Source organism: Eulemur rufifrons, chromosome 28 (assembly GCF_041146395.1).
Source record: "Eulemur rufifrons isolate Redbay chromosome 28, OSU_ERuf_1, whole genome shotgun sequence".
NCBI lineage: Eukaryota > Metazoa > Chordata > Mammalia > Primates > Lemuridae > Eulemur > Eulemur rufifrons.
Genome location: NC_091010.1, coordinates 44,993,240 through 45,062,729, shown reverse-complemented (window position 1 = coordinate 45,062,729; position 69,490 = coordinate 44,993,240). Strand labels below are relative to the sequence as shown.

Genomic DNA, 69,490 nt, shown 5'->3' with positions numbered 1-69,490 from the left:
CAAAGCGAGACTCTGTCTCCAAAAAAAAAAAAAACAAAAAAACAAAAACCTGGACCATAGAGCCACAGTCTGGGCCAGACAGGTATTCTCACCCCAGCCCACCTGTAAACCTCCCTGAAGAGTCTCTTTGTTAAAGTAAAAGGACCCCTGGGAATGTAACCAGCTCCGTAAGCAAGAAAACATTTTTTATAGTTTTTTTTCTTTTTGTAGGTCTCTTATGTTTCAAGTTCCCAGGCTGGTAAGATGTGCTGAGCAGAGCTCTGTAACTTTCTGCTGCACTGATGACTTCCCTTTTGAGTTTCTTTCCCAGGAAGAGTGGAGCCTTCTTGCAGCCATGAGATAACTACAAAGCCTCACACCACCTGTTTGTCTGGAGAACACAAGATAAGTGACACCCCACCACAGATTGTGCCCGAGGACCCACTGAGCCTGAGCACAAGGCTGAAAGAGGGACCAATGTTAATCCCTAGCTCATTATAATACTAGAATCCCCGCCCTGGGAGGGACTTATCTGCTATTTTTTGATCATGGGATATACGTAGTAACATGATTTCTCACTGCGCCTGCGTGCCCTGCACTGCACCCCAAACACGGAGTGATGCTCACTCCCCTCATGCATTATTCATTGCACCGCCAGAAAACCCCTGACCCTGTTGATTGGAGAGGCGGATTTGAGGCAGTCCATACCTCCCCCTTCCAGTAGACATGTCCACTGAAACAAATCCTTTCCTCCTTGACAATCCTCGATGTCTCAGTAATTGGCTTTCTGTGTGGGGAGCAACAGTGAACCCCCCCTTGTGGGTTCATTAACAGGAGGGTGAATGTTTTAAGCTACCAGTCACTTGAGGAAAAAACAAAAGCTCATATCCCTAGGACAGACTGTTCTGTTGCCATGGCAACAAGTCATCACCACCGCTGGCTTTAAACCATTTAATCAAGGACAACTCATCTCTGTTCATCTTAACAATGACAATTTGCCTCAGTGACCAGGCTTCGGAAAGCCAGCCAATCGGCACAGCCACACTCTGCTTGACCCACGTCCCTGAACACTCCGTCCCCTGACGTGGACTCACCACTGTCTGCCCACTTCCCAGCACCGCACACAGGAACTGTTCCCTGCCCCTGAGAGACGGCACCCGACAGGCATGGCTCCGCCCTCCTTAAGTATTAATAAGTACTGTGATAAGTTCAGCTTTTTGTTTCAGATATTGAGAGGTGGTCTCTTCCGTAGACACCTAAGGAAGAATCTTGCCTTCCTGGGAGTAATTTATTCTCACTTCTTGGGCTCTGTGGTGTCATTGGTGAACTAGAAAAAGGCTGACCCTTCTTCTAGACAAGATTCCAATGAGGACTGGATTTTATATCCCTCGGCTGTGAAACTGAGCAGTCCACAGACTGCACAACTGTACCCAGCAAGCCTGCTCACCCCTCACCCCTATAACTGGCTAGCTTGTGAGTGCCATTCTACCCTCCAAATACATTCTCCCAACTGTCTCCCCATCTTTGCCTCCACTGCCACAGCCTCAGTCTCAGTCCGTATTGTTTCTTACCTGTACTGGTGCAACAGTCTCTAACTGGCGTTGGTGACTCTAGTCTTGCCTGCATCTAAAACAAACACATCATGTCCTGTTCTCTTTGGCCCCTGTGCCTTTGCAGCTGCTGTGCCCTTGGCTGGCCTGAACATCCACCCTCATCTTCCTGGTGAACTCTAGCCGTGCTGCAGGATTCAGCTCCAACGTCACCGTATCTGAAAGTGGGCCCTGACTAGCCTCTTAGGCCTGACCACGCCCAGCCAGCTCTGGGCTCCCCTCCCTCCTGGGCAAACCTGGATGATGGCACTGACCATCTGGGGCATCTTTACTGCCACTCCACCTGCCTCTGAGTTCTAGATGTGAGAACGAGGCTGCTTTCCTCTCTCAGTAACCACGTGGGTATGAAGGACAGGACTTGGGAGAAATGTAAGTTACAATTCCAACTCCATCACTTAATGTTGTTGGGAACTTAAGTTACTTGACTTTTCCCAGCTTTGGTCTCCGCATCTTTAAAATGTGGATAACAGTGGCACCCGCCCACAGGATGGCTGTGAGCACTCAGCAGGGTTGTGTATGGAAGGTGCTTGGCGTGGTTCAGCTCTGTAAAGGCTAATAAATGGTAATTATCCTTATTATTACCACAAAGAGCCCCTGACTGGCCGGGCGCGGTGGCTCACGCCTGTAATCCTAGCTCTCTGGGAGGCCGAGGTGGGCGGATCGTTTGAGCTCAGGAGTTCGAGACCAGCCTGAGCAAGAGCGAGACCCCATCTCTACTAAAAATAGAAAGAAATTATATGGACAGCTAAAAATATATATATAGAAAAAATTAGCCGGGCATGGTGGTGCATGCCTGTAGTCCCAGCTACTCGGGAGGCTGAGGCAGGAGGATCGCTTGAGCCCAGGAGTTTGAGGTTGCTGTGAGCTAGGCTGACGCCACGGCACTCACTCTAGCCTGGGCAACAGAGTGAGACTCTGTCTCAAAAAAAAAAAAAAAAAAAAAAAGAGCCCCTGACAGAAAGAAGACAGTCATTGTATGTTACTTTCCTCTCCTCCTCTCTGCCACAGTGCTTGATACACAATCTATGGTGGTTGAATGAATGATGGACCAATATTCCTGAAGTACAAGCCTGTTAAGTTATTTTCCCTGATTGCAACCTTGAAAAACTTTCGATTAAAATCCAGACACCGGCCGGGTGCAGTGGCTCACGCCTGTAATCCTAGCACTCTGGGAGGCCGAGGCGGGAGGATTGCTCGAGGTCAGGAGTTCGAGACCAGCCTGAGCAAGAGCCAGACCCTGTCTCTACTAAAAATAGAAAGAAATTATCTGGACAACTAAAAATATGTAGAAAAAATTAGCCGGGCATGGCGGCGCATGCCTGTAGTCCCAGCTACTTGGGAGGCTGAGGCAGAAGAATTGCTTGAGCCCAGGAGTTTGAGGTTGCTGTGAGCTAGGCTGATGCCACGGCACTTTAGCCCAGGCAACAGAGTGAGACTCTGTCTCAAAAAAATAAAAAATAAAATAAAATCCAGACACCTTAGTCTGACCCTCAAGGGGCTTCAGGGTCTGTCCCCAATCTACTTTGCCAGTTTCACCTTCAAAAAGTCACCTTTTCATCAAAGATATACCCCAGACAGCACCTCTATGTGGGGCATCTTCTTGGACACCCTGACAGCTGCAACTGACCCTCTCTCTCTCGCCCCTTGCTGAACTCTGCTTGTCACATGTTCATTTGGCAAGCAGATGGCTTGCACAGCCACTATGTGCCAGACACTGTGGCAGGCTCTGATGGCGCCAGTGTGGACCAGTCCTGGTTCCTGTACTCAGCGGGCTCACGGTCAGGTGGGGGAGTTAGAAAAGCAAAATGCAATTCTATTAATTGTGCATCAGCAAACATGAAAGTTACGGGGGGCCTTGGAGATTTGCAAGTGAGAAAGCTGAAGGGCTTGGGGGCTTGTCTTTTCACCATGCACCTGAAGGTTTCTTAAGGCAGAGCAAGAGTCTTTAGGCATCTTTAGGCACACAATAGGTCCTCAAGAAAGAACTTTTGGGTATGTAACCGAGTTAAATTGACCTCCTAACAGCTAGCTGAGATCCAGAGGCTGCTGGTTGTCTAGCCAATATCAATTCTTTCTTTCTGTCAGTAGGGGAGAGGGAGTGAGCTGCAATGTACCCAACTAAAAGACTACATTTCCCAACTCCCTCTGCAGCTACAATTGGCCACATTACTAAGTTCTGGCCAATCAGGTGTAAGTGGAGCTGACTTACAGGGCACTGACTCCCTGGGAGGTGCAACCTTTTGGCTCTTCCACCCTTCCTTCCTACTTAGACTGGGTTTTAGCCTGGATTGTGAATGTAATAGTTGGAGCTCCTGCAGCCCATCTTTGGAGCATGAGGTGACACTGAAGATGGAAGCCATACACTAAGGAGGTTGAAGCAGAAAAGGAGAGGGATTCCAGGACCCTGAAGATTCTGTGGAGCTGCTATACCAGCCTGGACTGCACATTACCTCCTGATTTCTTGAATGGAGAGAATTAGTCCTTGCCTTTTTAAGCCACTCTAGTGAGGGCTCTGTTATAGCAGCTGAATGCAATTCCTTATTGACACACAGAGGCCTTGACAAGGATGGGGGATTTGAAGTGGTGAGTGGGGAAAGGTTTAATTTTGGAGTAAGTGGAGAGAGAACAGACCCTCCCCCCTTTGAGCAGGAGCCCACCTGCCATGCCCAGAGTCCAGCCTGGGCGGGGACACACTTCCTCTCCAGCATACCAGGCTCTTTCCCCTAGACTTACTCCAGGAAGTAAGCTCTTTCTGAAAGCTCTTCTTTGGCCAAATGGAATGTTAATGCCCTGGAAGTGGAGGGACGCTGGCCTTCTGCAGCAGCAGTGTGCCAGACACTGTGCTAAGCATTTCCTGGGCATTATCTCATTTAGCCTCATAACAGCAACCCCATTTTCAGATGAGGAAACTGTGGCTCCCAAAGCTCAGTCCCCACCCCAGGTCACACAACTGAATGTGGCTCCAAAGGCAGGCTTCCTAAGTCCAAAGCGTGGGCTTTAACACGGCTCCAGCTGTTAAAACCCTCCAGAGCAGCTGCAACTGCACCATGTTGGTCATAATGCCCAGAGCTTGAGCCCTAAGTTAAACAGACCATCTGCTTCCTCTTTGTTTGGGGCAAGAGGCTAAGCCTCAATTTCCCTTTCCTCCTGCCCAGTGTCATAACAGATTACAAACCCACTGACCTAAAAATGGCCTTCCTGCTCCACCATGGCCTCAGCGCTTTGGGTGTGGTAGCTCTGTTCCTTCCACACGGGCCTCGTAGATGGTTTTAAGAGCAGAGGAAGCTGGGCGCAGTGGCTCACACCTGTAATCCCAACACTTTGGGAGGCTGAAGCCGGAGGATTTCTTGAGGCCAGGACTTCAAGACCAGCCTGGGACTGTAGCAAGACCCCATCTCTACCAAAAAAAAAAAAAAAAGAAAAATTAGCCAGGCTTGGTGGTGCGCACCTGCAGTCCCAGCTACTTAGGAGGCTGAGGCAGGATCATTGCTTGAGCCCAGGAGCTTGAGATTGCTGTGGGCTCTAAGTGATCCTTCTCTCTCAGCCTCCCGGGTAACTGTGACTACAGGCACGAGTCACAATGCCTGGCTGATATTTTTTTCACTTTTTTTTTTCTTTTTCTTTTTGGAGAAAAGAGAGAGAATGGGTCTTGCTCTTGCTCAGGTTGGTCTCAAACTCCTAAGCTCAAGCAATCTTCCCACCTCGGCCTCCGAGAGTGCTAGGATTACAGCCATGAGCCACCACGCCCAGCCTGCATTAGGCCACTTGGATGCTGCTCCTCCCCTTTCCTGGCACCACAGGCCTCCTGGAGGAGGCTCTGAGCCGATGTGCAGGGATGGAGGCAGATCCTCCTTCCCTCTCCCTCTCTCCTTCCCTCCAGCGCCCATTCCAGACAGGTGGTTCATCCAGGGGCCGTATCCAATTATGATGCAGACTCAGCTTGCAGGCCAGCAGGCTTCTGTCGGCCAGGAAAAGGAAGGCTGCCACTACCTTGGGCCTCTGCATCTCCCCAGCTGATTTGCGAAATCCGGGCCTACCAGTGGATGTTGCAGCCTCTGAGGTTTTAGCCCCAACGGGTTGTTTGTAGAGCTCCCTCTGGTGGCAAAGATGCGCCACTGACCCCTTTGCAAGGTCCAGTACCACTAACTATTCTTAAGTCGTCCATATTTTGACATTGACACACGCTTTCCTGTTGAATCCTCGGGGAAGCCCAGTGGGTTCAGTATTATTATCACAACTTTAAAGAATATGAAACGGACACTTAGAGAAGTTAAATCGCTTGCTCAATATTACAGATAAAGTGCGTTTAGTCTTGAACTGAACACTTTGCCTTCTCTCAGCAATTGTCCCCAAGCCTAGACCTCTGGTGGTGAACACCGGGCTGCTTACCATAGTTTCCACACTCTGCTTCCTCTTCTTCCCTCGGTCACCAGTTCCCTTTTCTCAGCCTTCCCGCGCAGCTCTTAGCCTGTGTCCCAGGAGCGGGGCCTACGGGGAGATGGTGATGCCATTTCCGGAGGGCTGGAGGGCTGGGGCCCAGAGTCTGTGCTGACTTCTGTCTTCTCTGCAGTGACACTTTCTCGAATTAACAGTCTTTATGCTCTCTCTGTTCTGTGTGTGAGGACCACTTTTTATTTTTAGTAAACCCATGAAGTATAATATATAGAGATAATATATAGAGATAGAAGCACACAAATTGTAAGCACAGAGCTCAGTGAATTATTACACAGTGAATACATCCATGTAAAATCCCCTCTGATAAAAAAATTAGAATATAACCACACCTCTTGTGCTTACTCTCAGTTATTACTACCTCTCAATGGAAATTGTGATCCTGACTTCTAATGTTATAGATTAGTTATGCCTGTTTTTGAACTTCATCTAAATGGCATCATGCAAGATGAATTCTTTTGTGTCTGGAGTCTTTTGTTCAACTTAGATCATGCATGTTGTTGCACGTAGCAGTAGTTTGTTCTTTCTTATTGCTGTATATTACATAGAAGTTGCCGTATACAGTCAATACTATAGTATTCCATCATATATCAATATACTCCTACTTATCCATTCTACTGTCGATGGACATTTGTTCATCTCCAGTATTTGGCTATTAAGAACATTCTCATATATCTCTTTTTTGCGTGTAAGTAAACATCTCTGTTGAGTATATACATAACCAGGAATGAATTGCTGGGTTACGGAGCAGCCATATATTCAGTTTTTGTAGCTACTACCACATAGTTTTCCAAAGTGGTTGAGTCAATGTGTGCTCCCACCAGCAGCATGTGTAGCCAGTTTCTCCACATCTGTACCAACATTAGCATTTTTAATTTTAGCCATTCTGGTGGGTGTGTAGTGGCATTTCAGTGCAGTTTAATTTGCATTTCAGTGTTGAATAATGAAATTGAGCATCTTTTCTTTTTTTTTTTTTTTTTTGAGACAGAGTCTCACTCTGTTGCCCAGGCTAGAGTGAGTGCCGTGGCGTCAGCCTAGCTCACAGCAACCTCAAACTCCTGGGCTTAAGCGATCCTACTGCCTCAGACTCCCAAGTAGCTGGGACTATAGGCATGCACCACGATGCCCGGCTAATTTTTTCTATATATATTTTTAGTTGGCCAGACAATTTCTTTCTATTTTTAGTAGAGACGGGGTCTTGCTCTTGCTCAGGCTGGTCTCGAACTCCTGAGCTCCAGCAATCCGCCCGCCTGTGCCTCCCAGAGTGCTAGGATTACAGGTGTGAGCCACCACGCCCAGCCTGAGCATCTTTTCATATGTTTATTGGCCACGTGGATATCCACTTTTGTGAAGTGCTTGTTCATGTCTTTTGTCCATTCTTTTTATTAGATTGCCTGTCTTGTTCTTATTGATTGATAGAATTCTTTTTTTTTTTTTTTTGCCTCATAAACAACAGAAATTTATTTTTCATAGTTCTGGAGGCTAGAAGTCTGAGATTAGGGTGCCAGAAGGGTCAGGTTCTGGTGAGGGACCTCTTCTGGATTGCAGATTGCTGTCCTCTCTCTGTGTCCTCACATGGATGGAGGAAAGAGAGATAGCTAGCTCTCTGGCCTCATTTTTTTTCTTTTGTTTTTATTTTCATATATTTAGGAGGTACAAGTTGAACCCCATTACATGTATATATTGTACAGTGGTGAAGTCTGGGCTTTTAGTGTACCCATCACCCAAATAGTGTAAATTGTATCCATAATTTTTCATCCCTCACTCCCTCTCACCTACCCTCTGGTGGGAATTCTTTATATATTCTAGATGTACAGAATAAACCTTAGTCTGACAAAACCAGATTTATTGATTCTCAGTGAGGATGGGAGTTCCAAAGGAATCTTAGAATGCTGCTAGACAAGAACGGGGAGAAAAGCCACTTTTGTAAGGTTTGGGTTCTGGATGAAGGATTTTTTTTTTTTTTTTTTTTTGAGACATAGTCTCACTCTGTTGCCCGGGCTAGAGTGCCATGGTGTCAGCCTAGCTCACAGCAACCTCAAACTCAGCTCAAGCAATCCTTCTGCCTCAGCCTCCCAAGTAGATGGGACTACAGGCATGCACCACCGTGCCTGGCTAATTTTTTCAATATATATTTTTAGTTGTCCAGCTAATTTCTATTTTTAGGAGAGACGGGGTCTCGCTCTTGCTCAGGCTGGTCTCAAACTCCTGACCTCTAGTAATCCTCCCCCCCGGGCCTCCCAGAGGGTTAGGATTACAGACGTGAGCCACCGTGCCTGGCCTGGCTAAAGGATTTTGAGGAGGGTCTCAGGGAAGTGTTGATCAGTTCTGGGCTAGTTGCTGGTTCTGAGGCAGAATTAGGAAAACAGAGGATTAACTGGGGATTGAGTACTGTCATGAGGCAAGGGTGGCTTAGCAATTGAGTATCCTCAGTAATACACGAAAATCGCAAAGCCAGTCTAGAACACCACTGGCTGCTTTTTTCTCTTTTCAGGCCAAACTGATTTTCACTATTTCAAGTCTTGACAGTTTTTTTTTCTTTTCCTTTTTCTTTCTTTCTTTCTTTCTTTTTTTTGGAGACAGAGTCTCATTCTGTTGCCCTGGATAGAGTGCAGTGGTGTCATCAGCTCACTGCAACCTTGAACTCCTAGGCTCAAGCGATCCTCCTGCCTCAGCCTCCCTAGTAACTCGGACTACAGGCGTGCACTACCACGCCCAGCTGATTTTTTTCTATTTTTAATAGAGACGGAGTCTCACTTTTGCTTAGGCTGGTCTCAAAATCCTGACCTCAAGCGATCCTCCCGCCTTGGCCTTCCAGAGCACTAGGATTACAGGCGTGAGCCACCGCACTCAGCCAAGGTTTTGGCTCTCAAATAAATTTGTTTCTATGTTTAACTTTTGAAATTAGACTTTCAAAAGTAATAGACATGTACTTTTTATTTAATTTGCAAAAGAACTTCAGTTTTTTATAAACTAAATTCCTTTTATTGCACAGTTGATTAGATGTACTTACTCTTTTTTCGAATTTCAGAATATTACCGGAGTACAAACGCTTTGGTTATATGAATTGCTTTTGCACCGCCTGAGTCAAAGCTACAAGCGTGCAAGAACTTCAGTTTTATAAGGCTCACTCCTGTGGCCAAGAATCGTGGCGCTGGAGTAGGAGCCCCAGAGAATCCCTAGCACCCTAACTTCCCCCCTAGCAACGGACCCCCTGCAAGACTTCCTCCCTAGCAACGGATCCACTCCGAGCTCCGCCTCTTTTGAAGCCGGCGTGGGGAGGGGGTCGTAAAGCCGGATGTTGACTCTTTTGCCATAGTAACGGACGCGAATCCGGAAGTGTCGTAAGAGGAAGTGGAAGTGAAGTGGCCTGAGTACACACGTGGGTTCTGAGCATGTTTCTGCGTCTCTGGAAGCCGGTCCTGTAAGCTCGCTTGAGGCCACTGCTTAGTCAACATGGGTCGCTCAGGGAAGTTGCCCTCTGGTGTCTCGGCTAAATTGAAGCGCTGGAAGAAAGGCCACAGCAGCGACAGCAACCCTGCCATCTGCCGCCACCGCCAGGCCGCACGCAGCCGCTTCTTCAGCCGGCCCTCAGGTAGCAAGATCGAGACCCGAGCGCACCGGCGGCGGGGTCTGGGCAGGGCTGGGTCCGGATAGGTCTGGGGCCTCTGGAGGGTCCAGGACCCTTGGCCCTTTCATCCTTTAGAATGTCAGATTTGGAACCCACTGTTAAGGCCCACCCTTCCCATTTGACAGATGCAGAGACTGAGGTTCACAGTAGGGAAATGACTTGTCTATAGAATACCACGTGAGTCAGAGTTGTTGGGACTAATAGCTATAATTAACCTTGGGTAGCTCTTTACAGACCGCTTTCGCCTTCATTTATTTCCTTGGGCCCCTTAGTGTAGCTGCCAGCCCACTCCCACCAGCGCTGACGCCGTTGGTACAGGGAAGCAGAAACTTTTACATGGAGCATTCCCTTTCTCCTTGGTTTTCTAAGTTAAAGGCGGCATACGGTGGGCGTATGAGGCAGCTCATGTTCAGAATCTAGTCTCTTGTGTTGGGGATCTGGACTGGGCTGGTTTGTTTCCCAGGGGTGTTCTGTTCTCTTGGCCAAAAGGAGGCTTGGGTAGAAGTGGGGGCCTAACCTTGTGCCTCTGGTTCTCAGGAAAGAGCGACCTGACAGTTGATGCTGTGAAGTTACATAATGAGCTGCAGTCAGGGTCCCTGCACCTGGGCAAAAGCGAAGCCCCTGAGATGGCCGTGGAAGAAGAAGAGGTGGATCTGGCCCTCACTGCAAGGTCTTCGGGCACCTTCCTGAGCGGCCTTTCTGACTGCACAAACGTCACCTTCAGCAAAGTGCAGCGCTTCTGGGAGTCTAACTCAGCTGCCCACAAGGAGGTAGGCGGGAGGGTCAGGAGGAGGGAGGCTAGTGAGGAGGAGCCAGAGTCATGCCTTTTATTTTCTTCCAGCTCTGGCTGACTGCTCTCGGGTGACAGCAGTGGTATTTCTGGATGATGTGTCATCTCTCCTACCCTTGTGTCCCCTTTTAGGGCAGGTTCTAATTTCTGCTTTTTATAAGAACATCTCCCTGATGAAATGTTAAGTCCTTGAGGGCAGAAATATCTTCCAAATGTTTATTGCCTCAACTATACCTAACACAGTACTTTTTCACAGAATATTTTTAAGAAACATTTGTTGAGTAAATTACTGCTGAATAACAGTTTTTTGGTTTTTTTTAATTTTTTTTTTTTTTTTTTGAGGCAGTCTCACTTTGTTGTCCGGGCTAGAGTGCCATGGTGTCAGCCTAGCTCACAGCAACCTCAAACTCCTGGGCTCAAGCGATCCTACTGCCTCAGCCTCCCAAGTAGCTGGGACTACAGGCATGTGCCACCATGCCTGGCTAATTTTTTTCTATATATATTTTTAGTTGGCCAAATAATTTCTTTCTATTTTTAGTAGAGATGGAGTCTCGCTCTTGCTCAGGCTAGTCTCGAACTCCTGACCTCAAGCGATCCTCCCACCTCAGCCTCCCAGAGTGCTAGGATTATAGGCGTGAGCCACCGCACCCGGCCTGTATTAATTTTTTAAATCACCCTCTGAAGAAGCAACAAAGAAAAAGAATGGGGAAAGGACTCTGAGGACTGAAAGCAGAGGCTACTTGAACGTCATAAGCAATTTTTTTTTTTTTTTTTGAGACAGAGTCTCACTCTGTTCCCTGGGCTAGAGTGCCATGGCGTCAGCCTCGCTCCCAGCAACCTCAAACTCCTGGGCTCAAGTTATCCTCCTGCCCCAGTCTCCCGAGTAGCTGGGACTACAGACATGCACCACCATGCCCGGCTACTTTTTTCTACTTTTAGTAGAGATGGGGTCTCGCTATTGCTCAGACTGGTCTTGAACTCCTGAGCTCAAGCTGTCCTCCTGCCTTGGCCTCCGAGAGTGCTACGATTGCTGGCATGCCACTATGCCTGGCCGAGAGTTCATAACATTTACAGTTATATAAGTAGATTCACATACCCAAGTTATTCCAAATACATGTTTTCCAATAACTAGATCAAGTATTAGTTTTTTAAATGTAATTAATTAAAATTGAAAAATGAAAGATTGAGTTCTTTAGTCACACTGGCCACATTTCAAGTGCTCATTAGCCTCTTGTCAACATTACTATTCCATCCTTTTAAAATATTTTTTTACCCACATTTTGGTATTTAGGTTTACTGAAATGTGATTATTTTATATCCATTGTTCTGCAACTTTTTCCCACACTGAACAATATTTGTAAATTAATATATGTAGCTATTCCTCATTCTTTTCAATGATTATGCAGTATTTAAATCTATTATTTATTATGTAATAATACAGTCAGCCCTCTTTATCCACATGTTCTGCATCCATAGATTCAACCAACCACAGGTTGAGAATATTTGGGGGAATAAAACAATTTAAAAAACACAATAATAAAAAATAATACAAATAAAGCAATACGGTATAGCAACTATTTACATACCATTTACATGTATCAGGTATTATAAGTAATCTAGAGATGATTTGAAGTATACAGAAGGATTGCAAAGGTAATATACAGATACTACGAGGTTTTATATAAGAGACTTGAACATCCTTGGATTTTGGTATCTGTGGGGATCCTGGAACCAATCCCCCACGATACCAACGGACAGCTGTAGTACATTAGTCATCCCCTGTTGATGGCTGCTCAGTTGTTCCAATTTGTTGCTTCAGTGAACATACTTGTACATAAATGTTTGCACACCCATTCAGTTTTTATATAAGAGACAGAGTCCTCAAAGATGGAATTTTAGAAAACATGTTCCAAGTCTTCCTATTTACTAGGCCTTGTGCTGTATGCCCCAGCTCTGAATGCTGCATATGTTGTCTGTCTCTGGGCTTTATCAGGAGTTTAATTGGTGAAGGAGCAAGAAAAAAAAGGCTACTGTGCAGCGGGGTTAGGTCTAAGTTATGTCATAGGTGCTTTCTCCCTCATGTGCAGATCTGTGCTGTTCTTGCTGCTGTCACTGAGGTGATTCGCTCCCAGGGAGGGAAGGAGACGGAGACTGAGTACTTTGCTGCTCTGGTGAGTGGGTGCCACTTGCGGGTGGGTGTTCAGAGCACTGGGTTTTGCAGGCTCCAGAGAGGAGACAAGAGCCCCTAGCATGTAGGACCAGAGAAGGACAACCTTGACTGGATGAAAGTGCTTTAGTCATTTTTAAGTGGGTTGGTAAGGCCAGTGGTATTTGCTGCATTATTCTGTTTAGAGTGCAGTGGTGCCATCAGCTCACTGCAACCTTGAACTCCTAGGCTCAAGCGATCCTCCTGCCTCAGCTCCCTAGTGGCTTGGACTACAGGCATGTACTACCATGCCCAGCTGATTTTTTCTATTTTTAATAGAGATGGAGTCTCGCTCTTGCTTAGGCTGCTCTCAAACTCCTGACCTCAAGCGATCCTCCCGCCTCAGCCTCCCAGAGTGCTAGGATTACAGGCATGAGCCACCGTGCCTGGCCAAAAAATGATTTTTTAAAGTGTGGTCTGGGGGTCTCCAAGACCCTTTTGTGGGGCTGGCTAGGTCAAAGTTATTTCCATAATTATGCCTGAACATCATTTACCTTTTTCACTCTCATAAGTATACCATAGAGTTTTCCAGAAATTACATGATAATGTGATGACATTATTTTGACAGCTGATAATAGAATTGTTTGTGTATTCTTGTGTTTTAATAATTGATCAGTTTTAATTTTTAATATGGTAAACATTGATATAACCTACATAAACCTATTTGGGGGGCGGTTCTCAATAATTGTTAAGGGCATAGAAGTTTAGAACCACTGCTGTAGAACAGAGGTTGGCAAACGTTGGCCCAGGGGGCAAATCTGACCTATGGCCTGTTTTTATACAGCCTCAGAGCTAAGAATAGTTATTACATTTTTAAAGGATTGTTAAAACACACACAAAAAGACGAATGTACAATAGAGATTGTATGTGGCCTATAAAGCTGAAAATATTTACTTTCTGGCCCTTTACCAAAAAGCTTGCCAACGTCTGCTCTAGAATACTGAAATAATTAGGTGGCAATATATGGCACGATACATGTGCCAGGCAGTATTTTACATATATTAATTAAACCTCACAACAACTTACAAGGTATATAGTATTATCTCTATTTTACAAACGAAGAAACTGAGTCCCGGGTTTATTTACCAGCCCACAGTCACATAGTGGTTGAGCCTGGATTTGAACTTATACCATGGCTCCTGGTCATAACTGCTCTGCGGGACACATGGTTCCCCAGCCCCCTTCTCTTTCCTGTTTGCCCAGTGTGATGTTTTGTCTGTTTCATCCATTCACACTCCCTGGATCTGGCCCTCAGATGACCACAATGGAAGCGGTGGAGTCCCCGGAGTCTCTGGCTGCCGTAGCTTACCTGCTGAACCTTGTCCTGAAGCGGTGAGTCCTGGCCCCTGTTTGAACCCTGAGTCTCTTTGTAGAGGGGAGAAGGGAATGTGGACAGGAGAAATAGGATCAGGGAATTGTTTTTTAAAAAAGGTACTTGATTTTGTAAGATGAAAAAGTTCTTGAGATTGGTTGCACAACAGTGTGAATATACTTAACAGTACTAAATTGTATACTTAAAAAATGGTGATTAACATGGTAAATTTTATCTTATGTGTATTTTGCCACAATTAGAAATTTAAAAATGAAGTAAAATTTTAAAAAGTACTTGTGTGTCAGGTGGCATTCTACAGCAGTGGCATGGCTTGGGCCCCATTATACCAGGGACTGTGAGTGTTGGCGCCTGGGGAGGGGCCAGCGCTGGGGAATGAGTGGGACAGGAGGAACGGGGTGGAACGTTGGCCCCAGGCTGTCTGGAGGCCTGCAGCCGGGGGAGGTGGAGAGGAGATGGGTGTGAATTTGTGAGGGCCTGTCTTGTGGGTGGAACAGAGCATGGGCAGCGGAGAAGGTGAGGGAGGCAGCACTGGGGCGGAAAGCGCCCTGAGCTGGCGTCAGGAAGGTGGGCTCCCGTCCTGCCTTTGTTGCTCAGTGGATGCGTGACTGGGCCACAGTGCCCCTGCCTCTGTCCAGCTTCCTCCTTTGTACCACAAGGGGCTGCTCTCAGAGGCCCCTCTGGGGTGACCATCGCTGTTCTCTCCCCGCAGTGTTCCCAGCCCTGTGCTCATTAAGAAGTTCTCTGATACCTCCAAAGCCTTCATGGATATCATGTCAGCCCAGGCCAGCAGCGGCTCCACCTCTGTCCTCCGATGGGTTAGTGCGTGGGGCTTAGTTTCCCTTCTGGAGTCTTCCAGAGCCCATGTGATTTGGTTAAAGCTTGGATGCTCCCTAGGAGGGGTTTAGCACTCAGGATCCTTGGATAGATCCCTTTGGGATTTTCTGGAGAACCTGAGCTCGTTTTCCTTCTGAATGAGGGTGGTGGAGCTGAGGGACTCTGACTTTCTTCTTCAAGGTCCTCTCCTGCCTGGCCACCCTTCTGCGGAAGCAAGACCTGGACGCCTGGGGCTACCCTGTGACCCTCCAGGTGTACCACGGGCTGCTGAGCTTCACCGTGCACACCAAGCCCAAGGTGAGATGGCCAGGTCCCCAGACAGTGGTGTGGGGGAGTGGCAAAGCCACCCCTCGTGCCCAGCCCAGACAGGGCTAGCCTGTTTGAGTGGCCCTGGGGAGGTGGTCCTGAGTGCTGGGCTCTTGCCTGAGGTTCTGCATTCTACCTCAGGCCTCATCTGCTTAGATCTAGAAGGTGAAGGGCAGCTCTTCTCCGGGATGGTGTTCACTGTCAGGCCCTTCTGAATCTCTGGCCCTCTGGCGCCGCATAAGTCAGTGACGTGTTTGCACACGAGTCTCCCGACATGGCTGTTTACCTTGTCAGGGAGGGTTGCACGGTTGGGGGAGGAGGGCTTTGGAGTCGCACAGACCTGAGTTGGGTCTTGGACTCACTGCTTGTGGTGTGACCTTGGGCGAGTTACTTAATCTGTTGAGCTTCAGCTTCTTAACTGTAAATGGGGGTAATATTAATAGCAACCTTGCTATAGGCTTGTGGGGAGACCCTAGTGTTCCTCACAGGCCTGGTGCTCAGTAAGTGGGGGTTCCTGTCTCTGTTTCCTCCAGAAATGTAGGGCAGCAAACGTGCGATGACAGTAACGGTCATAGAACCACAGCGTTAGCACTGCCATCCCGGATAGTCTCATGCCTCCTTCCCTGTGTGTCCACGTGATCTTTTCTCTCCTTCTTCAAGTGTCTGCTGAAATGTCACTTCACTGGAGTGACGCTTTCGTGACTGCCCTGTGAAAAGTAGCAGCCCCTGCTTGCTTGTCTGCACAGTTCTTTTTACCTGCTGGTGTATATTGTTTGTTTTCTGCCTCCCAAGTAGAATGTGAGCTGTCTGCTCTGTTCACTGCCGATTTGCCAGCACCTCGAGCAGTGCCTGGCTTGGTGGACACTCAGTATTTGCCAGATGATGGATGAATAATAAATCCCTATTTTAAAGATGAGGACACTGAAACTCAGAGTTTAAGCAGTTGGGCTGGCTCAAGGCAGTTCGGTGAGTTGGTAGTACAGCAGGAGTTTGAACAGAAGCTTGTCTTGCCTCACAGCTCAGGATTCTATACACGTGAAAGCCAAGGCATCACGTTGAGTATATCTGTTCAGTCAAAGCTTGTTGGCAGCTGATTGTGCGAAACACCCAAGGTGCTGGTTGAATGCTGACCTGGCCTTGTTCCCCTCTCCTTACCCCTCAGATCCGGAAGGCTGCCCAGCACGGAGTGTGCTCAGTCCTCAAGGGCAGTGAATTCATGTTTGGTGAAAAGGCCCCTGCCCATCATCCTGCCGCTATGTCTACCGCCAAGTTCTGCATCCAGGAGATTGAGAAATCCGGAGGTGGGGAAGCCAGGTTGAGGGCGGGTAGATGGGAGGTGGTGGCCAGCAGAGAAGGACAGGGTCTGCTGCAGAGAGTGGGCTGGTGTCTCAACTCCCCTTCTGTCTGCCAGGCTCCAAGGAGGCCACCACCACACTGCACATGCTGACGCTGCTGAAGGACCTGCTGCCCTGCTTCCCAGAAGGCCTGGTGAAGAGCTGCAGTGAGACCCTCCTCAGGGTCATGACCTTGAGCCATGTGGTGAGCTCAGGCCCAAGAGCTGGAGGAAGGGGGCCCCACAGTGGTGGCATTTAGGGAACTCACTGGTTAGGCAAAAAGTAGGGGCTGGGGTCTCCCTGCCTCAACCTTGCTGTGAGGCTAAAACAGAGGACACCAGGTCATCCATGGTGTTGGGATAGGCTGGTCCATTTCAGAGTCCTGTCCAATTGGAAGCTGACCTCAGACATTAGGACAGACCGAGGATGGTTCTGTAATGGACTGGTAAATCCCCTCCCCTCGAGCTCTGTCTACTCTATACCATATTTTTTTACTTGCTCACTAACAAATCAGTATAGCAGCTTTAAAGATACATTAAAAATGATCCCGTGTATTTCTGCCATCCTAGCACAATTCTGTAAATCTTTATACAGCTGGCTCTCCATATCCATGGGTTCTGCATCCATGGATTCAACCAAGCTTGGATTGAAAATATTTGAGGAAAAAATAGTTGGTCACATCTGTACTGAATATGTACAGACTTTTTTGTGTGTCATTATTCCCTAAACAATATAGTATAATAACTATTTACATTGTAATGGGCATTAGAAGTAGTCTATACATGATTTAAAGTATACAGGAGGATGTGCACAGGTTATATGCAAATATTCTGCCATTTTATATAGCGGACTTGTACCTGGGCATGGTGGCCTGAGCCTGTAGTCCCATTTACTCAAGAGTGAGGCAGGAGGATCACCTGAGCCCAGGGGTTAGGGTTAGGGTTAGGGTTGTCCAGCCTGGCAACATAGTGAGATCTCATCTCTAAAAAATAAGTAAATACAAATTTTAAAAAATATATAAGGGATTTGAGTACCAGTGAATTTTGCTGTCCACAGGAGGGTCTCAGAACCAAACCCCCACCAGTGTCAAAGGCCCACTGTGTGTTCTCTTGTAGTGTTTACTCTTGTACATATTTTTAAATTGTGTTATATAAATAATGTGATTATTATTTAAAAGGAAAAAAAATTTAGAAGTATATAAAGTAAAAATCTCATTTCCTAAGATAAACAGTGCAAACGACTTACTGTGTGTCCTTTTGAACGTTTTCTCTTTGGATAGACAAACATTAAGAAATATATAGAAATGCAGCTGTAGTTACAGTATGCAGACCGTTTGTAGCCTGCTTTCTTGTCCATTATGTTAAATACATTTTGTTAATGTTTGTCTTTTAGTCATTTAAAGTTTTCTCAGTGACTGCTGAGTCTTACTGAAGTGATAGTCACCAGAGTGTCTGGGTGTTGGGGACATGTTTTCAGATTCAGGGGTCCTTAGCTCCCTTCAAGCCCACTGAGTAGAGTGGGACGTCAGGGGTCCAGAGCAGCCGTGGGCTGTGCAAGTCCCCTCTAAGCCTGTTTGTTCCCTGCAGCTGGTGACAGCCTGTGCCATGCAGGCCTTTCACAGCCTCTTCCACGCCAAGCCCAGCCTGAGCACCCTGTCGGCAGAGCTCAACGCCCAGATCATCACGGTGAGGCCTGACTGTCGGGGGAGGGGCATTACCGGGGAAGAGGCTCAGGTGGCTGTGCTGGGGGTGCTGGCCCTGCTGCCTGCCTGCAGAGTGCAGTTGAATGGGCTCCGCTGCCTCAGTGGAGGAGGCCAGTGGACGGGCAGGCAGACAGGACACCAGCCACCAAAGTGACATCAGTGTTCCCGGAAGATGGGCCCTGACTCTTTTTTTCCTTTAGCAGACTGGAAGGAGAAGGGCCCTGACTCTTGACCTAGTTAGCTTTAATAAACTGTTTCAGCATGGCCTTGTGGTGTTCACAGACACCTTGAGCAGGGTGCTCAGCCTTAGAGATCTGTGGCTGGATTTTGGGAGGGGGAGCATAAACCCCCCAAAATTGCTTGCAAAATGTATGTGTGCACTCATGCATTTTTTCAGAGAAAGGCTCTGGCTTTTGTCAGATTCACAAAGGGGTGTGTGGCCCGTTGTGCTCCACTGCTCCTAGGGGCTGTGCTCCTAAAGAATCAGAACTGGGGGAGCTTCCCGGAGCAGGGGAAGGCGGGAGCTGGGAAAGCCAGGGAAGCTGTGAGCTCCAGGGTCTCCCGCATGGGCCTGTCACTGGGACCTTGCCGATGTCCTGGGGGTGGGAAGGGGTCATGGTTGTTGGGGCTTCTGACCACACTTGCTCAGTCACCTGTTTACTCCCTGTCCCCCATCTAGGCTTTGTACGACTATGTTCCCAGTGAGAATGATTTACAACCCTTGCTGGCCTGGCTTAAGGTCATGGAAAAAGCCCATGTCAACCTGGTCAGGTAGGGACGAGGTGGAGGGGTGTCTCAAGGCCTCAGGCCAGGCTGCCTGCCCTGCGATGCGGAAGGGAGGGACTGAGCTGGAAGCTGGAGGGGCTGATCAGCTTCCTGCGGACGGGGACTGGTGGCATCCCCATGGCGAGTGTGCTGCAGGGCAGCTCTTATTTCCCTGAGGCCCAGGGTGGGATAGCATAGCCCGTTTTAGCCAGTTTGATTCTGATTCCTTTCCTGCCAGAGTGTTTACCAGCTAGCTGTGAGGTGGGCTGTGAGCACCGCGCTCCAGGTTGAGGCCTGAGTTTGACTCTGATTCTTGTCTCTCCCTGGCTTCGTTATCCTGTGCACTTGGCTGGGTTATCCTGTGCATTTGGCTTCCTTGCCAGAGGACATCCGCTCTCTGGGGCTCCACTCTGCCCCCACCTGGCTAATGGGTCTCTGCTCTGGGTTTCATAGTCTCCGTGAATCACGTTAATGCTTCGTGTGTCTGTGTATATTTAGGATTGGGGCCCGGCCACTTAATAGTAATTCCACATTTCCAGAAAAAGAAAGAGAAGAAAATGAGTATACAGTGGTCAGTTGGTCACTCGCATGCGGGCAGGGCCCTGTGGCTCCGCCATGCTGGGTCTGTCTTCCCACAGCTGCGGGGCTCCCACGTTCTGCTCTGACCCAGGCACATGCTGAGTCAACCTAAGTGTCCCACAGGGGAGTAGTTAAGTATAAACAGCTAAATACTATGCCACCGCTAGGAGTAATTGAAGTAGATGTGCACATGCTAATATGGAAAGAACTCCAAGATATTTTGAGAAAAAGCAAGGTACAGACAGCAGGTGTAGTGTGATTAGTTGTATTTGTATACTCTGGAACCAGATTGCCAGGGTGTGAAGCCTGAGCCCACTACACCGAGCTGTGTGGTCTCAGGCAAGTTACTTGACTTCTCTGTGTCTCAGTTGCCTCATCTATAAAATGGGAGTTGTAATAGGACTTATCTCATTAGTTTCAAGGTTTAAATGAATTAATGTATGTTGTTCTAACAGTGGTTGGTGTATGATGTGTTATTTAGCAATTGTTATTGCGTATGTTTGTATTAATATATATATGCATAAAAACTTCTGAGAAGTTCATCCAAGAGTTTGGCTAGAGGAGGGGTGTGTTAAGGAAGGCATGCCCTTCATATTACACCCTGAAGACATGTTTGAATTTTTTGCTACATGTAGTTATTACTTGAATGACAGTAGCTTTTTTAAATCACCCACCAGAAGGGCCCTATAGAGCCGTGCAGATCAGTGATTGCTTTTGGATCTGGGCCATCTGAGGGCTGAGTCCCCAAGGCTCAGGGACAGGTCTCACAGAAACAAATTGTCTTCACAGGTTGCAGCGGGACCTGGGGCTGGGCCACCTCCCTCGCTTCTTTGGAACTGCGATGACCTGCCTCCTCTCCCCACACTTGCAGGTGGTGACAGCTGCCACCCAGAGCCTCAAGGTACTGCAGCCTCGGCTGAGGAGTGGAGAACACAGGAGGTTCCGTGGGCCGCCCTGCCTCTCCCAGCACTCAGTCCCGGGGAGGACGTTCTCACAGTGGGAGACAGGCCTCTTAGAAGCTTTAGGAAGCATTCACCTGGAAGGGATGAGTGGTCTTGGGGGTCTGCCTTGTGCCCAGACAGCCTGTGGCCTCTTTCTGCAGGAGATCCTGAAGGAATGTGTGGCGCCCCACGTGGCCGACATTGGCTCCGTCACCTCCTCGGCCTCGGGCCCTGCCCAGTCCATCGCCAAGATGTTCAGGTGAGAATATGGTGTCCGCGTTAGGAGGCGATGAGGGGCACCTTGTATAAAGTTCTGGGTAATGGCTGGGTATGGTGGCTCACACCTATAGTCCCAGCACTTTGGGAGGCTAAAGTGGGAGGATCGCTTGAGGCCAGGAGTTTGAGACAAGCCGGGGCAACAAAGTGAGACCCTGTCTCAACAAAAAAAAAAAAAAAAGAAAGAAAATTAGACAGGCATGGTGGTACGCATCTGTAGTCCCAGCTACTCGGGAGGCTGAGGCAGGAGGCTCGCTTGAGCCCAGGAATTTACGGTTACAATGAGCTATGAGTGCTCCACTGCACTCTAGCCTGAGTGACAGAGAGACCCTGTCTCAAAAAAGATATTTCTGTGTAATGACAAGCACTTCACTTTTCACTTACTGTGGGCCATGCCTCCAGCGCCAGGCGCTTTGTGGGATTTCAGGTGCCTACTGGACATTTCCAGAGCAGCTACTGCCGATTCGAGCACCTACCACATTTCAGGAGCACATACGGCAAGAGAGGTGCCATGGTGTGGTGCTTAAGAGTGTGGACTCTGGACCCCACTGGGTTTGAATCCAGCTCTATGGATTATAAGTTCCAGTCATCTGGAGCAAGTTCTACCCCTGTACCTCAGCGGTACCATTAGTCAAAGTTGAACAACAGAGAGGTGAGGATTAAATGAAGTAATACATGTGAAGTTCTCAGAAAAATAGTTAAGCATTCAATAACTATAAACTACTGGTAATCCTTGTGGTGCCAGGAGACGGGCTAATCGTTACACTTTGCAGATGGGAAAGCTGAGGTTACCCAACTAGTGGCAGCCTGACCACAGTCTGCTCTCCCATTCATGTGCTGTGCTGCCCTCCACAACTGCAAGAGGGGCCAGTCACAGACACGGCCACTGTCCATCTTTGCCCTCTCAGCAGGGCAGTGAGGAACCTCAGAGCAGCAGGCACCCCTGAGTTATCCTGGGAAAGGGGCTGGGATCCTTGGTGTCACCTCTGGGTGTGTCTGCACAGCTTCATGGTGTGGTGCTTTGGTTACTGTCCCTCATGGGGAAATAGGCCTGTTTCCTGTGGCTACATCTCGGATGAAGTTTCAGGAAGACTCAAGAAGTAGAACTACCTACCCCCCCATTCCACCTCACCCTTTCCCCACTTTGCCTCCTGTTGGCCGTTCTTGCCTAGAACCTCCAGGGGGCTCTGCTTCTTTGGGAGATGGAGTGGAGCAAGGTGTGCCTAGTCTGGAAGGTGCCAGAGCTCTTCTTCTGCCCAGGCCACGTGTTCCTACCTTTTCTTCCAACCTGCAGTCAGATGGAGAAGACATGGGGCAGTGATAGCACATGGGCTCTGGAGACCCAGCGTGGTTACTAGTGGAGTGACCCTGGCAGGTTATTTAATCTCTCTTAGCCTCAGTTTCCCTATCTGAAGATGGGACAGATAATGACTTCACAGGTTTCTTTAAGCATTAGATTATATAAATTAAACTGTTAGCCTGAGAAGCAGTATGGATACTCATAAATGGTAGTTCTCTTCCTTTGCCTTTCCTGGGGCCCCACACCTGCTGGCCAGCAGGGGGTCTGCAGCTCGTGGTGCTGGCCGCTGGCTTTTTCTTGTGGGGCACAGGGTGGTATGGCCCTGACTGTGCCTGCTCACTTGGCAGGGCAGCGGAGGAGGGCCTGATGTACAAATTCCACGCGGCGTGGAGCTCAGTGTTGCAGCTGTTGCGTGTCTTCTTTGAGGTGTGTGGGAGGCAGGCCCATCCTGTGATGAAGAAGGTGAGTCGGCCGTGGTGGTTGGCCCCTGGACTGGGGGCTCCTGCAGTGGGCATGTGTCTCTGTTACCTCTGTACTCCTCACCCCTGCCCTGACGGTGCTGTAGCAGGTGCCAGGTACAGGGTCTCCTGGAAGGTGACCAGGCCAATGTGGGAGGGCCAGGGAGGTCCCCGCTGCGACCTCTGCTCACTAGTCTTTGCTGGAATTGATGGTTTTGAAACTTAGGGAACCTGGTGAGTCTCCCTTATCCCTGCCCCTTTTAATTTTTAATTCTCTAAATTTCCTATAACGAGTATAGTGTTGATGTTTCATTTCTTTTTTTTATTTTGTTTTTTTTTTTTAAGACAGAATCTCGCTCTGTTGCCCGGGCTAGAGTGCCGTGGTGTCAGCCTAGCTCACAGCAACCTCAAACTCCTGGGCTCAAGTGATCATCCTGCCTCAGCCTCCCGAGTAGCTGGGACTACAGGCATGCGCCACCATGCCTGGCTAATTTTTTCTATATATATTTCCATATAATTTCTTTCTATTTTTAGTAGACACGGGGTCTTGCTCTTGCTCAGGCTGGTCTCGAACTCCTGACCTTGAGCGATCCTCCTGCCTTGGCCTCCCAGAGTGCTAGGATTACAGGCGTGAGCCACCACACCAGCCTTTTTTTTTTTTTTTTAATTTTTTATATTATTTTCTTTTTCCTTTTTTTTCCGTCCCCATTTCCAAATGTAATAGTGTTATGTTTTAAACAGCCCGAGGCCGGGGGGGTTACTCCAGTGCAGAGTAAACCATTCAAGGATCGGGGATCACCCAGGGATCCTGAGCAGACCCCAGCTCTGGGAGAGGGTGGGCACCTGAGGACAGGCCCCTCATCAGCAGGTGGAGTAGCTCCTGGCCTTTGGGGCCTTCCTCACTGACTCCACCCTGTTGTGTGTTGGAAAAAAGGCCACAATGAGAGGGCAGGGTGTCCCTTGAAAGGCCTGGCCTTGGCCCTAATAGATGAGGTCGGCCCACTCAGCTTCCTACAAGAGGCCAGGCAGGTCCATGAGAAGGGAGGCTGGGGGGCCGTGGGGAACTGGAGTGTGCAGCTCTGTCTGCTCAGTGCCTGCTAATTTGCTAATTGTCACATGTGGGTCTGCCTTGGCCAGACCATCCCATTCAAGATAAATTGGAAATCTACATTTATATGAAATTTACCATTTTTCACATGTTGTTAAATGAAAAAATTTTGTGAAATCCTGGGCCTTAGGGAGGGAGTACACATGGTAAGGTAGCTGGGTTGTTAGTTTGTGCCCTCTGGTGTAGCACTTGACCTGGGCCCAGAATCCTGACCTCATCCTTTTGGAGACTGGCCTGGTCTCAGGCATGGGTCTCTCCTCTTGAGCTTATCTTGATGTGTGACCTCTCACTTCTTTGCTCCAGTGCCTCCAGTCCCTGTGTGACCTGCGCCTCTCCCCTCATTTCCCCCACACGGCAGCTCTGGACCAGGCAGTGGGGGCTGCGGTGACCAGCATGGGACCCGAGGTGGTATTACAAGCGGTACCTTTGGAAATCGATGGCTCTGAGTAAGTGTGACCCTGCCTGGTTGGCTTCCCTGCGAACTCCAGGGAGCCTGATGGCTTGTTCTCCTGGGAGAGCAAGGAGGAGAAGACTGAAGTCTCTGTGGGCTGTGCAGGTGTCGGGGAGGGGTCGGGGGAGGGCTCTGCTGCTCCTCAGCTCAGCAGGGGCTGTGCTGCTGGGTACACTGCCCTCCAGCTGTCACTTCTTCCTCACTGGGCTTTTCCCTGCCTCCTCCCAGAGAGACTCTGGATTTCCCGAGGAGCTGGCTGCTGCCTGTCATCCGGGACCACGTCCAGGAGACTCGACTTGGCTTCTTCACCACCTACTTCTTGCCCCTGGCCAACACCTTGAAGAGCAAAGGTATGGGACCCTTGCCTGTGTGCAACTCTGGGCCCCCCCAGTCCCGGAGCTGACGGGGTCTGGAAAGGCTCTGCGTCAAACACACCTAGCCTTCAGGACATGCAGCAGCCTCCCTCCACCAAGCAGGTGCGGTGGCCAGCCAGTGCTCGAGTACCCTCCTCGGGGGGCTCTCCCCTCTGCTCCAAGGCATGGCCAGGTGTCACTTCCCTGTGACAGAGCTCAGCCCTGTGGGGCAGACCTGGCCCTCCTGTGTGGAGCCTCCACCCCTGGGGTCTTGTTCTTCCCCTTTGGAGCATAAGGAACAGCTGTGCCCCTTCCTCCCTGGGAGAGTTCTTGAGATAGACTTTTATACACCTATAGGTGTATTGTGTGTATACACACGTGTGCATGTGCACACACCTGCACACGGTCATGCACCACATGGTGTTTCGGTCAGTGATGGTGGTCCTGTGAGATTATAATACCATATTTTTACTGCCCTTTGTCTTTGTTTAGACAGGCAAATACTTACCATTGTGTTAAACGACTGCCTGCAGTGTTCAGTATAGTGATGTGCTGTACGGGTTTGTGGCCTGGGAGCAGTAGGCTTCGCCACACGGCCTAGGCGTGTAGGGGCTGTGCCGTGTAGGTGTGTTCGGGTGCACGCTGACGGTCACACATGACAAAATCGCCTAATGACACATTTCTCAGAACACATCGCTGTCATTAAAGCGACACATGACCCTATAATTTATATTTTTATATATCTATTACATTTTAAAAATAACGGGCATTCTTAGGTATTTGCAGGTGATATTACCCACTGAGATGCTCTTTGCTCAGGCTGTGTCCTCAGGCCCTCCCCTCTTCCCTGAGGCATGGGTTTTATCCCTTCAGGAGCTCAGTCTTCCCTCTCTGTTTACCCTCTGGTCACACACGTCCTGTGTTAAGCAGACTCAGGCCTGCATGAGGGACAGGCAGACCCCTGGCTCACATTTCGTGGCCTGGTGATGATTCCAGGAACTTGTGTTTTCATTGGATGTTGAGGGTCTAGGGCGGGGTTGGTAAACTATCTCACCCACTGCCTGTTTTTGTAAGTAAAGTTTTATTGGCATACAGCCACATTCATTCTTTCACGTATTATCTGTCACACTACTTTTTAATGACAGAGTTAAGTAGTTATGACAGAAATCATATGTCTGCAAAGCTTAAAATACTGGCCCTTTATAGAAAAGGTTTGCTGTCCCCAGTCTAGGGCAGTAGTTCTCAATAGGGGGCGATATTGCTGCCCTGGGGACATTTGGCAATGCCCGGACACATGTCTGGTTGTGATGTTTGGGGGAAGGGTGCTCTGGTATCTAGTGGGTAGAGGCCCAGGGACGCTGTTAAACATGCTACAGTGCACAGAACAGACCCACACCACAAAGAATTATCTAGCCAAAAATGTCTATAGTGTCAAAATTGAGAAACCCTGCTCTAGGGTAGGGTTTCCTGATTTCAAACATTATCTGGTAGAACATACAGGAAGTGTTTAATGAAGAAAGTAAAAACCATTCAATCCTTCCACCAAGAAATAATTACTACAATTTTAGTGTATTTTCCTTTCCATTTTTTTCTATGTGTAAAAAGAATATTATATTTTTACTCAATTGGAATTACGGTTCGTGTGTTACTAACTTGACTTAAAGTTTTTTCCCTGATATTTTAAAAAAACAGTTTCTTCTATATACAATAGAAACATAGGCCCATCAGAGAAAATACAGATGAACCCCTAAAACAGGGATCGTTAACATTACCTGTAAGCCTGGCATGGTCCTCAAGGTTCCATTGTGCACTCTCATTGTCCTGCCAGTACTTCACGCAGGTGTCTGTCCTGAGGAAGTAATTAGATAAGTACACACCAATTTATGTTCCCAACTGTGATTTATACTAGCAAAGTATCAGACATAACCCAAATGTCCCTCGGTAGGATTCTGGTTAAATCAGTTAGGGTAAAGCCCCAGTCCGAATACAGCATAGTTGTTACAAAGAAAGGGGCCGTGAGGTAGGGATGGGCGGGTTGAGTAGATGGTGACTTTTGAATCCCAGCTCAACCTCTCCAGGGTCTGGGGCAAGTTCGCTTAGTTTCCCAGGGTCTTCCTCTTGTCTGCAGAAGGGACGGGATGATTGTGCTCTGGGGAGCAAATGAAATAATCACATAAAGTCCACTTCACATGGACTGCCACACAGTGCTTCAGTAAATGTTACCACCTTTATTCATTAAGTACACAAGGGTACAGAACAATATGTGTATAGTACAGTCCTGTTTATGTTTTAAAAAGTGTGCATTGTTTAAAGAGGTATAAGAAACTGGGTGTGGTGGTGCACACCTGTAGTCCCAGCTACTCAGGAGGCTGAGGCAAGAGGATCACTTGAGCCCAGGAGTTTGAGGCTTCAGTGAGCTATGATGATGCCACTGCACTCCAACCTGGGTGACAGAGTGAGATCCCATTTCTTAAAACAAACAAAAAAAAATTATAATAAAAAGATAAAGAAGCATAAGAATAAAGTCACAAGAAACAGGCCATCCTGTGGGAGTGAGATCATGGAGAGACATCTACTTTCTGTTTTCTATAGGTCTATTTCAGCTTTTTAGAATCAACAGTTATTATTATTACTGAATTTGTGGGGAGGGGAAATCACCCATATTCCCGTCCTCATCACTCTTGGGCTCTTGGTTTGACTTTGGTGAAGTGAGGCCAGTTGGCCAGGAGGATGCCAGGGTCACACTGTGTCCTTGTCTCATGCTCCAGCAATGGACCTGGCCCAGGCAGGCAGGACAGTGGAGTCCAAGATCTATGACACACTCCAGTGGCAGGTAAGGCTCAGGTGTGGGGTGTGGGTGGGAGAGTGCAGTGGCACTGGTTGTGGGTGTCACTCTCCTGTATCTTCCCCTCCCTCCCCAGATCTGGACCCTCCTGCCTGGGTTCTGCACGAGGCCCACAGACGTGGCCACTTCCTTCAAAGGGCTGGCACGGACGCTGGGCATGGCCATCAGTGAGCGCCCAGACCTGAGGGTCACCGTGTGCCAGGCCCTGCGTACCCTCATCACCAAGGGCTGCGAGGCAGGTGCGTGTGTGCTCTGGGCCCTGGAGGGGGAGAGGATGACCCAAGTCCCCAGGCCCCACCCCATGTCTACTATGCTCCCTGCCAGGCAGAGCCACAGAAACTAGCCTGTGTGGCGCATCCTTTGCTGCCTCAGCTGGGGACCCGAGGAGTTAGTAGAGACCGAAGACCGCCCCTTCCCTCTCCCCTTACCCCCACTGTGCTGACAGCCCTGCAGATGGGCTCAGTCAGCGTCGGAGGCTTCATTGTGTGGCTGGGACTTTGCTGGCCCCCAGGATAGGAGCCACAGAGGAGCACAGACCACTGTGGCACTTTTCCTCCCTGCCCTGGCCCCAGCCCCTCCTGTCACAGATATGCCCCAAATTCATGGTTCCACGTCCTGCCACAGTGTCCCCTAAGAGAAGGCCTCCAGGCTGCAGTGCTCCAGCAGCCATTGAGGCAGGGTCACCTCCTGTCTTTTTGTTTGTTTGTTTGTTTGTTTTACTCACCACTACACTAATGAGGATCCTGTCCCTTTAATACAAACTTTGGTCCTCCTGCCAGAGGCTGACCGTGCTGAAGTGAGCCGCTTTGCCAAGAACTTTCTGCCCATCCTCTTCAACCTGTACGGGCAACCCGTTGCAGCCGGGGACACTCCAACCCCTCGCCGGGCTGTGCTGGAAACCATCAAAACGTACCTCACTATAACCGAGTGTCAGGTAGCTGCTGGAGGGAGGGAGGAGAGGACTGCTCTCAGGTGGGCAGAGTGTCAGCGGAGGCCCTACCTTCCAGGGCTCACTTGGGTCTCTGCCACCTGTAGAGCAGGACCACATACCAGCGGTTGTGGCTAAGGTTGGGCTGGAGGCTTCTGAATGGTGGGGAGGCTGTTCTGGGAGCTGCTGCTGTTGCTGCTCTGTATTTCTCTCCTCAACAACGCCCTCCCGCCCTCCTTCTCATCCCCTTGGTGTGACCAGCTGGTGAATGGTTTCCTGGAGAAAGCTAGTGAGAAGGTGCTCGACCCTGCCAGCTCCGACTTCACTAGGTAACGTGCTCACAGCTTGCTCACGGGGGCTGGCGGGGGCCTCACCAGAAGCCCTGTGGATTCACTCTGGAGTTATTGGAGGAAGTCTTGAGATAGTGAACGTCTCAGCTCTCCTGGAGAGGCCTAACTAGTTCCTCCTTCCTGGAGAGGCCTTTTAGCCTGCTAGGGAGGAATGAGGACCCAGGAGACCCACTGCCCCGTTTCAAGTCCCAGATCCATCACTTACAGGCTGTGTGGCCTTGTACAGGTTACTTACCCACTCTGCCTCTGAGTCCTCATCTGCAAAACGGGAATGGTAGTAGTACCTGCACCAGGGTGCTGTGAGGGCTGAAGGAGTTGGGACAGGTGAAACACCTGAAACAGTGCGTGGTACACCATGGCTGCTTGCTGAGGTGCTCACTATGTAACTGTCACATGCTCCTTCGAGGCCCCTTGTCCTCACCTTGTCTCCCACTTCCCTGTACCCAGTAGACATAAGAACACGAATAGTCCGGGCCCTTCTCCTGGGTTCTGGGTTTCTCTCAAGCCCCTGTTTGGTCTCCTGCCCCTGAGCAGATTGTCTGTCCTGGACCTGGTCGTGGCCTTGGCTCCTCATGCTGACGAAGCCGCCATCAGCAAGCTCTACTCCACCATGCGGCCCTACCTAGAGGTGAGCCTCCGAGGCCGGAGCCCCACCCAGCCATGCTTGGGGGAGATGGATGGGGGAGACTGGGCTCCTGGGAAGGTGGGGCCTGTCTCTCCTTCATTCCTTGCCACTGCCCACGATGAGGTCCCTGTCTGCTTTCTCCTGCAGTGGCTTCCCCTTATACCCTGTCCAGCCCATCTGTCACATGGGTGCCACAGTGACTAAAACACACAGCTGTGCTGAGGCCTGAGCTGCCGAGGTGTCTGTTGTAGGACCAAGGCCATGCTGCCGCTCCCGGTTCCCTCACTAGGCCCTCCCTGCGCTAAGGGTCCCAGATATTACAGGCTTGGTCTGTGCCTTTGCACGTGTTAGGTTCTCCACTTGGAATGCTCGCCACTGTGGCTAGCAACTGTGCAGAGCACAGCTCAGCAGGGGCCCCTGACAGCTGGCACAGTTTCACAGCAATTTCTACCAGTGCGAGAAGTGCTCTGGGTGGGACGTGCAGGTGCACACCGTAGTCCAGGGCAGGGCCACCTCACCTCAGGAAAGGTGCCTTGGCTGTAGCAATTAAGAGCTACTTTGGAATAGCAAGGAATCAGGTGCAGAAGGAGAGAGATCTCCGCTAGGCAGATCAGTAGGTGCTCAGGCTGTGGTGTGCGCCAGGCGCTGTGAGCTCAGGCCGCTGGAGTGTGTGGCGCTTGATGGGTTGGAGGGCTGGGCTGGCTTCACGCCCTGCAGCACTCCCCGCCCCTGTTCCTGGCCAGGAGCTAGCCGCTCGCTGTCCAGATTCCTGAGCCCCAGGTGGGGAGGCCAGCTTCTGCTCTGAAGGCCTCCAGTGCTGGCCACAGTTCACAGTGGGTGGATGCTCTGAATGGCACTGGATGGGAGTGAAGCCCCAGCCGCTTCCTCACCTGTCCCTGTCCGCCATGCACCCTCCCAGAGCAAGGCCCACGGGGTACAGAAGAAGGCCTACCGAGTGCTGGAGGAGGTGTGTGCCAGTCCCCAGGGCCCTGGGGCCCGCTTCGTGCAGAGTCACCTGGAAGACCTGAAGAAGACCCTGCTGGACTCGCTGCGGAGCACGTCCTCGCCCGCCAAGAGGGTGAGAGTCCTGGGGCCACCTACTCTGCCAGGGGAGGCCAGGCAACTCCAGGAGAGGAGCCACTGTAGAGGATTAGGGGCATGGGGGTAACACTGAGGGGTCCTGACTGTTAGCCCCCTGCCCGCAGCCCCGCCTGAAGTGCCTCATACACATTGTGAAGAAGCTCTCAGCTGAGCACGAGGAGTTCATTGCTGCCCTCGTCCCGGAGGTGAGGGGGTATGTGTGTTTTGGGGGGTCCGTGGAGTGTGACTCCCAAGCGCATGTCAGGATCCAGGGAGGACATTCATGGGGCTGGGGGTGGGCATGATTCACTGCCTGGGCATGTGGGTGCCCTTCCCTGCCCCTTCTGCCTCAGGTCCCAACCCCAGGCAGGCCAGCTCCGGGAGCGCGTGCTAATGGGGCTCTCCTGGCCAGGTGATCCTGTGCACCAAGGAGGTGTCAGTGGGTGCCCGAAATAACGCTTTTGCCCTGCTCATGGAGATGGGCCGCGCTTTCCTGCGGTTTGACTCCAACCAGGAAGGTGAGGCCCCGGTGATGTAGGCTGGGGGTGGACGCTCTCTCAAGCTGAGGGGAGTCTCCCCTCAAAGCATCCTCAAAGAAAAAAGGGGGAGGGAGCTCCCTGCCCTGGCCCTGGGTCCCCCACCCTGGCGGGCCCTGTCCTGGTTGACCCGCCCTGGTCTCTGCCCCCAGAGGCCCTGCAGCGCTACCTTGTCCTGATCTACCCTGGCCTCGTGGGCCCAGTGACCATGGTCAGCTGCAGCATCCTGGCCCTGACCCACCTCCTTTTCGAGTTTAAAGGTAAATGCTTGTTTCCTTGAAGGCCTGGGAAGCCCTCACGGTTGGCAAATGCCCAAAAGATCAGGACAGGGTGGCTGTGGGAACTGGGGAAAGGTGCCAGAAGGGAGGAAGAAGAGCCAGCACCCCACCCAGCCTGCCCCCATCTCCCTTCCTGCTGGGCTGTGCTGGGGTGCCCTCCTCACACACCGCCCCCCCGCCCATGGTGCAGCTGTGCCGTCCAGCTGCCCTGCGTCCCGCTACAGAGTGGTTGAGAGGAGGGCGCCCTAGATTTTAGTCCTAGTCCTGCTTCTTGGCAACCTCATGAGACCTTGAGCAACTTTACTGACCTCTTGGAACCTCAGTTTCTTATTGCTAAAATGGGGGAGAGAAATAGCACCTACCTCAGGGGTGGCTAAAGGACCAAAGGCCACTCTGTGGAACCACGCTGGGCACATAAAAAGGCTCACAGTGGCAGCTTCTACTGACATGTGACCTGGCAGGGGCAGTTGGCAGCTGCTGCTTCCCCGTGGAGGGGTCTTGGTTCTAGGTGGCGTTCTGGGTGTCTGGGACAGTGGCCCCTTGCCGCCGTAGGTCTGATGGGGACCAGCACGGTGGAGCAGCTGCTGGAGAACGTGTGCCTGCTCCTGGCCTCCCGCACCCGCGACGTGGTCAAGTCTGCGCTGGGCTTCATCAAGGTGGCAGTGGTTGTCATGGATGTGATGCACCTGGCCAAGCACGTGCAGCTGGTGGTGAGTGCCCCCATGCCCCACAGTGGGCAGAGGCTGGCCTCTGAGCTGCCAGCATGGGCCTGGTGGGTGGGCTTCAAGTCCAGCAAGTTTCACTTTTTTTTTTAGCCAGAAGGTTATTAAGGAGCCCTAGAAGGGACCTGTAGGGGAATGCCAACCCAGTTAGGGCCAGGAGTAGGCACGGTGCCCAGGCTGCCTCTTATCACCCCCAGAGCCCTCCACAGAAGCAAGGGTTCTGCAGGGCAAAGACGAGTGGGCAGGGCCACCCCTCATGGTACAGGTGGGGAAACTGAGGCCAGAGATTTCCAAGGTGATTGTGCTAGTCAGCAGCAGTGTTGGGACAGACCCCACGGCGTGGGACACGGGCTCTGGGGTCTCCCCCTGGGGGGCCCCTCATCTTGCCTTCCCCCCTGCTGCATTTTGACCTTCCTAGTTTGAGGAGGTTCCTCTGAACACCCGCAGCTGGGCTGCAGAAGGGTCTGAAGAACCCCTTGGCATTGAGTCCCTGGCCACCTCCCGTCCAAGGGGAGCATAACTCAGGCTTGCCGCAGGCTGGGACAGTCCTCTGAGTCCTCTGCACTGCTCGGTTGAGTCACATCAGGCCGCCAGGTCCCCCTTGCATATCTTCTTTGGGTCTGGCCTTGGGTTCAAGACAGGAGGGGTTGATGATGGGCATCAGCAGGTGCTGCCCCTGCCCACCAGAGCCTGCAGCCTAGCTGGGGTCCAGAGACGGGGAGGATGGCGAGAGCAGTGACTTTTGTGGGGTTATGAGAGCGCAGAGAAGTCCTTCAAAGGGTGGTTGGGCCCCCTTGGCCCCCTTGGGAGGAACTGCAGATAAGATCTGCCACCCACACATGGAGCCCAGCCCGGCCGGATGGAGGCTTGAGAAGAGTTGAGCCAGATAGTGATGCAGTGTGACAGAAGGGATGTGTGGGACCAAGACTGGTGGTGTTGGTGGCAAAGTGGGAGCCATGGCATTAGGTAGACCTGGGCTGAGCTCGTGCCTCTGTGGCCACTTGGCAACCACTTAATCCTCTGCCTCAGTTTCCTCATCTGTAAATTTTGGATGATAGCATGTATCTCATTGGGTTGTTCTAAGGATCCAGTGAGAGCCTGTATGTAGAGTGCCACGCACTGTTCAGAAGACTAACGCTGTCATCTTGATAGGGTGCATTGTGTCCTGAAGGAGGCTGTGTGGGAAAGATGGGGGCTGCCCAGATCATGGAAGCACGATTGGACCAAGGGCAGCTCTGATCCTCCCCCTTAGCTGGGTGGTCCTGTGCCCCTGGTCTGGACAGCCGTGAGAGGGGCGGGGTGGAAGGCTTGCCCTCCACCTAAAACCCCAGTGCTCTGCCGGCAGATGGAAGCCATCGGGAAGCTTTCAGACGACATGCGGCGGCACTTCCGCATGAAGCTCCGGAACCTGTTCACCAAGTTCATCCGCAAGTTCGGGTCTGTGTGCTGCACACGGGCGGGGGTGGAGCTGGTGAGGAGCTGAGTGTTTCCAATGGCTCCTCTGACCTCTGGGCAGTGCTCTCTGGCCAGGGCCTCTCACCAGCCCTTCTTTGCCACCCTCAGGTTTGACCTGGTGAAGGGGCTGCTGCCCCAGGAGTACCACAAAGTCCTGGTAAACATCCGGAAAGCTGAGTCCCGGGCCAAGAGGCACCGTGCCTTGAGCCAGGCTGACGTGGAGGAGGAGGAAGAGGAGGAAGAGCCTGCCCAGGGCAAAGGCGACAGGTGAGACCATGGAGGGCCCTGGGGTCCTGGTCTCCCCAACCCAAAGCCTGCCCAGGCAGTGCCCCATCGACCCCTGCCTCACAGGAGTGCTCTGACGTGGGGCTTCTCTGTCCTTAGCATCGAAGAGATTTTGGCTGACTCAGAGGACGAGGAGGACAGTGAGAAGGAGGAAAGAAGCCGGGGCAAGGAGCAGCGGAAGCTGGCTCGGCATAGGAGCCGGGCGTGGCTGAAGGAGGGTGGTGGCGATGAGCCCCTCAACTTCCTGGATCCCAAGGTGGCCCAGCGAGTCCTAGGTAAGCCTTGGTGCCAGGTTCTTGGGTGGTGGGTAGAGGGTGGCTTTTGTGGCAGGTCTATGGGCAGGATCTGAGAAGCACCCATTTGGGGGCCCAGAGCCAGGCTTGTTGGTCACGGTGAGGGTGTGAATTGGGTTGGGCCTGGCCTTCCCCCTCCTCATGCCAAACTCTGCCACCCCAGCCACACAGCCTGGGCCCAGCCGGAGCAGGAGGAAGGACCATGGCTTCAAAGTGAGTGCCGATGGCCGGCTGATCATAAAGGAGGAGGAAGACAGCAACAAGACAGAGGAAGAGGAAGGCGCTAAAGGTGCGTCCCTGCCCGTCCTGGGAACGTGGCTGCTCCTGGCCTGGGCCTGGGCTGCACCTCTTTCATTCATTTATTCACTCCTGTGTCCGCTTACTCATCCTTCACTGATGGTTGCTGAGGAAGCATAGGTAAAAACAGACGAGAGAAGCTTCTACCTAAGGCGAGTTCCTCTTACTTTTTGACCACATTAAGAAATTTTTTTGGAGTCCACTTACTCAAGGCTTCTGGGGCGTGGCTCCGGAAAAATATAAAAAATTTTAAGAAAAGGAGAAAAGAAATCTCTTATGTTGCAATCGAGCCATTTGTACAGTGCATATATAAATCAGGGAAGCTTTCAGAAATGGTACTTCCCCTCACCACGTGTGAAGCACGTTGTTAGTCCTTTATTGTTTCTTCTCTTTCCTTCCTCTCTTCCTTTCTTGCTCCTCCTGTTTTTTTTTTAATGTGAACTTGGCTGAGGCCCTGAAGCTCCTTTAGAGGCAGAAAGAGCCAGACTGAAACCCTCCCAGCTTCCCAGTTCCAGCATCTCTTGTCCCAGAGTCCCTAATGCGTGACATCGTAAGAGTCCTGTTTAGTATTTCTTGGTCCCTCTCCGCGTACCCATCCACTAGATGAGAAACACCCAGGTCTCCTAAAACACACCTGTGTCCCTTGTGTCTGTTTCCACTGCGAGGAACTGGGGGGCCGGAGCTCCTCCTAGCCGGCCCGCTGCTCCCCTTGCCCTGACTCACCGGCCGCGTGCCTGTGGGTACCCAGTCGTCCTCTCTGTGCCTCTGTGTCCTCACTCAAAACGGGTGTGATACCGACAGCTACTGCACAGTGGTGTGCAGGTGAAATGGCGTGACATGCGCACAGCACGTGAACATGCTTGGTGTAAATGTGACCATGGCTGTTTCCTCATCTGGTCTCTGCTCCCCTCTCACCCCCTTACACTCTCCCATCTCCCTCGGTGTCCAGATGTTCCTGGGGCTGAGAATGCCCCTCCCCTCTCCTCCTGCCTTTCCCAACCCTCCCCGCTCTTTGGGTTCCAGCTCCGGTCCTTTGTAGCTTTTCCTCAGCACCTCAGCCCGGGGCCTCCTTCCCCCAGAACTGCTGTCAAGCCCGGGGCCTGCTCAGTCTTGAGCACTTGGTCACGTGCTGTCTTTGTTCTTTTTGGGTTGTTGGTTGACTTTGCCTGAGTTTCTCTTCCCTCCAGCTGGTCTGTTTTGTGCTGCTTCATCTCCCCACACGGTGCCAGCACATGTGGGTCAGTTTTCAAACAGGAGAATGCGGCGGTCCTGGCACAGCGGGGCTGGGGGAGTGCCTGACGCCCCGGGAAACCTGGGGCTTTCTTCTAGTCTCAAAAAAGCCATATTCACCTCACAAGTGGGGTCACCACTTCCCTGTGAGGCCATCGTCCCTGGGGCCTACGATAAGGGGAAAGGGACAGGGTTCCCTTTCTCACAGAAAGGAAGACAAGGTTCCCCTCGTCTCACAGAAAGAACACAAGGGTCTGGGGAGGGCAGTTTCTGGGGCTGGAGTTGGCGCCCCCTGAGCCTGGTGAGCGAGGAGGAGGCAGAAGGACGGGTGGGCTTTCGAGGGGCTCCAGGGTGCTAATAGGCCTGTCTCCTTTGGCTCCAGGTGAGGATGAGGAGATGGCTGACCTGATGGAAGACGTGGGCGTAAGGAGTGTGAGTAGTCCCGTGGACGGAGGCTGGGGCCTCACATCTAGGCCTGGGACCTGAAACTTCTCATCCGCCCCCACGCACAGACATCGCTCCTGCCCTGCTCCCCGAGTGCTCGGGGCTTCTCGGATGCGCAGGACAGGCAGCCCAGAGGGTCGGGGGCGGGGGGTGTGCGGGAGCGAGTGAGATGGCTGACCCCATGTGGGGCTGGGGGTGGGGGCTTAGGTGCCCCTGAAGCACCCATTGGCCTTCAGTGTTGGGCTGGTTGTCCAGTTGAAGGAAAGAGGAGGCAAAGCCCTAGTCTCTCCCCCGAGGGCATAGGCTGGACTGGCCTTGGACAGGCACCAACTGAACCAAGAACAAGCTCAGCCATCACCCTCCACAGCGCAGCCAGCATTACACTTTGTCCCAGTTTCTGCTTGTCTACGAGGAGCCCACTCTGCTGGGCTTCAGCCAATGGACCTAGAGCCCCCTGTTCCCCAGACACCCTGCGTGTGCTCCAGCCTGTCCTCACTGCCCAGGCTGATCCCTTTACCTGGCACCCTCTTCCCCCTGGTGGGGCCCCGAGCTTGCCTCTAGATTTCTCTGGGGGCCCCAGGGATCTGCAATTTCAGGAGGCTTCCAGGGCACAGGGGCACAGACCACAGTGTAGGGCCATCCCTGTTGGCCTCTCCTCCCTGCACCGCATGCCTCCGCCTGGCCTGATTGTCAGTGTCTGGGCTGAAAAGCCCTGGTGGGCTGGGGCTGCTGTCAGGCCCGCCTTGGTTCCCTGGTACCAGCTCACACGGTGCCTGGCCTGCTATAGGTGCTCAGTCACTTCCTGCTGAATGTAATTGGCCGAGTTGACCGTGCTCATAACTGCTTGGACAGTAGCATTGTCAAGGGACAATGGTGACTACTTGAGAGCCCCTGGAGCACAGGAGCTGGATCCTGTCCCCTGTGTTCCCAGGGCCGGGCACTTAGTGGGGTATCAGTGAGCGAGTGACTAATGGGGAGAGTGGGGTGGAGTTTGTATGAGGTGAAGAACTGGTAAAGCCATTCTCTGAAGAGGCCACGGTCCTCATTTTCCCTGTTCGGAAGGCTGGGGTTAAGTTGACGTCAGGGGACCCAAGGGGCACTGCAAGGAGTTCTGTGGAGGGACAGCAGGAGCAGCCAGGGCGAGCCCGGCAGTCAGGGGCAAGAGCCTTGCTCCTGCGCTGCCCAGCTGAGCCATCTCGCACGTTACTTGCCCTTCTTTGGGCCTCAGTTTCCTTGTCTGTAAGAGGCGGACTGAGTGCTTGGCAGAGGGCCTTGCGTGCTCAGTGCAGATTACATGGCTGCTACTGTCAACAGTAATGAGGACGGTCACGTCCCCTCGATCACTGACTCCTTGCTTGTTACCTCTCTACAGAAAAACCACCAGAGGCTTAAGCGTCAGAAAGAGGCTGATGAGGAGGACCTGGAGATGCCTCCTAAGTACCAAGGTAAGGCTTTCACTTTTCTCTTATGGGACATTCTGATCCCTGTCACTTGCATTAGGTAGGGGAGTTTGTAGGGAGGGACGGCAGAGCCAGGAGGTTGGACAGCCTGGTTGCATTCAGTCAGCACCAACAGAGATTGACTGATAGGACACCTAAGTAAGACTGGACTGGAGGCAAAAGGGGCCTAGGGATGAGGAAGAGCCTGGGGTTAGATCTCCGCATGGAACCCCTGAGCCCCAGCTCCTCCCCACCCCGCAGGCCTTCCATGAGGCTTGCCGTCCACCCCTTCTCCTGAGAACTGTTGGCCTCTTGTCTACCCTAAGAGCTCCAGCCCTGAGTCAGGCTGGGTTCAGAGAAGCCACCTGGCCGGTGTTGAGGATGGGAGTTGGGAGGGTTAGTGTTGGGCCTGGTCAGAGAGTCCCCCTCTACATTTTTCTCTGGGCTCATAGGCTGGTGCCCTCGCTAGAGCAGCTACTAGAAGTATGAAGGTGGCTTCACCTCTGCTCCCTTCCTCCCAGGGCAGCCCCTGTAGGACCCCTGCTCCAAGACCTTGCAGCAGAGCCCTTGCTTTGCATCTGGAGGGCTGGGGGCTCCTGTGGAAGTCTCTGATTCCAGTATCGGGTGTGTCCTCAGAACCCCAGAGCATCCTCACCCAATTAGAGAACCTCATGGCTCTTCCTCCTGTGGCCCCTACGAGCCAGGACCCAGCTCACCTGCTCTGCTCTGAGCTGGTGTGGCCTAAAAGCAGTAGTGCCAGTTGATGTGTCAGGAGGCCTGGGGTCGGGACTGCTGACCCTGCTGCTGCTTAGCTGTGTGACCTTGGCCCGGTTACACTGCCTCTCTCAGCTTCTACTTTCTCATCTGTAAATAAAAAAAGGGGAGCAGGAGGGATTCATAATGGTCATCTCAGAGAGTCCTCCTGGCTTGGCATTATAGGATTCGATCCATGAGTGTGTCGGGTTGGAGATGACAACTGCCCTTGGACAAGGACCCTGATCTCTCTAGACCAGTTTTCACATCTGTACTGGTGGATAAATAGCTGCTCTTCTGTCTCACGGTGTTGGTGTGAAGCCCAAATGAGATAAGGGCAGGAAAGCCTAAAATGCCTTGCTTTACAGATGAGGTTACGAGGCTTGTCCGGGGTTAAGCTGTAAGTGGCAGAGCTGCGAGTTGAACCTGGCTGTGTGTCTGAATTCTGTCTGACTGTAAAGCCCATATTCTTTCGTCTAGAACAAATGGAGCAAGTGTAACTTTGGAGAACTTGGGTTACTTTCTGTTAGTAGAGGATGTGTGTCCCCAGGGGTCTCTGGTAGGCCCCTGAGGATTGTGGGTCAGTCTGACGAGCCCATGGTCTGTCGTACCACTGACAGTCCCTCCTCGAGGAAGGTCATTGTGCTGCTTGGTAGGGGACAGAACCAAGTTCCTGACGTTTTTTCATCTGCTTCTGGGCAGCCCTGAGAGAAGGTGCCCATGGCCTTCCTCCAGGGGGAAGCTGCCCTTTCTCTGCCTGACTCATGGTCTCTGTTCTCCCTTCAGCCGGAGGCACTGGCATCCATCGCCCTGTGGCCAAGAAGGCTACGCCTGGTGCTGAATACAAGGCCAAGGTAAGAGTTGCATGTGGGGGGGCTGGGGTCTCCTGGCACCACACAGGTGCCAGGGAGGGGCAAGGAGGACCAGGGCAGCTGTGCCCATCATTGTCCTGGAGCCAGAGGCCAGGGAAGAAGAAGGGGCACGCCAAGGTCTTCTTGGTGTCTGCAGCAGGGGACCTTGTTGAATGGCTTTGCAGGGCTACAGGTGCTCTTTGGCACCTCCTAAGGCAGAGAGTGAAGGGAAGGGAAGATTAGGGCCTGTCTGGTCAGGGGCAAGGGTGGAAGGGGGACCCTCACACTCCTAGCTGACTCTGTTTCTCCGGATGAGCAGAAGGCAAAGGGTGACGTGAAGAAGAAAGGTCGGCTTGATCCGTATGCCTACATCCCCCTCACTAGAACCAAGCTCAATCGCAGGTATGCCGGCGTTCTGGGGCGGGCTGGGCGTGCTGGGCTGGGACAGGGAGCTCAGTACTCCAAAGAAGGGAAGGCCTTATTCTCATGAAACTCAATCCCTTGAGTCTTGCCCAGTTTTTTACTGCTATTTTTATTTATTTATTGGTTAATTGAGACAGGGTCTCACTCTGTTGCCCAGGCTGGAGTGCGGTGGTGTCATCATAACTACAACCTCAACCTCCTGGCCTCAAGCAATCCTCTTGCCTCAGCCTCCTGAGTAGCTGGGACTATAGGCATGCGCCACCACACCAGCTAATTTTCTATTTTTTGTAGAGATGGGGTGTCACTATGTTGCCCAGGCTGGTCTTGAACTCCTGGCCTCAAGTGATCTTTCCACTTCTGTCTCTCAAAGGGCTGGGATTATAGGTGTGAGCCACCTCGCCCGGCTTTATTTTTATCTGCTAACATGCACCTACATCTAGTTGGTACCTACCTATGTTATTGACTTGAACTGCTGTTTTAAGCAGTTTATGTCATGCAGAAATTTTCTAGTATATACATACTCTACATAGTCATCATTTTTAATAGCTTTATGTAATTTGCTTTTCTAATCCCCTTATTGGTGGAAAATTAAAGTTGTTTCCAACTTTGGCCATTAAATAAAGCTCTTGGCCAGGCACAGTGGCTCACGCCTGTAATCCGAGCACTTTGGGAGGCTAAAGCGGGAGGATCGCTTGAGCCCAGGGGTTTGAGGCTGCAGTGAGTCATGATTGTGTCATTGCACTCCATCCAGCCTGGGCAACAAAGCAACGCACTGTGTCAGGGAAAAAAAAAATATATATATATATATATAGGGCTCCTAGGCGGGAGTACAAAGGCCATAGTAGGGAAATAGTGTTGTAAACTTCAATCACAAAAAATCTTCTGCTGAACAAAGGTTACCTATAAATGAAAGGATGGGTAGATACAGTGAGCTTTGACCTTCTCAGTACACATGTTAGAGGAGGAGGGAAGAGAGGCCCATTTGCAGGGGGATTGTGCCAGAATGGAGCAGCCCCGTCAGGACATGAGCCGTGTGGAAGCTGGCGCCGCACCTGGTCTGTCCAGTTCACGTGCTGCCCCCCACTGGCCCCCTCGCCCCATCCCTCTGGTGCTGGGGGAAACCGTCATTTGACATTAGGAGGAAGAGGGCCACCTATTCTCGCTAGATGTGACCTTTCTGTTGACCTTTCTGTTCCTTGTCCCTGCAGGAAGAAGGTGAAGCTGCAGGGACAGTTCAAAGGCCTTGTGAAAGCTGCCCAGCGAGGTTCCCAGGTGGGACACAAACTCCGCAGAAAGGATCATCGGCCCTGAGGCCCCAGGGCCCCTAGGCTGCTCTGCGGTCCAGGCCCCTTTCAGCCCCTACGCTGCCTTGACACCAGCTCCAGGTGCTTGGGACTCTGGATGACTTGTTGGAACCAAAGCTCGGCTCCCAGAGAGATGCCTCAGATTTTGGAAGCTCCAAAAAGGGACCGCCCTTTAGAGGCATCCCCGGTGCTTGGAAATGGGAATGTGGCCTCTCTGCCTCTGAGTAGGCCCAATGAGACAGCTTTGCTTTCTGCCCTAAGTGGCCATGAGCAACGGAGCAGATGATCTTCCATTTCCTCCAGCTGCTGGTAGCCATGTGGCACTTTCAACCTGGCTGTGGCCTGGGTGTATGAGATTTACTGTGACCAGGTGTAGAATAAATTTGTATCACACCATGCAGTATTTCTAGAAACGGCTCGGTTTCATAACTTGCCCCCTCTAGGGGGAAGAACAGTGTCTAGTTGGTGGCCTGAGTGGCTTGACCCCTTCCTGGTCAACTGTCAACATCCTGTCCAGGGCATAGCACGATGCTTTGCCCATAGGTCAGGCGTTAGAACTGCCCAGGCACCCACCTGTGTCAGGAGAGCTCCCTGACCTCCCTCTACAATCCCAGTGAGAAAGCACTGTTTGGGGGGTCCGGAGGGGCAGTGAAAACCCCGGGGCTGGTCTCTGAGCTGTGGTTGAGCACCAGGGATCCAGAACAGAAAGAAGAGGCCGCCCAATGAGAGCTGGTTGGAGCTGCAGCCTAGGCTGCCCTGGGCATGAGTCTGCCAGCATCTGTGTGCATTGAGTCAATGAAGTGTGTGCTGAGCCCTTCCCTGTGCCCGGCACAGCCTGCTTCATCCATCTCCCTATTTCTCCACATTCTCTTTTTCCCAGACAGGGGGATCCAGATGTGGCACAATACAATTCCCACTGGTCCAGCCTTGTTGGTCTGGAACAGAGAAGGGAATGGTGCAGACCTCCGGTGCCCCTGAAGTCACTTGTCCTATCAGCCCAGGGTCCCTCTTTTTTTTTTTCCCCCCCGAGACAGGGTCTCACTCTATCACCCGGGGTAGAGTGCAGTGGCGTCATCATAGTTCACTGCAGCCTCAAACTCCTGGGCTCAAGCTATCCTCCTGCCTCAGCTTCTCAAGTAGCTGGGACTGCAGGGGTGTGCCACCATGCCCAGCTAATTTTTCTATTTTTAGTAGAGATGGGGTCTCACTCTTGCTCAGGCTGCCAGGGTCCCTCTTGTGCGTGCTTTCCTAGCAGGCAGCTGGAAGGAAAGAACCCCAGGGCTGTTCCCCACACCCCAACATGAGGAATATGCCTTGTCCTCTGATACTTGATTGATATGTTTTTCCCATCTCAGAGTCTCCCCATGTGAGACAAGAACACACACACATTCCTCAAGAGTTTCCATTCCAGTTTACTTTTTTTCCTCTCCCTCCCTCCATTCCAGCTGAATGCCCTTGGCTCTGATAATGCTCTCAGCTGCCTGAGCACCTCCTGGCAGCCTGTCCCAAAATACTATTCTACTCATTCTCTGAGGGGACCCAAGTCTTAACTAGATTCAGTGCCCCCCGAATTAGGCCATTTCTTCCTGATTGATGATTTTGGGCTAGGGAGCTGAGCGGAACCACACTTGGCCCAGAGGTGGCACTGTTTACATGCCTTGTTCACAGAAATCTGGAATTGGAGAGCAGGCAAGAAAAGGTGGTCAAAAGAACTAGCTATTAGAGATTGCAAGGAAGATCTAACCACGACCCCCATTTCTACACTTCCGGACACAAGGTGGGCCAAATTAAGCCAATCCCAGTCCTTTTCCGTTTTCTTTCTCAGGAAATATAACATGCACTAGGGAGCTTCATGTAGAGAGATATCAGTATGAGCCAATTGCCCAGTATTGGTGTCTTAAAAGTTCAAAGCCAACCTGCTTTTTATGGCATGTTTTCCAAGGAGCTTTGTTTTCTTTTAAAAATGGGAGGGGCAGGTGACCTAGAAAGGTTGGTGTTAGTGATGTGCTGAATGCCATATTCTTTTGGAAATAGACTTGAAATGCAAATGATCTTGATGTAGAGGCAAGAATGAATCTTCTGCCCCAGAAACTTCAGGTGCTTAAAACATCTGTTATGAAAGCCAACGCTGCTTTGATTTCAACAACGGGGGTGAAGGGGAATCTTAGGAGTGTTTGTCAACACAAGAGTCATTCAATTTCAGGACAAATAGAAAAGTTGAGAGCTTCTACCAAGATCCAGATTTATTATTTTAATTTCATTGTGCTTTGGCAATGTCAGAACTTGAGACTTTTCTAGACTTTCTTTTCTAGGGTCCATCCTCTCCTCATTCTGCGAAATGGAAGACAGATCATGCTCCACCTGACTGTACCAAAACCACAGCCCTTCTGTTGGCCAAGGGAGTGGCCAGGCATCGGGGATTTGCAAAGGCAGTTTAATGGTGTCCCCACCATGACCCTTGTGGACACGAGTGAGTCAGACTAAACCAACCCTGGCCCTTCACTATTTCCCTTCTTGTGACTGGCAGCAGGCTTGGTGGTGACTGTCCTGGCAGTTCGTTCCCAGCAGAGGCCATCTTATTAGGTCTACAGTCTTCCTTGCAGCCAGATCAGTGCCAGTCCTGGGAAGGGTGTTTTTTCTGTACTGTTTGCAGCATGTAAGAAAATTGCTAGGCCGGTCGCGGTGGCTCACGCCTGTAATCCTAGCACTCTGGAAGGCCGAGGCGGGTGGTTCGTTTGAGCTCAGGAGTTCGAGACCAGCCTGAGCAAGAGCGAGACCCCGTCTCTACTAAAAAAAATATAGAGAGAAATTATATGGACAACTAAAATATATATAGAAAAAATTAGCCAGGCATGGTGGCACATGCCTGTAGTCCCAGCTACTTGGGAGGCTGAGGCAGGAGGATCGCTTGAGCCCAGGAGTTTGAGGTTGCTGTGAGCTAGGCTGACGCCACGGCACTCTAGCCCAGACAACAAAGTGAGACTGTGTCTCAAAAAGACAAAAAAAAAATTACTTATGATTTCAAGTAGCCTCTACTTTCAGTCCTTGGAGTCCTTTCCCCATTCTTTTTTCTTGGTTGCTCCTTTAAAGGGTGATTTAAAAAATTAAAACAATATATTTTACTATAAAGGTAATAAAGATTCACAGAACATTTGGTAAAAACAGAAAAGTAAAAACAGAGGCTAGATGCCTTCCACCACTTAACCCTAGTGTATTTCATTGATTTTTTTTTTTTCTGTATGCAGGACTATTTTTTTTGTAATACAAAAATGTAGTTTTAAATACAAGTTTATATTCCAAATTTGCACTTGACTATAACAAGGTTTTTACCCTACTGATGTAAACGCTTCATAAACATTGTTTTCAATGGCCCAGCTTAAAATATCTGCCCACTGGCTGTAGTTCAGTTTATTTATGAGGATCTTTGAGTCCATAAGTGTGTTATTCTTTGCTGTATGCAGGAATTTAATGCCATCACTAGATGCTAGATTGTGTGCAAAGCAATATTTAGAAAATGGTGTGACTACTCTTTGTTCTATTTTTGATGTACATTATATGAATAGACAGATGACTGTACTCCAGAAAATAACCCTGATTTGGGACAATATAAGCTGGTTTGCCATTTCCTGAAATTATGCTTAATGTAGCTACTGTCATTAGAAACACTTACCAAGCTGTTAGAGGCCGGCTGAGTCATGCGAGGCCAGGGCTGCAGTGGCAGGTTTTCTCCTCCCGTTCTAAGTCCCATTCATTGGTCATGGAAATGCCCGGAATGGGAATTCGAAGCTGTGGTTCCTCATCAGTAAATGAATAAGAATGTGCATGGGTTGGGCACAGTGGCTCATGCCTGTAATCCCAGCACTTTGGGAGGCCAAGGCAGGAGGACTGTTTGAGGCCAGGAAGTTTGAGATCAGCCTGGGCAATATAGTGAGACTCCATCTCTATATAAATCAATAAAATTTTTAAAAAATGTGGGTGGAGGCTGTGGTGGCTCAGTGCCACATACTCATTCCAGGGCTGGGGTCTGGAGATGAGCTTTGCAAGTCTAAAAGCAGGAATGATCATGTTCAAAAAGAAACAGACACACAAGAGGCCCAGTGAAAACTTACAATTTATTAACGTATGATGAAAAATATAACTGCCCAAGATACTCATGGTGACTGCTTAGTACATACTCTATCTTGGATGGGAAGTCAAAATCTGTGGTTTTAATGAGCATAAAACAGAGCAAAAGGAATCATGTGAATGACATATTAGTGATGTCATTGGGTGGGACAGTTTTATCTCTATGGGGATATACCTGCCAACTGGGGCCCATTCTCCTAGCAGCCTTTATTCTGGTTAGTGCTACGGAACGGAACAGACACTTCCTCTCTGGTGTCTTCTAGATTCTTTTCAGCCACTTTCCTGCTGTTAAGAAGCTTTTCTGAGATTTAATTAGGCCCCGACTTCCTTCACATGCGGGCATGCTTGGATTGAATTTCCAAGTCCAGTTCTTCCGGCTTTTACCAGAGAGACACCCTGCTCCCTCCGGGGCCTGTACAGATAACTAATCCTGTCTGTCATTTGTGGACTTGAAGGGTTTAACTTCCAGAGGGCAGCCTGATTTCCAAATTCTAGGGATGTCAGCCTGTAGACCCATAGGTACCAATTACAGAGCTGATAGGTTTAAGTCAGAATTTCAGAGAGGATCTGAGCCACCAGTGACAAGCAGATGGATTTGTGAATGATGCCAGGAATAGCCTGTGCAGACCCCATGGCTTCTGCAGGTGCTGCAAGCTCTTGGAAAGGCTCGTCTTTAACCGGAACTATTGCTCACACAACAGATCTTGGACTTGAGGCCACTGGAGCTGAATTACATACACAGTAGATAACCTGAGACCAACCCTCAGTTGTAAATATGCTCATAAAAATGACAAGGTGCAGTATTACCCCAAGCAGATTTTATACTGCCACGTATATTGATTGATCGTTGTGCAGTAATACTTATCAAAAAACGCCTTCCTTAGTCATTCCAGGAGCTAGTTCAACTCCTTGCAAGTCGACGGGGTGCACTTCCAAAGCAAACACTCATAACAATCGGCCAGCATAGTTGACATCTAGTATTCTGAAGAAAATTCTCCCCTGCCCACATGAGGACTATCACACAGGTCACATGGGTCCCCTTCCTCAGGACTTCACACAGGGGCCTGGCATGTGTTACATGCACGGTTGGTCACACCTGATCCACACCTGCCAGATTCAAATCTGCGCAGTACTGTGGCAATTACAGCTGCAGCTCGTACAGAGCTCTCCAGTTTACCAAACACATTCACACCCACCGTCTCTTTTGATCCCTGTGGCAGTCACATTATCATTATGGTTGTCATTATCATCATTCTCACTTTGCAGCTGAGAACCCAAAGGCAGAGAGGATGTGTGGTTTGGCCGGAGTTAATGCAGGTGGCATAGGTAGCACCCAGGCCTCCGAAGCTCTAGCCCATGCTGCTGTAACCTGCTTACCTTCGCCCTGGGGAGAAAAGTGTTGCAAAGAGGCTTGGTTGTGAATTTCCAAGTGCCAAATATGATGTTGGGACACCAGTGTCTATTCTCTTTCCCAATCATTACCTCAAAGCCCTACATCTCTGCAATGAAAACTAATTACAGAACAGATCTCTTTGCACTAGGTGAGAGGAGGGTGGAGAGCTTTGCCAGGGTGACTTTTTTTTTTTTTTTTTGAGATGGGGGTCTCACTCTGTTGCCCAGGCTGAAGTGCAATGGTGTGATCATAGCTCACTGCAACCTTGAACTCCTGGCCTCAAGCCATCCTCCTGCCTCAGGCTCTTGAGCAGCTGGGACTACAGGCGCATGCCACTGTGCCCAACTTTTACATTTTTTGTGGAGACTTGGTCTCACTATGTTGCCCAAACTGGTCTTGAACTCCTGGGCTCAAGTGATCCTTCCTCCTTCACCTCCCAAAGTGCTGAGATTACAAGCATGAGCCACGTCACCTGGCCTCAGGGTGACATCTGACATGAAGGGCAGGGCAGGGCAGGGCTGAGCACTCCTTGCTCATACTCTTCAAGGAAGGGGATGGAGTTGGCCTGCAAGTCTGTCTTTCTTTCCATCATTTTCTTCCACATGTCTTCCTCTCTCTCTCTCTCTCTCTCTCTCTCTCACACACACACACACACACACACAAGCCCTTTGTGCATTTATTCTGAGAAAAGGAATTCCTTCCAAACAAGCATTTGTGAGGCATGAGAGATACAGTAGAGCAATGTACACAGGATCCTTGCCTTCACAAAGTTTATGAGGAGGAGATATCAAATAAATTTTAAAAATAGAATGTATGATTGGAATAGTGCTATGAGAGGACCTGATTTGGAGGGAGTGAATGCCATTTAGCTAAGTCCCGAAGGATGAGTAGGCTTTCGGGAGCAACAACTGAGGCTCCGAAATTTGCAGGTACCAAGCCTAAGGGTAGCAGTCTAGTTGGAAGGTGGGCTTGGACTGAAGCTCTGTTTGCACACCAAGCTCCCTGTTTTTACTTAGATTATATGTGTGTGTGTGTGTGCACGCAATCAACACATTTTTATTGTTGTCTCCTATGTGCCAGGCCCTGTCCTAGGCTCTGAACAAAATGAGTCTTCATGGGGGGGATTCAAACAAAATAAACACGGCCGGGCGCGGTGGCTCATGCCTGTAATCCTAGCACTCTGGGAGGCTGAGGTGGGCGGATCGTTTGAGCTCAGGAGTTCGAGACCAGCCTGGGCAAGAGCGAGACCCCATCTCTACTAAAAATAGAAAGAAATTATATGGACAGCTAAAAATATATATAGAAAAAATTAGCCGGGCATGGTGGTGCATGCCTGTAGTCCCAGCTACTCGGGAGGCTGAGACAGGAGGATCGCTTGAGCTCAGGAGTTTGAGGTTGCTGTGAGCTAGGCTGACGCCACGGCACTCACTCTAGCCTGGGCAACAGAGTGAGACTCTGTCTCAAAAAAAAAAAATGATAAAATAAAAAAATAAACACATAATTTTAGCACGTTAGATGGTGATAAGTGCTAAAGACATATATAAAGCAGAAAAGGGGATGGGGTGCTGGATGAAAGAGAGGGAAGGTTTCAGCTTTAAATTGGGTGACCAGAGAAGGTGGCTAAAGACATGAAAGAGGTGAGCCATTGAGCCTTTAGATAACTCCTTGGATGGAGGAAGCAGCAAGTGCAAAGGCCCTGAGGTGGTCATGTGCTTGGGGTGTTCAAGGAAAGGCAGCTGGAGCTGAGAGAATGAGGTGTGTGGTAGGAGATGAGATCAGGATGTAAACGGGCCAGATGGTATAGTAGCCACATTAATTTTTAAAAATATTTAACCTAATATATGCAAAATACTACCATTTAAACATGTAATAATATAAAATATTATGAATATAATGTCTTACATTTTGTTTTCATGCTAAGGCTATGAAATCCACTGAGTATTTAACAACTTTAACAGCACATCTCATTCTGAACTAGCTACATTTCACGTGCTCGGTAGCCCTGCGTGCTGGAGACGACCAAATTGACATCACAGCCCTAGAGCTTTCCTTTTTGGAACCAATAAATTCTTTTAAAAAAATTTTTAGGCCGGGCGCGGTGGCTCACGCCTGTAATCCTAGCACTCTGGGAGGCCGAGGTGGGCGGATCGTTTGAGCTCAGGAGTTCGAGACCAGCCTGAGCAAGAGCGAGACCCCATCTCTACTAAAAATAGAAAGAAATTATATGGACAGCTAAAAATATATATATAGAAAAAATTAGCCGGGCATGGTGGTGCATGCCTGTAGTCCCAGCTACTCGAGAGGCTGAGACAGGAGGATCGCTTGAGCTCAGGAGTTTGAGGTTGCTGTGAGCTAGGCTAACGCCACGGCACTCACTCTAGCCTGGGCAACAGAGTGAGACTCTGTCTCAAAAAAAAAAAAAAAAAAAAAAAAAAATTTTTAGCAGCTTTATTGATCTATAATATGTATGCCATAAAACTTACATATTCTAAGTGTACAATTTATGATTTTTAGTAAAGTTAGGGATTGTGCAACCATCACCAATCTCCAGTTTTAGAACATTGTCGTCACCCCAAAGTTACCTCCCGTCTGTTTATTGTTACTCTCTGCTCCCGTCCCTGTGCAGAAAAACCCTGGTTTGCTTTCTAGCTCCATAAATTTGCCTTTTCTAGATATTTCATATTAACAGAATCACATAATGTGTGGTCTTTTGTGGCTGGCTTCTTTTAGCATAGTGTTGTTGAGGTTCATCCATGTTGTAGCATGTATGAGTAGTGCATTTTTTAAATTTTTAACTTAATTTGACTTTTTTATCTCCTTCATAATCAGCAGCAAAGTAGTTCATTTTTCTGATCGCTGGGAAGTATGCCATTGTATGGATACACACACATCATGTTTATCCATTCATCAGGTGATGGACATTTGGACTGTTTCCAGTTTTGAACTATGACTAATGCTGTTCTGAACATTCATGTGCAAATCTTTGTGTGCGTATGTCTCCATTCCTCTAGGGCCCTAGGAGTAGAATTACTGGGTCATATGGTACGTTTATGTTTACTTAACCTTTTAAGAAACTGCTAAACTGTTTTTCAGAGTAGCTCATCATTTTACACTCCCACCAGCAGTGTATGAAGATTCCTATTTCTCCATATCCTTGTCAACGGTTGGTATTGTCTTTTTTGACAGCCTTCTAGTGGGCATGCGTTGGAATCTCATTGTGATTGAATTTGCATTTCCCTAGTGACAGTGATATTGAGCATCTTTTTGTGTACTTATTAGTACATAGGTAAGATGAACTTACTGTCCTCAAGTCTGCATTTCCAAATGGGCAGGTAGGTGGGTGGGGTTTATATTTTCCCAGATGGGGTCATGTGGTTCCTCTGTGGAGGGACCAGATCAGCGCTGACTCCAAGGAGATCCTTGGAGTCTAGCTGCAGGAATCTGAAATGGGAAAGAGAAGGCCTCAAGTGTGCTTGCACAGTGGCGTCTGCAGATGTGTGGAGTCACCTGCACCTTCCTTCCACCAAGAAACCAAACTACTCAAGGAGGGACACTCAGAATGGCCTAACTGAAGAGACTTGGTCTCTCTAGGACAAATGTGCTAAGATTCTGTGAAATCAAGGGCCTGTGAGACCTGGGAAACAGAACATGGACACTGCCTGGAATGAAGGCCAACAGCCACTCAACTGGGCTATGACTTGTCAGAAGGAAGGTGTTGGGTTGTATCTGATCAGACCCTGCTGTTCTACTAACAGTCCTAATCTGGCGTCTGGCCTCTATGTTCACTTCTTTGGGGTTTGCCTGTTCTGGGTCAGTCCCCTAGAGCCTACTGCTCTTCTTCAAATGCAAGTCAGGTCTCTTTGCCCACCTGCACTCACGACCTGGCCCTGTGTTTGCCAGTGCAACTCACCCCTCGCCTCACCTGCCACATACCTGCTTCTTTTCCCTCCCCAGACAGTATGTGCCGGCCATATTGAACTTTTTTTTTTTTTTTTTTTCCTGAGACAGCCTCACTCTTGCCCTGGCTAGAGTGCAGTGGTGCAGTCTAGCTCATTGCAACCTCCAACTCCTGGGCTCAAGCAATCCTCCTGCCTTGGCCTTCTTAGTAGCTGGGACTACAGGTGCACACCACCACACCCAGCTAATTTTTCTATTTTTTGTAGAGACAGGGGTCTCTTGCTCAGGCTGGTCTCAAACTCCTAACCTCAAGCAATCCTCCCGCCTCAGCCTCCCAGAGTGCTAGGATTACAGATATGAGCCATCATGCCCGGCCCATATTGAACTTTTTCAAGGTGCTTGGGTGTGCTGTTTTCTCCCCACCTCTCTTTTCCTTGCTAACTTTTACCTGTCTGTATTGGGGTGATGCTAGATGGTATAACAAATCTTAAAATTTTAGCACCTAACACACTAAGTTGTTTTCAGATTCTGTTAACAATCTATACAGCTGTTCCTGGTTGTTTGGTGGTGGAGGTGGTGGCAGTGGTGGTGTGGGGTTGCTCTCCTCCACACGTGGCTCCCAAGGTTGCCCTGGGTGTTGACATGCCGTTGGCACAATGGGAAAGTGCACTGGCTGGTCATTTCAGGGAGGTTTTTATGGGTCAGCATACATCGTGTCCGCTCACACTGCACTGGCTAGAACTCAGTCACTTAGCCACATTTAACTGCAAGGGAGTCTGGGAAACATGTCCTAGCTGTGCTCCCAGGGAGGAGACAAAGGGTTTTTGAGGATGCTCTTTGCCACACTGAAGTTGAGGTGTCAGTCCGGGTCACTTTCTCCAGAGGTATTTCCTAACTCATTAGGTCTGGGTTCAGTTGCCTCCACTTGGTTGAATAACCACATTTGGTACCTGGTCCTTTTATAAACTATGTTTAAGGTGGGCTACAATAATTATTTCTGTGTTAGATTGTCTACTAGTTTTATTGCTGCTGTAACAAATGCCCAAAAACTTAGTGGCTTAAAAGAACAGGAATTATTATCTTACAATTCTGGTGGCCAGACACCTGAAGTGGGTTTCACTGGATTAAAATCACGGTGTCAGCAGAGGGGCAGGGAGCAGTGGCTGTACAGGTTACACACCTGTAACCCTAGCTCTTTGGGAGGCTGAGGCCAGAGGATGGCTTGGGCCTGGGAGTCTGAGGCTGCAGTGAGCGGTGATGACAACACTGCACTCTAGCTTGGGCGACAGAGTCAGACCCTGTCTCAAGAAAAAAGGAAAGAAGGTGCCAGCGGAGCTGCGTTCCTTTCCGGAGGCTCTAGGGGAGGGTCTGTTTCCCTGCCTTTTCCAGCTTCTAGAGGCGGCCTGCGTTTCTTGGCTCATGGCCCCCTTTTATCTTCAAAACCAGCTATTGCGTCAAGGCAACCTCTGCTTCTGTCATCCTAGCTCCTCCTCTGACGCTGACCCTTCTGCCTCCCTTGAGTAGGGACCTTTCACCTACATCCTCCAAGATAATCTCCCCATCTCAAGATCCTTGACTTAATCACATCTGCAAAGTCCCTTTTGCCGAGTTAGGCTACCTATTCACCTGTTCCAGGCTGCACAGGGCTGGGGGACCTGTGGCCTCACGACCACATGTGGCCCTCCAGATCCCCAAGTGCAGCCCCTCGACCGAATCCAAACTTCACAGCAAAATCCCTTTATGAAAAGCATTTGTTCTGTAAAATTTGGATTCAGTCAAAAGGCTGCACTCAAGGATCTTTGCAGAAGGCCACACGTGGCCCCAGGGCCGCAGGATTCCCAGCCCTGGGCAGTGTGGACATCTTTGGAGGGCTCCTTCTGGCCCACCAGAGACTGTTAAGCTCCACTGTTTGTTGCTGTGGCTTCAGAAGCTGGTAGTGTCCGGGACAGTGTAGCTGCTCTTTAATGTGGATGGATGATGGAGTGGGTGGGGTTAGGACCCCCCAAACTGAGTCCCAGGCCATGCCAACCCGCCAGGATGTCTCTCTCCCCCTGAGGCCTGGTCTGGCATGCAGTCAGTAGCCTACTTGTTCCTTGCTCTACTTCCCCAGATGACGGGATTTATAGAGGGTTTATAGCGCATATGTTGGTTTTGGTCCTTCATGTTCCAAGTCAAGTTTTTAAAAATCCATTTTACTGAGGTATATTTACGTAGAATTAATTCATCCATTTTAAGTGTTCATTGTGTTTTGACAGAGGTATACACCAGTACAACTGCCACCATAACTAATATATGGCATGTGTTTATAGTTGGCTTTGTTTGGTTGTTTCGATGTGCAGCCCTGAGTGGTAAGACCTGTATGGAGGCTGTAGTCGTCACACAATCAGCACCCTGAACGGTCACATCACCTCCCAAGTTCCCCACGTGCTCCCCTTTGTTTCACTGCCTCCCTGCCCTGAACTCTTGGCAACCACCGCTCTGTTACCTGAACCTATAGTTTTGTTCAAGGCAAATTTTAATCATGATTACTTAGTAATTTTCTTAAAAACAATCCCGGCCGGGCGTGGTGGCTCACGCCTGTAATCCTAGCACTCTGGGAGGCCGAGGTGGGCGGATCGTTTGAGCTCAGGAGTTCGAGACCAGCCTGAGCAAGAGCGAGACCCCATCTCTACTAAAAATAGAAAGAAATTATATGGACAGCTAAAAATATATATAGAAAAAATTAGCCGGGCATGGTGGCGCATACCTGTAGTCCCAGCTACTCGGGAGGCTGAGACAGGAGGATCGCTTGAGCTCAGGAGTTTGAGGTTGCTGTGAGCTAGGCTGACGCCACGGCACTCACTCTAGCCTGGGCAACAGAGTGAGACTCTGTCTCAAAAAAAAAAAAAAAACAAAAAAAAAACAAAAAACAATCCCTTTCCCTATATGCTTTGTATTGTATTCCACAACCTTTGTGCTACATCCTTAGCACAGAGGAGAGGGCAGGGGACCCGGAGAGAGCTCTGGGAGGGGAAGGCTTATTGAAGATCTTCACCAGGGCCACGTGGTCCCTGGACGCCTGGGGACCAGCACTCACTTCTGTGCTGAGGGAAGACAATGACTCAGTTCACCTCGGCCAGAAAAAAAATGTGTAACTAGAGAGGGAATCAGGCGATCCGGCACTTTCGGTGTGTTATTTTCTTTTTTTTTTTTTTTTTTTGAGACAGAGTCTCACTCTGTTGCCCAGGCTAGAGTGAGTGCCGTGGCGTCAGCCGAGCTCACAGCAACCTCAAACTCCTGAGCTCAAGCGATCCTCCTGTCTCAGCCTCCCAAGTAGCTGGGACTACAGGCATGCACCACCATGCCCGGCTAATTTTTTCTATATATATTTTTAGCTGTCCATATAATTTCTTTCTATTTTTAGTAGAGATGGGGTCTCGCTCTTGCTCAGGCTGGTCTCGAACTCCTGAGCTCAAACGATCCGCCCACCTCGGCCTCCCAGAGTGCTAGGATTACAGGCGTGAGCCACCACGCCCGGCCTCGGTGTGTTATTTTCAATGTGATCTCAACGCTGAAAAAGTTCAGACCTGCATTGGAAACATGGTGGAGATGTGATTATCTGTTATCAGCAAATAGATGGCAGTTCCAATGACAAAGAAAGAAGTGGATCAAATACCAGATACAACATAGAATTTTTTTTTTTTTTTTTTTTTTTTGAGACAGAGTCTCACTTTGTTGCCTGGGCTAGAGTGAGTGCCGTGGCGTCAGCCTAGCTCACAGCAACCTCAAACTCCTGGGCTCAAGCGATCCTACTGTCTCAGCCTCCCGAGTAGCTGGGACTACAGGCATGTGCCACCATGCCCGGCTAATTTTTTCTATATATATTTTAGTTGTCCATATAATTTCTTTGTATTTTTAGTAGAGACGGGGTCTCGCTCTTGCTCAGGCTGGTCTCGAACTCCTGACCTTGAGCGATCCACCCACCTCGGCCTCCCAGAGTGCTAGGATTACAGGCGTGAGCCACTGCGCCCGGCCAGAATTTTTTTTTTTATTGAGGTGAAATTCACATAACATAAAAATAGCCATTTTAAAGTTTGGCCATTTCAGTGGCATTTAGTACACCCACAATGTTGCATGACCACTACCTCTATCAAGTTCCAAAAATTTTTCATCACCCCAAAAGAAAACCCCTTACCCATTAGCAGTTACCCTCTGCCCCAATCCCACTCTCCAGTTCTAATCAGTTAACAATCTGTTTCCTATCTCCATGAATTTACCTATTCTCGTTATTTTGTATAATTGGAATCATACAATATGTGACCTTTTGTGTCTGGCTTTGTTCATTTAGCATAATGTTTTTGAGCATAATGTCATAGCATGTATCGGTCCTTTATGCCTTTTTATGGCTGAATAATATTTTGTTGTATGGGTATACCACGATTTGTTTATCCATTCTTCTGTTGATGAACCACAGAATAGAATTTGCCCTTTTAAAAATGTGACCATCCCTAAGAGTATTTCTGCTCCCTAGAGTCTGACACCAACACCACCCTCAGGGGCCACATGATGAGTCTTCCCCTACCTACTATTCTCAAGTAATATAACAATTTTATAAAGAAGGGATCAACCCCCATCTTACAGATTAGGAATCAAAGGCACAAAAGGATAAAGTGGCCCCATCCAGGTGGGATTCCAAGCCTACTGCTCATCCCAGTTTACCATAGCTAGTGTCTCTCCATGCAGGTAACTAAAAACAAGGTCCACGTGGAAAGCAAACTCCTCGGGGAGGATTTCAATGCAGTCTGAAATGAATTCCATGTTCTTCCACGGGCGATTCTGAACGCTCTCTGTGAGTGTCTCTTTGCAGGCAGGCAGCCAGTGTGCCGGGCACACAAGCTCTCATCACTTCCCTTTTTGATACCCTCTCATTACTTTTAATTGCATCTGAGCCTCTCTAGCATCTTCTATTTTGCTTCCTAATCCAGGGCACTTCTCTGCCTCCCACTGGTCCAGCACAACACTTCCCTCTCTCAGAGCTCTCCGGAGAAGTGCCCCCAGAAAATGGAGCTGGTCTTCTGTAATGAATTCATCTCTATAATGAACAGTATAATATCCAAGTCCCACCATATTTACATAGCAATCTCCGCACAAAAGCAACATTACAAAGGGAACATTTTTTTTTTCTTTTTAAAGAATGTCATCTCAAAGCTCCATTTCCTATAGTACTAAGAACACTATTGGAATTACCCTGACAGGAAGACAAAAACAACTTCCAAGGATGCTGGGTTACAGACAATAGCTAAACCAGATCCATTAATGTTTAAAGTCAATGGAGCATAAAACTGCTTTCTTCTACTTACAGCCAGGCATCATCTTACAGAGAGGAGAAAAAAAATTACCATTTTAACTCTGCTGAAATCCATAAACCCTCCCCTAATTTTCATTCCCCTTGAAATTCTCCAGTAAGTACCATCGGAATGAAAATGAGAATCAGTCTCTCCGGGGGCAATGGCTTCCCATCCTCATCAGTAAAGTGTGTGAAGAGCCCTCCACGGAGATGGAGGAGGGAGGCAGCCTGTTGGGAAAGGATCTGTCACCCAGAGCGGCAGAACGAGTTGTAGTGACACACCTTGGGACTTGGGAGCCTCCTAGGTCAGGGCAGACATGAGGCAGAATTCTCGACCCCGGCAAGTGCAAGGAAGTAATGCCTTCAGATTACGTTTCACTGAGTGGTCAGCATGGGGGAACATTTATCATTAATATATTAGATGTTTCCTGGGAGGGGAATCGTTGGACTTGAGCCAGGCCTCGGTTAGTAAACCGCTGGACCTAATCCCACATTACATTTGTGTAATGCCTGACAAAGCCCGTTCCCATTATCTCATTTGATCCTGAAAACAATCCTCAAAGGGAGACGGGGCAGGGATTATTTTTTCCATTTACAAGTGAAAACACTTGTAAACTGATTTGCCAGGAGTCCCACACCCCGGATGTGGCCGGAATGAGACTTGAATCTAGGTCTTTGTACAACCTGTTCAGGGTTCTTTGGATTCCACACAACGCACTGATCAAAATATTCCCAGCCCCACCCACTCTTCACAACTACCAATTTAACCAGCAACTGGGAGCTCACCAGACAGAGCGTGTGTTTGTACTACCCACACACCTCTGTCCTGGTGAAGAAATACAGCCTTGGCTGGCAAGCTCTCTGGGAAAAAAATTAATTTCATATCATCATCTCTTTGCACCGAAGACCAAAATTAATCCCAGATGGATTTGGAAAAAAAAATATCAAGGCATTAGAAAAATCTCAAGAAAATAGAATTGAATATTTAATAACTTTCTGGAGGCAAGGAGACTCTAAATTTAGCAACGTGTTAGAAGTCTCCAAGGGATTTTATTAATTTGACTACATGAAAATTTGTTTTACTGGGGAAAAAAATGACTGTACTTAGCCAACAAAAAACCTGACGAAATATTTGAAGCAAAATATACAGAAAAGGGTTAACCCTTTAGTATGTAAAGGAGTCATGCAAATACATAAAAACTCCACAGGAAAAACTCATGAGGGGACAGATACTGCACAAAAAGGGAAGTATAGCTGGTTGACAAACATTTAAGAAACTGCTCTACCTAACTAAAATCAAAGATATGCAAACTGAAAGGAGATAACAACTTCACCTATGAAATAAGAAAAAAAAATTTAATTTTAATACTCAAATACTCATGAAAATGTAACAATTTATGTTCACATATAAATTATAAGGGAGTATATTTACCTAACTCCTGGAAAGTGATTTTGCATACATTTATCAGAAACCTTAAAATATCCATATCCTTTGATCTAAAATTGCACTCCCAGGAATATGCTGGAAGGAGTCATCAATATGTTAAAGTTTTATGCACTAAACTGTTAGCCACACACTTATTTACAACGGTGAAATTAAGCAAACGTTAAAGGAATTAATAATTTACCGAACAGGCTCTTGATGTCATCATTAAACGTGATCATTAAGATGTCTTCAAATTGCATGCCATAACACGAGAAATGGTTACGATGTGAGGCAAACTGGAAAGTTTATGACATTTTATGCGTGGCTGTTTGTATAATATACTTTTATAGAAAAAGGATTGGGAAGGAAAAACATTTAAATGTGAACCACGTTTGAATCCTATGATTAAGAGAGATTTTTTTCATCTCCTATATTTCTAGTTGAACCTTAAAAAAAAAAGGACGGTCAATTCTTGTTCAGCCTTGCGGTGGTGAGTCCCTTTCTCGAGACGTGCCTCAGAGCTTGAAGACGGGGATCGGGGGAGGAGAAAGCCTCAGGGACCCCGCCTCACACCGAACCTCCCCTCCTTTAAAGTGTCCCCTCTTCTCCCGGAATTCCCTCCTCCTTTCCCCGCCCCCAACTCAGCGAAGCCCGCCCGGCCGGCGCGGCCCGCCCCTCCCCCCATGCCCCAGTCCCGGCGACACGGGCGCCCAGGGGGGGAGCGGGGCGGGCGGAGCGCGGCCGACACGTGGGGAGGGAGGACGCGTCTGGGGAGGAGGGGTCGGGTGTGTGGGTGGGTGTGTCCGTGAGTGGGAGAAACCAACCCAGGCCACCTCAGAGTCTTCACTTTCTCGAACTGCTGGTCGGGCCGGGGCAGTACGACAGTTGTCCCCACGCTCGGGATCCCCTCAGAGGCGGATAACGGACACAAATATGAGAAGGCTCTGGCTGTGACCCCGTGCTGCCCGCGACTCCCCGCGCCCCGGTGCCTTCTCGCGCGTCGCCCCCGCCCGGGCGCGGTGGTAGGGCCCGGCGCGACGTCACCCATTGTTTACAAATCAACCCGAGCCGGCAGGATTCCGGCTCCCGCGACTAAGGCGCGCGGCACGAGTGCCTGGCGGGCTCCGGCTTCCGCGTCTGCCCGGCCCCGGCCCCGGCCTCAGCCCCAGCTCCAGCCCCGCGCCCGGCTCTGCCGCGGCCCGCCGAACCCGCGGCCAGCCGAGCCGCCAGCGACGCCCGCAGAGCTCCGGGTGCCCGCGCGGGGGGCCATGCCGTGCCGGAGGGAGGAGGAAGAGGAAGCCGGCGAGGAAGCGGAGGGGGAGGAAGAGGAGGAGGACAGCTTCCTCCTGCTGGAGCAGTCGGTGACGCTGGGCAGCTCCGGCGAGGTGGACCGGCTGGTGGCCCAGATCGGTCAGACGCTGCAGCTGGACGCGGCACAGGACAGCCCGGCCTCCCCGTGCGCGCCCCCGGGGGCACCGCTGCGGCCCCCGACTGCGGTGCCGGCGGACAAGGCCCGGTCCCCGGTGGTGCCGCTGCTGCTGCCGCCCGCGTCGACCGAGGCTGTGGGCCCGGCGCCCCCAGGGGCTCTACGCTGCGCCCTTGGGGACCGCGGGCGCGTGCGGGGCCGGGCTGCGCCCTACTGCGTGGCCGAGCTCGCCGCAGGCCCCACCGCACTGCCCGGGCCGTGCCGGCGAGGGTGGCTCCGGGGCGCCGTCGCCTCCCGGCGCTTGCAGCAGCGACGATGGACCCAAGCCGGGGCACGCGCCGGCGACGACGACCCTCACCGACTCCTGCAGCAGCTCGTGCTTTCGGGAAACCTCATCAAGGAGGCCGTGCGGAGGCTCCAACGAGCCGTCGCCGCGGTTGCAGCCACTGGCTCCGTGGGCGCCCCTGGGTCTGGGGGAGGCCACAGCGGACCGGACCCCGTCGCCTTGGAGCCCGCAGGCTCCTTCCTTTGACCCGAACCCTCAGGAGGAGGAAGAGGAGGCCGCTGCGCAGACCCAGCAGCGTCCTGTTCCGACCACCCCTGAGCTGAAGCCGCCGTCGCTATCCTGGGAGCGACCACGTAGGCTGCGGGGAGGCGCGTGGAGAGAGATCTAAAGCTGAGAAGTTACCGACCCCAGTGAGGCTGTCGGAGAAAACTTAAGCGTGGAGAAATGCTTGAGCCAGGGCGCGTCTGTGCTGCGTGAGAATTTCCTCCGCCATCCGGGGCCAAGGACCTGGGATAAAGTGGGAGAACTATGGCAGCTAGCTGCTTGCATCGACTTGTACCTGACTTAGCCCTTGGGGGCGTCGTGAGCTTGGATTGTTCGAAAATGGGACTCGAAGGGGTGGGAGTTGGAGAGCTTTATAACAATACTTGAAAACTAACGACACACATACATTTTCTTCTTGTTTTCCAGTGGAGGAACTTGGTGAAAGTGGTGCTACAGTTGCTGTGCAAAGAAATTCCGGGGGGCAAGAAGAATGCAGAAGCTTGGCGGTGGGTGGGTTGACATCACCCCCTTTCTCCCACCTAATGGGTGGCTGGTGAAGGTGGGAGATGTGAACTGTGGTTAGGGGACTGGAGGGAGGTGGAGAATGTTGAAGATGGAAGAGTTGGATTTGAATGTGGACTTTCAAATGACTTGACCTTGCCATCTGTGGTTCAAGGTTAGGGTTTGCTGTAGGTGGAAGGCTTTGGGGGTTCCTGGGAGAGCTAACTCACCCTGGGTGTTTATTCTCTTGCTCCAAGAAGAGCCCTGTTTGTGCTTTGCTACCGCTTGGAGTCTCCCGAGGACACACACAGAGAGGGACGTGTGGAGAGAGTTATTTGCTTTTTCTGTGTTTTCCTCTTTCCAGAACTGCTCCTTCTGCTGCAGGGCCACTCTTGGCCATGTCAGGAGCTTTCTCAGAAACGGTCATAAACAATCTCTTGAGTGTCTCCCTGTCCTCCTAGTCAACCTTTCTTGTTCCACCCTTTCTGGTGTCTGTAGGGATGGATGAGAGACCCTGGACGTTTTTCTGGTCTGTTCTGGCCCTCCCTGGACCTGTGGGCCTGAGTCTCTGTGGGTCCTCACCTGTGCAGTTTTTCTCCTGTGATGCCAGCTTTTCTTTATGAGCGACTGAAACTGTCCTTAAAATGTGACTCTCCCAGAGGATAAACCGCTGGCTTTACCCTTGTGAAACTTGACGGCGCTTTAGTAAGGTGCCACCCCCAGACTTTAAGGTAGCTAAACCAATTTTTTAAAGATTCAATGGCTTGTTCATCCTCCAGATGTAGCTGTTGACGTACACTTCGCAACGGAGTGTCTGAAATTGTGATGGTCCTGATTTATAGGATTTCTTTATAAAAATGTCTGCTGAATAAATTTGGTTTTTGTTTTGGAGCATGGTTTGGCTTTTTTGGTGGGAGGTGGGGGAGGGGAAGAAAAACCACGTAGTAGGGGTTACCCTTAATAATGAAGAGTGCACTTGGGGGTAACAGAGGATCTGGGCAGATGGCCGGGGCCAACTCTGCTGGGCACAGAATCCTAGTTGAGCTGCAGTACTTGAATGCTTCTGGGTTGATGTTCCACAAGATCAGAAAATTAAGTCCAGGTTTTTAGAATATGCTAGATGGGTTTCCACTCCCGTTGTGGAAAGAAAACGGAATCCAGAGCTGCTTTCTGTGCTGGAGGGCAAAGAGGTGCTGTGCCTGGAGAGAGGTGGGTTTTCATTTGGATTTTTTCTGCAGAATGGGGAGGGCACAGGCAAAGCCAGCCTGTTTTCTCCTTTGAGACTGATCCAGTCTTGAGCTATGGCGTATGGAAAGAAAAACAGGGTTTTATAGCAATGTATTTGGTAGTTGTAAAATGGCTTGGTTTGAGCAAGCAGGGCTTAAATTTAACTGGAGCAGTCCCCTTATCCTCAGCCCAGTCTTCCCCAGGCACAGAGCCCTTGCTGAACCTCTTCCTACTTCCTGCTTGCCCTTTCCAAGGAAACCTTGGTACAGCCCAGCTCTGCTAACCAGGCCCCTGGGGACTTCTGCTCAGCACCCCTTCCTCCCCTGCCTGGCCAGCACACTCCCGAGTGCTCAGTGACTCGGGTTGACTCAGCCCTCCTGCTCACCAGCTGTGTCATGGCTGGCAAGTCACTGCCCTGAGCTTTTCCCTACTCTCATTTATAAAACAGTAATACTTGGTAACGGTAGTTGGGACGGTTAAATGAGGACCTGAGGTGTCTGGGAGACTCGAGTGCTCAAAAAATGGTAGCTACTAATTCTTGGCACTACACATGGCTTTCTGTACCATGAGGTAGGCACTGTTTTTCCATTTTATAGATAAGGACACTGAGGCCCAGGAAGTTAAGTGATTTGCCTGACGCTATCATCTTTTAGGTGGTTGAGCTGGGATTTCAACCTGGGTAGTCTGGCCCTAAGATCTCCTGGTTTCCGCAACGAAGTCTTTGGGTCGTAATGTGCCACCTACATGAGACTTTGTAGACACCATTTTGTCCCATGCTAGATTTATTAAAAGTTCTTAAGAGCATCCCACAAACCTTGACCCAGTAATACCTCAACATAGTAGCATCACCATTCTCAAACTTTTCTTGTGCAGCAGCCATATGTGTGCAAGATGCTGGGGATTTTGGATGAGGCAGGCTTTGAGACGAACTGGCAGAATCCACAAGCAGGTTTGGAGACTGAGACCTTCCCATAAGGGAATAGGAATTGTATAAGAAAGGCACAGATAAATGGTATACGGCTGCCTCCTTTAGAACCTTGGGTTCTCAGTAAGATGAGGGCATGGGGCCAAGACAGAGAGGTCTCCAGTGTAGATTACCTGTGGGTCTGCAACATGGTTAGAACAGCACTCGGGAATGAACTTAGAATGGTCACTGCAGACAAGGAGAAAAGATCTACAGGACTCGAGAGGCAAGGTAGAGGGAAAGGGAACCGAGCCCTGTTAAGGGCTAGAAGGCACCTTTTACAAGATGTTTACAATGGTGAGAGATAGGTGTTATTGGTGGTAGAGCAGGATCTGAACTCAAGGCTCTTACATTGCTCCTCTTGCTTCCTGTCTGAGCCTACCCACATTCCTTTTTTCACGCACCCCAGCCCCTGTTACGGACCTGGCCATTGGCAAAGCCTGTAGAGAACCTAGTCCCAGCCCTGCGTCTGGGGAGGTGTCTCTGTGTCTAGGAAGCAACAGCCATTTCCAATGTGTTGCAGCTTGGAATAGCCCATTCCTAGTACTCAGCCCAGGAATGATTTTGGCTTGGATATCCTAGCCCCTTGCAATGGATGGGCACAGAACTGGGGATGTGGGCAAGGGAAAATTAAGACAACTCCATCCTCTGAAGGGGCCGATGCCTAGGTTTTTCTATAACATTCTGCAATTGTCAAGCCCAGAAGGACCAGAGCAATAGGGAAGTGGCCAGGAGAAACAGGTTGTGTGTGTGTGCCGGGGGAGGGGGGTGTTGGTATGGTTTGGAGATTTGGTTAGGAGTTTCACATGGGAAGTTACAGGGTCAGCTGGTGGCTCGTAAATGACTAGCAGTTGGAAAGAGATCAGGGCCGAAGATAAAGATTTGGCAGTTAAAGCTAAGAGGAGTGGAAGGAGCCTTGGAGATCCTGGCAGTTGAGTAGTAATAACAACACTAGTTAATGTACTCAGAGTGGCACTTACCATGTGCCAGGCTCTGTTCTAAGCACTTTGCAAAAACCCAATTCATCAAACGTCTGGGAGGAAGAAGAATACACAAAAGGAGCAGACAGAGAACGGAGAGGAGCCAAGGAAGGCTGTAGGGTGAAGTCTAGGGATGGTGGAATATTTGTGAATCCACGCATGCGCATGCACACTCATACAAACATGTAGCTAGATCTATGTTATTATTTAATAATATCTCTATGTCTATCCTCTGTGGTCAGTCCACAGAGGTCCAGGGTATATGCGATCTGATCTTGTTCAATGACTTTCATTGTCTATTTTAACCCTGAAGTTAATTCGCCTTCTCTTTATCAGCACCATTAAGTAGTGTGGTGAATACCTGCACTAAGTTCCTGCCCCCTTAACCCAGCTGAAGAAAAGTACTAATACTATTTATGGTGCCTCTGCAGAAAGGGGTTTGTGACTTCAGTGTCTGGGGAAGAGTTTCAGGAAAACCTCGTCAATGTTAGGCTGTGGAATCTAATGTAGACAGTTAAAGAAATGGGCAAAAGGCAGGGCAAAGGTAAGAGGATGATAACCAGTTTGTGCTTTTTTTAACCCACCCAAATCAATAAGTCAAACAAACTGCCTGGACAGCCTATCAGTTGGGGGTTGTGATTTTACTTCCTATGAGTCAGTTAACCAGTGATAAGGGCGAACAGTTCATAAACTCCTTGATGTCAGTTTTAGTTTTCATTCTGTGAAATCGTTCACACGAAACCAGAAACATACCCAGCCATCCCAGGCGTGAAGCGTTACACAAGGTTGTTTGAACAGCCAATCTGTCAGGTGCCAGGCCACACTGTGGTAGGACAGTTTGGGACACGGGGTGCTGTCACGTGGGACATCCACACCTACAGTCTCCCAGAGCCCTGCCCTTCAAATCAGCCGGGCCTGGGGACCCCATGCCCTCCCACCTCCTCCAGGAGCCTCGTCCTGTATAGCATTTTCCTTTCATACACTGCATCCGCATTCACTTGTCACAGGTCTCCTGGTTGAAGGAATCTGTCCCTTCGTCCTGTTCTCCCTTTTTGCTGTTGTCCCTCCTTTCCCATCTTCTTCAGACTTGTAGGCACTACCTTTCATCATCTATGTCCCAAGCACCCCACTCCCTTAGCCTCCTCGTTTACTCTGCAAATATTTACTAAATGCCAATACCCAGGCGTTGTTACTAAATGCAGCTACGTTTCAGGCAGTGGCCAAAACATTTTTATTAGCATTAGCTCAATTAATCCTCACAACAACCCTCTGAGCTAGGGATTTTTATTATTATTGGACTTTGGAGATGAGGACCACGAGGGTAGAGAGGTGAAGTAACCTGCCCAACGTCCCAGGCAGGAGCGCTAAAGGAAGGAGCCAGGCAGTCTGGCTCCAGAGCCCACATTTTTATGGCTATACGATATTGCACCGAGGCCTGTGGGTTTTCTTTTCAAAATGTCTTTCGTCTTTTCCTCTCCCTTCCCGCCTAGGCGCTTATCTTGGGTGCCTGGGAGCTGTGACAGCCGCCCAGCTGATCTGGCTGACCGTAAATGAATGTTTCCCCTCTGCCCCAGTCCATTCCCCACGCCGTGTGTCCTGACAATCTGCCTAATACGTCCTCTTCATCTTGTCATTTGTCTGCCATCAAAGAATATATAATCTCTTGGGCAAGAGAAGACATTCACATATGAGCCCCTGAGATAACGCAATGACAGTAAATAAAAAGTAAGAGTGAGAACAAAATGAACTGGAAGGTCACTTCCTGCAAAGAAACTGCATGATCTTCTCAGTACAGATTATGGACAGGGCTGTGAGCAGAACTTCAGCTAAGCACCGAATTTAAATTAGAAGGGGATGGGTTTTCTAAACGGAAAAGGGAGGGTTAAGAGCTGTGGTTTCAGGCTGTCCTCATTGCCACCCCTCCCCTTTATAATATTCCTGCTGCTCCTATTGCACCAGTTCCAACCCTGAGCTGTTTTCCAGGCTTGGCTCAAAGGTGACCTGTACCCTTTTCTAATTATACCTCTTCCAGGCCGATAGTCTCTCCCTCTACACTTCCCTAACACTTACCTATGTAACAGGGATGCATGAGCAAGAGACCGGTCTGCCTTTCAGAAGAAATAGGTTTGTGCCTTTGAAGAAACAGATTTGCCAGGTGTGATAGCTCATGCCTGTAATCCCAGCTCAGGAGGCTGAGGTGGGAGGATCACTTGAGGCCAGCAAGGGCAACATAGTGAGACTCTGCCTCAAAAAAAGGAAAAAAAGAAACAGATCGAAGAAGTCAGTAAGAGGCAGTGTTTTCTTTTTTTGAGACAGGGTCTTGCTCTGTTACCCAGGGTGGAAAAAGCAGTGGCATCATCATAGCTCACTGCAGCCTCCAACTCCTGGGCTCCAGTGATCCTCCTGCCTCAGCCTCCCGAGTAGCTGGGACGACAGGGGTGCATTACTATGCTTGACTAATTTTAAAAATTTTTTGTAGAGATGGGAGTTTTGCCAAGTTGCCCAGGTTGGTCTCAAACTCCTGGCCTCAAGTGATCCTCCCACCTTGGCCTCCCAAAGTGCTGGGAAGCCAGCATGAGCCACAGTAGCTGGCCAGAGGCAGGGTTTTCTATAGAAAACTCAAATAATGGCCTTAATTCAGTGACTTTCAGGAATGATGTTTTTTTTGTTTGTTTGTGTATGTGCTACTTGTTTTCTATACAATATCTAATTTAGTCTTTACACAATACTTCAAGGTAGGATCTACTCTTATTCTCATTTTGCAGCTAAGTTAATCGAGAGTATTGAGTTTACTGACCCTGTCCCAAATCACACAGCTAGCAATGGAGGGCTGCATGTAGAGCCCCTGCTCTCATCATACTTACTATGTCTTCTGGGTAACCCTGTTAGGGGCAGGCCATTTGGTCTCCCTTTAGTTGTGATGGAAAACCAGGAGGAAGCACCACCTGGGAGAGTTTTTGCCTCTGCCTGCACCAGCTTTCACAGTGCTCAAATGGAGTACACCTCCGAGTGGAAACCTCTCTAGGCTTCCATCTCTGAAGGAGGCGGTAGCACCAGACTGCTGAAAGCTGAGCTCTCCGGGGGCTGACGTTCTGTGATTACTGAGCATTGGTGGAAGAAAGGGGGGCTAATTGAGTGAGTTAGTAATTTGGTTGCCAAGGTAACTCTTTCCTGATTGGAAGGAAGAGATCACAGGGTTCAACACAGACTTTGCTGGATAGGAAAGTGGTGTCTGATCTTCGCTCCATGTTTCTGCTTCTGAGCTGGAAAAAGAAAGAGCAAAAGAAGGGTAAAAATTGAATCCAAATATTGTAGCATGTATGCCTAATTTGGAATGAAATCTTGGGGTGGCAGACTCTGGAGTTCTCCGGTGAGGTGTGGCAGTCTTTTCCCCAAATCACTTATTTGCCAATTTACATGTTTATTATTATTTTTTCATTCAGTTTATAGCTTGGTCTTTTATCTCACCCAGGCCATTTTCTGTGGCCAGCTGTCTTTCATAGGATGCTGAACATTGTGTAAGAAAATGGTTACGGTGTACTTGGCATTCCCTAGCTCAGCCTAGGGACCTAGAGCACAGTTTTCCAGAGGTCCAGTGGTAGGGACACCAATTTAGGGAACTGCAGGGGTGTCACTCACATTATACTGTGTGTGTGCAGCTATGCAGTGAGCAGTACTGGACCATGTGTGATGGTATCAAGCTATTGAAAAGAGGTCTGACCTGGGAGCCTGGAGACTTGGGTTCTAGATTCTGCTAAGCCTTTACTTCATAAATGACTTTGGTAGGTCACTCTGCCATGCCCACTTCCCTGGGCTATTTTTATACCTATAAAGTGGTCTAAAAACTTTTAAAAAATCATTTATGCCAATGCCGAACTTACTCCAGAAAAAGGATTTTGGGGTGAATAGTGAAACTTAGCAGGATTTTTTAAAAAAGATGAACAGTTATAGGGCTATAGTGCATTTAAAGTGCCTAGGGCCGGGCGCGGTGGCTCACGCCTGTAATCCTAGCACTCTGGGAGGCCGAGGTGGGCGGATCGTTTGAGCTCAGGAGTTCGAGACCAGCCTGAGCAAGAGCGAGACCCCATCTCTACTAAAAATAGAAAGAAATTATATGGACAGCTAAAAATATATATAGAAAAAATTAGCCGGGCATAGTGGCGCATGCCTGTAGTCCCAGCTACTCGGGAGGCTGAGATAGGAGGATCCCTTGAGCTCAGGAGTTTGAGGTTGCTGTGAGCTAGGCTGACGCCACGGCACTCACTCTAGCCTGGGCAACAGAGAGAGACTCTGTCTCAAAAAAAAAAAAAAAAGAAAAAGAAAAAGAAAAAAAAAAATAAAGTGCCTCATTCATAGAAGCATTCGTTTTCTCCTGTTTCCCTTTTTTAGGAGGGGTTGTACTGTGTGAGCCCTAAGTTTGAGTCCGGCCTTAAGCAGTCACGCTTATTACAAGGAGCCAGCACAGTTGGTTCGATGGCATCAAATCCTGGCCAATTTGGGAGTGCAGAGAAAGCCCTGGACTGCTCCTAACCCTTTGACCTTTGGTAGATCCCCCTCAACTAAGAATTGGGACCGAGGCCCTCAGGACTACTCGCATGCCATGCCTGTCGCTGAGAGGTGGTGCCCACTGCACTGCTGGAGGCCCTTCTTCCTTGGTTTGTATTGGAGCCTCCATAATCTCCCTTCCCTTGCTGGGCAGCACTAGACAGAGGCCCCCACAACCCTTTCTGGGCACTTATGGGAAATGGCAGGCTTGGTGTTCTGGGGATACTCCTCGGAGGTCATTGGGGGGTGTGTATTTGAGAGAGAATGGCATTAGGTCAAAATGGGGAGTTAGAAAATCAGGACTCAAAGTCATAGAGCACTGACTCCAGAAAGCAGTTTTGGGGTCATGGCATGCTCTTGTTTTACAAGAACTGAGGACCCAGTCAGTTGGCTGCTGAGGGGCAGTCCTGGGAAGGAGCAGGTAGGGACCAGATACTATTCATGTCTGGTGCACGCCAGTCACCACGTTCCCTTTATCTCCTTGTCCCTGCTGTACAGATGAGGAAACTGAAGCCCACAGAGGTTGAGCAACTGGTCCAAGGTTTCCTCCCCACTTAATAAGTGGACTTAAACCCTGGATACCCTGTCACCCCGTCTAGTTCCTTCCTTAAGGGAACAGATGGAAGTAAGTCAGAACTGGAGGCATAGAGATGGGCTGTTATGTCACTGCTTAGGGATAGAATGGTAGCAAGTGTGCCAAAGGCAAAGAGAGAGGAGTCCTTTAGTGAGCTCCCAGCCAGCTCTCCCACCACCAGGCTTGCAACCTGAGCAGCCCCCTAACCAAGAGCTGCCCCAGCCATAAGGGCCACCTTATGGAACAAGTCCACTTAATGGCTATGCCAGAAAGAAAACAAAGTGATAAGCTTCTCAGCCTGCATGGACTGGCCGATCTGATGGCCTTTGCTAATAGAGGCAGCTTCATAATACATCTCCATCACTGACTCGTAATCCAAAGGCTCTGAGGTTTTAGCGAATGGGATTGGTCCAAAACCTGACCTCACTTTCATTTAATTTCATGCCAGCACCAATACACACCCAGCTGCACAGACCTTGTCTAACTAGTGAGCTGCTCAGACACAAAGGCGCTCTAATTACCATCCGCAAGCCAGGCTGACAGGGATTTCAAGTGTTTTCATGTTTATGGAGATCAGAGAAATGTGTTCTGTACGTCTTTCCCACTGATGCCAAGTATAAAATAAAACCAAACAAAAAACACAACACATTTATTCAGAACAAGAATTTCAGTTAAGTTAAAATCCTATAATCAGGATAGCCATAATTCCACACACTCCGGTGCGAAGTGTAGATATGTCAATAGCCACATCTGGATGATGAACAAGCCACTGACTATAAAACTAAAACAACAGAATGGTCTTAGTGCCTTAGAGTGAATGAACAGTATGTTTCAAGCACTTCACCACGGTTCACAATGGCAAAGCCTGCAGCTTTTCCATTTGGAGGGTCACATTTTCTACTCGGTTTCCTTCACTTACAAAGGCGAGCTGGCATGGCTGGGGGAGGGGCAAAGGGAGGAAATCAACTCCCTCTATCCAGGGAATTGCAGCTGTTATTGCAAATGGCTCCGGAGAGCCCATTATAAGCTGCTATGCAAGGCTGTGTGTCCCCAGAGTGTCCGTCACGTGGGGTCTCCCTAGCCCCCAGCCCAGGCACCCAGGATCGCCAGCGCCACCCACTTGAGCAGGACAGAAGAGCCGAGGGGGGAGACGAGGGACCTAGGGCCACGTCTCAGGACAGTTTCCGTGAAAGGTGGGAGCGTGGCCAGGGACAGTGGTCGCCCGCAGGCAGCTCAGCACGTCCCTGCCGCCCCACACCCGTGGTGGTAGTGGCGCGCGCATGTCCTCAGGAGACTCCAGCACTTGGCAAAACACCGCGCTCTTCTCCGAGTACAGGAAGAACCCAGCTACTCTGCTCTGCTTCAGCCCCGCAACCCTGTGCGCGCCCAGGAAACAGTGACCTTGAACCCGAGGAGGGGTGAACCGGCTGTGAAAATACACTTGAGAGAACATAGGGTTCACTCCGCGCTTCATTCTACCCTTCCACCATTCAACACCCCGCCCCCACCTCGTATCCCACCCTTGGCGTGCAGCCTTCCCCCGCCACTCTGAAAAACACAGACAGTTGCAAAGAGAGGGCAGAGGTTACTCCTATTCAACCCGAAGAGGGTCCTTTCATGGTACCGCATGTTTTATATTAAGAACCAGCACCCCAAACGACACAAATGGGCTTTTAAAAAGTGTCATGAATTTTCAAGTCTGGCAGATTGGGGTACTCCCTGAAATTATCATCTACTCATATTCCCCTCCCCCAAAATGGATCAGGAACCGGCCCTGAAAAGGTAAAGTAACTGGGATCATCCTCCGTGGTTACGGCGCATGGTGATTCTGAGAAGAGTGGACTGTGGCCACATGGTCGCCGGCCCCTGTGGTCCGAGGGCCCTGAGAAGCTGCGCGGAACTGCACCCTCTGCGGCCAGGTCGGGTCACGCCAAATAAGGAGTCCTACTGACTGTGAGGCTGGGGTGCGCTCTGCAAATTCTGCCTTAAATAGGGCCAGTCAAGTCCTGT

General features: G+C 49.9%; 3 protein-coding genes across 5 annotated transcripts in view; 2 read left to right on the top strand and 1 right to left on the bottom strand.

Annotated features, from left to right (window-relative positions):
- The first annotated feature begins 9,358 nt into the window (after positions 1–9,358).
- On the top strand, positions 9,359–40,937 carry RRP12 (ribosomal RNA processing 12 homolog). Of its 3 annotated transcripts, XM_069460965.1 has the most exons (34): positions 9,389–9,636; positions 10,210–10,442; positions 12,550–12,633; positions 13,924–14,000; positions 14,711–14,816; positions 15,016–15,132; positions 16,304–16,442; positions 16,553–16,680; positions 18,062–18,160; positions 18,857–18,948; positions 20,311–20,422; positions 20,624–20,721; positions 22,386–22,500; positions 23,908–24,050; positions 24,284–24,405; positions 27,177–27,241; positions 27,330–27,492; positions 28,033–28,187; positions 28,443–28,510; positions 29,066–29,159; positions 30,076–30,234; positions 30,362–30,442; positions 30,649–30,754; positions 30,925–31,032; positions 31,603–31,760; positions 33,118–33,209; positions 33,336–33,494; positions 33,612–33,787; positions 33,969–34,094; positions 35,715–35,764; positions 37,149–37,221; positions 38,755–38,822; positions 39,139–39,221; positions 40,451–40,937. In XM_069460965.1, exons 1-34 carry the CDS (start codon positions 9,498–9,500, stop codon positions 40,551–40,553), a joined length of 3,891 nt encoding a protein of 1,296 aa, XP_069317066.1. In that variant the 5' UTR covers positions 9,389–9,497; the 3' UTR covers positions 40,554–40,937. The 3 variants fall into 3 exon arrangements, with proteins under 3 accessions (XP_069317067.1, XP_069317066.1, XP_069317068.1); XM_069460966.1 differs by lacking the exons at positions 13,924–14,000; positions 14,711–14,816 and having other exon boundaries at positions 9,359–9,636; XM_069460967.1 differs by lacking the exons at positions 13,924–14,000; positions 14,711–14,816; positions 15,016–15,132 and having other exon boundaries at positions 9,416–9,636.
- A 16,882-nt stretch (positions 40,938–57,819) lies between these two features.
- On the top strand, positions 57,820–60,042 carry FRAT2 (FRAT regulator of WNT signaling pathway 2). Its single transcript, XM_069460309.1, has 2 exons — positions 57,820–58,942; positions 59,116–60,042. Exon 1 carries the CDS (start codon positions 57,982–57,984, stop codon positions 58,669–58,671), a length of 690 nt encoding a protein of 229 aa, XP_069316410.1. The 5' UTR covers positions 57,820–57,981; the 3' UTR covers positions 58,672–58,942; positions 59,116–60,042.
- An 8,223-nt stretch (positions 60,043–68,265) lies between these two features.
- Positions 68,266–69,490, bottom strand: part of FRAT1 (FRAT regulator of WNT signaling pathway 1) — a 2,414-nt gene continuing 1,189 nt past the window's right edge. The window contains exon 1 of the mRNA XM_069460255.1: positions 68,266–69,490. This exon is cut by the window's right edge and continues 1,189 nt beyond it. The gene's annotated coding sequence lies outside the window, so the exon portion shown is untranslated.

Coding starts and splice junctions, on each gene's coding strand:
- RRP12 (XM_069460965.1), top strand. CDS start 9,498: ATGGGTCGCTCAGGGAAGTTGCCCTCTGGTGTCTCGGCTAAATTGAAG. Junction 22,501..23,907: donor CCCATCCTGTGATGAAGAAG/GTGAGTCGGCCG, acceptor TCTTTGCTCCAG/TGCCTCCAGTCCCTGTGTGA. Junction 31,761..33,117: donor CCAAGCACGTGCAGCTGGTG/GTGAGTGCCCCC, acceptor CTCTGCCGGCAG/ATGGAAGCCATCGGGAAGCT.
- FRAT2 (XM_069460309.1), top strand. CDS start 57,982: ATGCCGTGCCGGAGGGAGGAGGAAGAGGAAGCCGGCGAGGAAGCGGAG.